Source organism: Sceloporus occidentalis, unplaced genomic scaffold (genome assembly GCF_023333645.1).
Source record: "Sceloporus occidentalis isolate IW3139 unplaced genomic scaffold, rSceOcc1.0.p SCAF_37, whole genome shotgun sequence".
In the NCBI taxonomy this organism is placed as follows: domain Eukaryota; kingdom Metazoa; phylum Chordata; class Lepidosauria; order Squamata; family Phrynosomatidae; genus Sceloporus; species Sceloporus occidentalis.
Window position 1 is genome coordinate 3,774,587 of NW_028317017.1, and position 72,089 is coordinate 3,846,675.

Consider the following 72,089-nt stretch of genomic DNA (forward strand, 5'->3'; position numbering starts at 1 on the left):
TTTCAAAATAAAGCCCTACTTATCCCAATATATAATTTGTGCAGGTACACTGATTTAGTAAAAAAGGAAACACAAAATTGGCCTGGTGCTTTAAAGGGTATTATGGAATGACTTTTAAACCCTTTGAGTAACAACCACATATTTCATATTATTCAGCAGCAGAGAGGCACTGTACATGTAACCACACAACGTACTCTGTTGTGAAAATTCGTATTGCATTTAAAGGCCAATAAATAGTCTTGTATGTATAGGGGAAATGTATCCCAAGTAAATATGTTTTATAAGACTACAGTGCACACTAAGAATTTAGATGAATGATCAAGCCCTAGAGAAAGCCAAATACCAATATTATACAATTGTTGATTCTGCACTGTCTGATAAATGGCCGTGACTTCTGTTATTACCCCTATAAACCTGTTTTCCTTAGTACAGCTTTTTCATGCAAGTTTTGCTTGTATTAGCAACATTTGTTTGATCTTAATAAAGCTGTTCAAGCTCATCTCAGGGCAGCTGGGTTTGGCATCTGGCCTCATGTTTATGTTTTTATCCTTTGAGCTTTAATGAGTTTTCTTAATTATATTTCAGATCATTGTCTGCCATCTTGTGGAAGCTCTAAAGATGGCATGTAGGGAACATATTGATCTCTGGTGCCATCAAGTGAATGAAATATGGAATTGCAGCAGAATAACTACCAGTGAATTATTTGTAACACATACTTTGTCCATGTAAACATTCTAAAAGGCATTTAAGTCTTTTCTTCTCTCTTAGATGTGAATAGACCCCAAAGACTTAAACCCACCACTCTCCTACAAACTCTCCCTTTAGTGAACAGATCCCAATGTAGCAGCTTGAGGAAAGGCCAAATGTTGGTTTCAAATGTCACATCTTCTCACACTATGTTCGCTTGTAATGTATAACAAGAGTTACTCTATCTAGAACAAGTAAGGTGAAGTAAATATTTTTTATATATTCTTGCATTTTTGTAGTTATCCCAGGTATGATTTATTGTTCTGAAGTTTGTGAAGTCCCTGTCAGGTTTTTTTAATGTGTGGATTGGGCACCAGTTTTTTGATACCTCACACATTTTTCTTTTGTTAATATTCCAGCACTTGTAATTGTGAATAATTTATTTTATTGTGGGTGTAGGCTGAATGCAAGAAATACTCAGACCAAAGCGTTATAGTATCTGTTTATTCTTCTAGTCAATAAACTTACTTGAGTAGGGCCCTTGTCCCATTTTGTTTCTGTTAATACAAATTGTTAATGAACTTGCTGATGAAATAATGAACTACTCATCGAGTCCTGTTCAGCCACCGTACCGCACTGCATAATATGATGAGGCTATCAAAAGCAATACATAACTATATTACCAACTATGAAAATACAATAACTGTTTTTAAGAAGACTGGACATACTGTCCTTCTGACCTGGCCTTTATGTGTTCTGTTCTTCTTGTGTAAATTCACTTTTCTTGACAAAAATGAAGATGCCTCAATCGGACATTCTAAATATAGATATGTGCAGCTACATAAACCATTTGACCTGTTCCTTTGTTGTTTCCTGGCCAGCTAAGATTATTTATATTATAGCCTTTGTAGGAATGGTACCAGTTTTATCCTCATTATGGTAAACAAAGGTTTTACTATGAGCTGGCTGCTCACTTGGCAGCTGTAATTCTAGATTCTACTGCATAGGGCTTTGCAAAGATTCAAGTACCGTACATACCAGACAAGAAACAATTCCTTACCATGAGATTTGTGGGGGTCAGGACCCACAGGGCTGAAGATCACTAGCGTTCCTGAATGCACTACGTGCTATATTTTTCCTCTCAGATTTATTTTTAAACTTGATTCTTCTTGCCAATTATCATTCACAGTTCAAGCATATCCACGTTGTAAAGCTTCTGGCTTTGTCATTTATATTCTATTCTCTATGTGAAGCGTCAACTTTGACCTTAATAGCCATGTAAAGCCAAGAGGGTTATTGCAAAAGGCACACTCACTTAAACGAATAAATAGAAACACTGATTGCATAAGCAAAGGGCACCGGATAGAAATCCTCATTTACATGCCTCTTATTCCACATCAATAGTGGTCTCCCTACACCTTACTCAATGGGGGGTACTATTAAAATCCGTAGAAAATTAGAAATTTTATTCATCAATATATTTTGAATTTTGTAAATCATATCTTCTGACAATTTGTTGTGTGAGCGCAAATACACCCCACAATCTCCTCTAGACACAGAGTGTGCCCCTTCCTCTGTCATGACAGTGGTAAAGTATTGTAAGGTATTCAGCTCCAGCTGGTCAGCTAGCTGTAGCTTGAAACCTACCTATATGGGAAACCTGCACTAGTCTATCATTTCAGATTTGATACTTGGTTGTCTTCTCATGAAAACAATCATGGTTTTACCAGTTACCATTAGACTCGGGCGCCGGCCAACTTTTCGTGTTTGTCTGTGTGGGGAAAATTTTTTTCGTATTCCATGAATATTCGCCCGTTCCTGTGTTCGGTTTGGGCAAATATTCGTGTACATTCTTTGTGTTCGTTTTTTTTCTTTGTTTTTTTCAGAATGGGTTAATATGGGGTTAACGCGGTACGCACTACGCAGCAGCTTTGGCACCAGGATTTTAAAGGTCCGTACAAGCAACTCTATTGGTCGCCGACAGGGGCCTCCTCTGGCACCAACCAATGAAGTGTCCTTTTACATATCCACTCAGAAAAATAAACATTGTGAAACTGGAAAGTGGATGTGAAAAATGCCCTCCCTATGCATGTGGGGTATTCCTATACTCAGGGGATGTTTCTGAATACAAATCACACGTTGTTTCAGTAATTTCACATACCCAGGGACAGAAATGTTCTGAAATACTGTGTTTGCAAAAAATGGTTTTGTTAAAAAAAAATACTGCAATGTTTAGGACAGATTGGCACTAAAATGATTAATTAAAAAGCAGGGGCGTAACTAGAAACCACAGGGCCCTGGTGCGAAAAAGCCCTACTTGTCCTGAAAAACATATACCGTATTTGCTCGATTATAAGACGACCCTCATTATAAGATGACTCCCCCCCCCAAATCTGAATATTAATTTAGGAAAAAAAAAAAATCCTGAATATAAGACGACCATATAGGAAAAAGGTTTTACTAGTAAATTTTAATTCATGTAAAAAAAATGTCATATTTAATAAAAGCTATGATTGAGAAAAATATTTTTTCTGTTTTTATTTCCTTTTATTTTCCAACCTTCCCCCCAGTTATGCACATCTGCCCCCAGGCTTGCCACTCTGCCTCCCTGATATACCTTATACCCCCCTATATTCCACTCTGCCTCCCTGATATGCCTTATACCCCCCTATATGTCACTCTGCCTCCCTAATTTGCCTAATACCCTCCTATATGCCACTCTGCCTCCCTGATATGCCTTATGCCACCCATACCCCCCTCCAACTTACCAGTGCTTCTGACTCCCTGGTGTCTGGTGGGGGCAGAGGGTGTTCCGTCAGAACTTCTATGAGCACCGGAAGGTCATGTGACGCCGGTGCTGCATCATAGAAGCTACGGCGGAAGTCAAGCAGTAGCGGGGGTTGTCTGCGTTCATCGATCGGACGTTCGCTGCCGGTAATTTTCCTCTCTGGCAGCCGGGGACGGTATGTGCGCTGCGCGTAGACAACCTCCGCTGCTGCCAGCACTTTTGCCCGGTGTAAGTGCTGGCAGCAGCTGATGTTACCAGACAGGAGCATCCAGGTCCCCTGCAGCGCTGCGGGGGATCTGGATCTTAGTCTCATAGTCAAACCTCATTTGAGGTCTGTTTAGAAGAAGACCTTGATTATAAGACGAGGGGTATTTTTCAGAGCATTTGCAAATACGGTATATATATACATATATATAATTTATGGGGGTTCACTAAATGAGTTAGTGGGCAATCACAATTGAGTAAAGACATAGCAAAAACACACAAACTGCTCTGGTCATTTAGCTGAACAGACCCCTGCACGAGAGCAGACTGGATGTTAAGTGTATCACGTGCAATGAGATGTCTTCGGCCGAACACATCACCTGGAAGGCATTTTGCTGTAGTGTGTGGAAAAGGGGTAAATGCACATGGAGGTCCTGAAGAATACCCCATGTATTTGCATAATGGACCACAAGGCTTTCATATACATTATCGTTTTCCTTTAAGGAAAATATTGGGTATTTTTTGGATGTAGTTGTTCCCAATGTACGTGCCAGCTCCACCCAGTTTATGACATCATGCTTGTACAGAAGTCAGTGTCATCCATCTAAGCAGGCAGCAAGCACAACACTACATCTCCTTCCCTACTCATTTTTTTTTAATTAAATAAATACATAACAAATATAACAACAACTACCCATTGAACAAAATAATCAGTTATCTGCAGTTTCCTCTTGTGGTGCGGTATTGAGTAATTCTTTATTGTTGTAAAAATCGTAAAATGTTTTTAGTATTTAACTGTTTTTCTGATTCTGATCTCTCTGCTTCTCCATTTGTGGCAGGATGATAGGGTGCCGTCCGATGATGAATTCCATTTTCATGTAAAAAGTTTTCTGAAAGTCTTGTGATACAAACTGGGGGCCATCATCTGTCACCAATGTCCTTGGTAATCCAAATACCAAGAATAATCTTTCAAATGCTGATATGACTTCAGTAGTTGTTGTTCTGTCCCCACATGAAGGCGAATGAAGGTGTAACTGGTAGTGGCTGTGTGACTTTCCTACCTTCGTGTCCAAGCAGTGGAGCAGACAGGACCGGCAAAAGCTCAGGTTAGACGGATACACGTAGACACGGAGATTTGAATCAATGTGGGTTTATTTGACCCAAGTCAAACACAAACAATGATACTGAAACCTTGGTGTTGTCTGTTAATATCTTTCCTAAAGCTATCTGCTGGTCAAAAAACTGATGCCTTACGTGCCCGAGAGATGAATGTCCAGTCACACAGAAAGCAGATCCCTCCCATAAGGGTTGCAGGAAGTGACATGGACCCAGGCTCCTGAAAACACGCCCAACTTTATTAACAAGAACAGAGGCGTGCAGCATACGAATTCTGGCCAGCAGGTGGCAGCAAAACAACAATACATATAAACAACATGGTGATGGAAGAAGTGACAATATGGTGGACATTAAATAAATACAGTCCAGAGGACAGCACACTCCCCGTCTGAAATTCCCGAGGGAATTTCACTATGACTAATGTCCAAAAAATATATGGAACAAACCTGTAACAAACATGTTAGAATAAAACATTACAAGATAGTCCTGTTTCAAACTTGGAATGGAGAAGATCCACAAAATTCAAGTTCAGTTCTGTTTATCCTGCAGGGATGTTCTCGATGGGTAGTATCAGAATAAGTTCGTTAATTGGCCTTGCAAACGTCTTATGCTCACCCTTTCTGAAGATATTCAATTCCACCTTCCGGACCCTGCCATCTTTGCTAGGAAAAACCTTTGTAATAAGTCCCATAGGCCAGTGAATCCGTTCAGTTTGTTGCTCCTTCATCAACACGAGGTCTCCTTCTTTCAAGTTTGGTTTGTGGTGTTGCCATTTTCTTCTTCCTTGAAGAATCACAAGATACTCCTTTCGCCACCTGTTCCAGAAGTAATCCGCTAGGTATTGTACACGTTTCCATTGTTTCTGGTAGATGTTCGCATGGGTAAATTCTTTACTAGGTATTAGCGTATTCTCCGTTTTTTGGGTAAGGAGAATAGCCGGAGTCAGTATAGTTGGTGTTTCAGGATCCATAGACACTGGCACAAGTGGTCTTGAATTGATTATGGCTGAAACTTCAGCGAGAAGGGTGACTAGGGTCTCATGTGTGAGCCTTGAAGAGTTTACATCCATTAACATAGAATTCAAGATGCTGCGTGAGATCCCGATCATCCTCTCCCAGGAGCCCCCCATGTGGGAACTATGAGGAGGATTGAAAATCCAAGTGCAACCTTTCTCTGCTAACTGATCTTGAATGGGCTTGGTATCGATGTTCAGTTCTTTACTTGCTCCGATGAAGTTGCTTCCGTGGTCAGACCTCAACTGTTTCGCTGGTCCTCTGATTGCGAAGAACCGTCTTAAGGCATTAATAAGGCTGGATGTGTCCATGGATTCTATTACCTCTATGTGAACGGCCCGCACACTCATGCAAGTGAATAGTACAGCCCAACGTTTACTGTTTGCGTGACCGCCGCGGGTCCTGCGTGCAGACACCATCCATGGCCCAAAAATGTCTAGGCCAACGTAGGTGAATGGTGGCTCTGTACATAGTCTATCCACAGGTAAGTCAGCCATTTGTTGGTGTAGTTGTTTTCCTCTTGCTTTACGACAGTGCACACAGTCGTGCAGTATTTGGGCCACACGTTTTTTCATACCTATAATCCAAAGGCCTGCAGACCTGCCCTCAGAGATTTGTCTGCCTTGGTGTTCAGCCTTTTCGTGATGGTGTCGGATCAGCAAGACAGTGATATGATGTTTGCTGGGAATGATGAGAGGATTTTGTTCTGCAACTCCTAGGTGGGCTTGATTCAAACGACCACCGACTCTCAGCAAGCCAGAACCGTCCATAACTGGATTTAAATTGGCAAGAGGGCCTTTTATTGGAATCCGCTGTTTGTTGTACAAGCACTTCCATTCTACGTTGAATTCTTCCTGCTGGACATGGCGTATTATGAGGGACTCACTATGAGAGATATCTTCAGCAGAGAGGGGTTTATGACAGACATGCCAACCATGACAATCTTTATCTCCTTGAGTACTGTGATAACATCTCGCAATGTGCACTAACCGAGCGATAGTTCTAACGAGTCTCATCCAACGGGAGAAACGCTTGAAGCGCTGACAACCGAGGCTGGAGGTTTGCTTTATTCCAGTAACTAATGCACTAACTTCAGCGCGGATTTCTGGATCATTATCCGGATCCTGGATGCTGAAAACTTCCTGTACACATTCGTCCCTCTGTCTCAACAGAAACTCCGGACCTGTAAGCCAAGAAGAGTTAATAAAGGAACCTATAGACATCGGCCTAGTGGCGTGGTCTGCTGGATTAAAGTTGGATGGCACATAGTGCCATTGTTCAGGTTTTGAAGACCTCCTGATTCTCTCTATGCGGTTACTGACGTACACATAAAATCGTTTAGTCCGATTATAAATGTAACCTAAAACGACCTTACTGTCCGTGTAATACTGGACCTCTTCTATGTCGACACCCAGTTCTTGTTGTATGAAGTCTGCAATCTCCACTGCTAACACAGTCCCACAGAGTTCAAGTCTGGGAATAGTACGATCAGGCTTGGGAGCCAATTTAGCCTTACCAAAGACGAATCCAATGTGGCTTTGATTGTTGGGTTCTGTCACCTTCAGATAGGCAACCGCTGCTATGGCTTCCGTGGAGGCGTCTGAGAACACGTGGAGTTCTTTCTTTATGCTAGAGGTAGATGAGGTTTTGACATAGCATCTCGGGATGTGGATCTCATCCAAGGCACACAAACATTGTTTCCAGGCTTCCCATTTTTGCTCTTTATCAGAAGGAAGTGGGGTATCCCAATCCTTGACGGTTTCAGAAAGCTGTCTCAGTAGGGATCTACCTTGTATGGTGATGGGCGCTACAAATCCCAGCGGATCAAATAGGCTGTTCACCACTGATAGGACACCACGTTTTGTGAATGGCTTGTCTGTACAACTTTTTTTGAGTCCTCTTGAGCAGACTGATAGCTGCTTCTTCAGTCGGTAGTGATTTGAGTCCGTCATCTACGTAGAAGTCCTTTTCTACAAAGTCTCTCGCGTCTGCACCATACTCGGACTCTCCTTCTAACGCAGTTCTCTGAAGGCCGTAAGTTGCTACTGCAGGTGAAGGGCTGTTTCCAAATACATGCACCCTCATTCGATACTCCACCATATTTGCGTTGGTGTCGTTGTCCTTGTACCACAGAAACCTGAGGAAATTACGGTGATCCTCTCTGACTACGAAACAGTGGAACATCTGTTCAATGTCGGCAGTGATGGCAACAGGCTCTTTCCTGAACCTCATCAGCACTCCTACTAAGTTATTTGTCAGATTGGGACCTGTGAGAAGAACATCATTTAGAGATACACCTTGATGTTTGGCGCTTGAATCAAAAACGACCCTAATTTGATTAGGTTTCCGTGGATGATACACTCCGAATGAAGGCAAGTACCAGCACTCTTCGTTCTTCCTTAAGGATGGAGCTATTTCTGCGTGGTTGTTACGGAATATTTTATCCATAAAGGCGACAATGTGTTTTCTCATTTCAGGCTTGCTGTTCATGGTACGCTGAAGAGAGTTAAATCTAGACAGAGCTTGTTCCAGATTGTTAGGGAGTCTTAGCCTGGTAGCTCGGAAGGGTAATGGAGAAACCCAGTGATTGGTTTCGTCTTTAAAGGATTCGCTGTCCATTATCTTGACAAATTCTCTGTCCTCTACTGACAAGGCTACTTTATCGTCGTTCTTGGTTGTGTGAAAAACTGATCTCCCCAAGTCGTCGGCAAAGAAGGGAGAAATGATGTCAGGTTGCTGTATGAGGTCTGGAGACTTCTCTTTAACTTCATAGTGATGAGGACACGGCTTAATGCTAGTTGCGCGTCCATCTACACGCACGTAAGTCTTGAAGGAGTCAATTCCTGGTTGATCTAAGCATACGTTCCCTATGACTACCCATCCCAAGTCCAGTCTCTGGGCGTATGGCGCATAGTCGGGACCATTACATTGTTGACGTACCTTGTGTACCCTTAGATTGTCTCTGCCGAGCAGGAGTAGAATCTCGGCGTTGATGTCCATAGGTGGGATAAGGCTGGCTATGTGCCTTAGGTGTGGTTGGTGAAATGCAGCTTCTGGGGTAGGAATCTCATCCCTATGGTTGGGTATTTGGTCGCATTCGATCAGCGTCGGTAGGGGTATTTCGGTATCCCCATTGATAGGAGAAGCAATGAATCCTTGTGCCCTTCTGCCGCTAGTCTCTATGCGGCCCGAGCAGGTGTTTAAGGTGTAGGGTTCTGATGGTCCTTTGATTCCAAAGGCTTCAAAGAATTTAGGTCCCGCTAGGGACCGGTTACTTTGGTCGTCGATGATGGCATACATTCTTACTGCCTTTTCTGGTTGTCCATCTGGGTAAACCTTGATTAGGCATAGTCGGGCACAACATTTCTCTCTCTGACTCTCCCCACATACTTCCAAGCATGAGCAGGAAACAGCTGTGGTGGTGTTGGCGTGATTCTGGGGCTCCCCGCCATGACTTGGAGCGGGACTAATGGCGACTGCAGCCGGTGAGTCTCTGGCGAGTGGGGTTGGATGCATAGCTGATGTATGTCTTTCGCTATGACACTCTTCACACTTGATGGCAGATTTACAGTCCTTAGCCATGTGCTCCACTGAAGCGCAGCATCTGAAACATACCCCAAGCTCGGTGAGGACTTTCTTGCGCTCCTGTATGGTTTTGGATCTAAACCCTCTGCATTTGTTCAATGAGTGTGGTTTTTTATGAATGGGACATTCACGATTGAAGGACTTGTCTCCTAATGAGGTAGTGTACTGTTTTCCCATGGGTACTGCAGGTGATGGTAGGTTAGTCTTTCTAACGCTCACGCTGCTCTTAAAGTCTCTGTGTTTATGCATGACACTTTCATACCTTGATGATGACGTCGCTGAGGCTATAGTGTTGGACTCCAGGAAGTCAAGGCTGGGGTCGTTCCTCATTTGGGACTGTTCATCGATGAACTTACAGAAATGAATAAATGGGGGAAAGGTGACATCATGCGCTCTTTTGTACCTTGAGACTGACGCTGCCCACTTCTCTTGCAGACTGTATGGTAGCTTCACAACAATTGGGTTCACTCCATGCGCTGTATCCAAGTAGCACAGCCCAGTCAAACGAGGGTCTTTTTTGGCTAGCTCCAGTTCCATGAGCAGATCACTTAAGTCCTGAAGCTTATGGACTTCCTTGAGATTGATCTTTGGGATGCTTTGCAGTCTCTGGAATAGGGCCTTCTCTATCGCTTCTGCACTACCAAAGGTACGTTCAAGTCTCTGCCAGGCGGCAGCGAGACCTGCTTCTGCTTGTCCCACATAGACAGTTCTGAGGCTCTTGATACGATTTGTAGAGCTTGGGCCCAACCATCTGATCATGAGGTCAAGTTCTTGCTCTACGGTTAGGTTGAGGTTGGCAATGGCGGCTTTGAAGGTTGCTTTCCAGGCTCTATAGCTCTCTGCACGGTCATCGAACTTTGAAAGACTGGTGTTGATTAGCTCTCTGCTCACCATAAACCTAGCGAACTCAGACATATCTGATTTCTCACTGCTTGTTGCCATGACAACTTGTGATGCCCCTGGGGCGTATGGGCTGTTTGGCGTGAAAGGGTGAGATGCTACCGGGTAAAATGATGTTGCTGCAGGGTTGAGCTGTGGTTTAGCCTCTGTAGATTCTGATGACTGCTGCTTGAGCTGTGGAGGTAGGCCAGAAAACACCTGATCTTGCTGTAATAACTGTCCTTGAGTGGGCACATCCGGGTGACGGTTATTAGCTTGCTCGGGTGCTGTGGGTGGCACTAGCACCGTAGGAAAAGCTGGTTCGGAGGTTTCAGTGTTGTCGGCTTGTACAGTACTGGAAATAGGGGGTGACACGGGTAACTGTTTCAGCACATAGTCACTGGTGCGATCGACTGGATCGTCCATTTCCTGTGGTAGTGAGCAGACTGGATCAAGACCTTGGCTCAATGCTTGCTCAAGTATTCTTACTTCGGCTAACGCAATTTCCTCATCCATCTCTGATTCAAAAATCTTTATCCGAGCCTCTGCTTCTGCTTCTACCCTCTTGGCCTCTGCTTCTGCCCCAGCTCTCTTGGCCTCTGCTTCTGCCTTTGCAAGAGCTGTTTTCTCAATGAAGGTACGTCTCGCCTTGGATTGTTCTGCATTTATGCGGGCCTCTAGTATTCTGTCACTCATGGCTGAGCTTCTAGAGCGCGATGATCTGTATGACCGAGAGGAATGTTTAGATGAATTTGATCTGTGTGATCTAGTTTCCTGCATATGAGAGATATGGAGTTCCGCTTTATCTTTAACATCCTGCACCATGGCGTCTCTTTCTCTGTCTAATGATTCTGCCTTGCTCAGTTCTGATGAGGCTTCATCGATATTAGAGTCTTTTAGAAAGGTTATATACCTTGTAGATAGTCCCTTGTATCTTTCATAAGCTGTGTTCAGCCGTCCAATGGCGACTTGTAACCTGGCAGCACCACCTGAGGAGGATTTAAGTCCTGACATGAGGGAGGAAACCCGTTCCCATTGCTCTTCCAGGTTATCACATAGCTCATCTTTCATGGTGTGATAGTTTTCAATGACCTTTATCGTCGGTTTAAGAGAGCGTTTCGGTCGTGCGTCTTGATCTGCTGGAAGCGTGGGCTCTGCTTCCTGCTCTTCATAATTACCATTATCAGGTTGCATTTGTTTTGTTTTATCACTGGGGAACTCAGCAAGGTCCTTTTCGGCCATTTTGATTTAAGGTGCGCTATCTCTTTAAGAAAATAAACTTTTGAATTGGGGGCTGAAAATCGCTGCACGGTTCCTATAGGGCACCTGATAAGCTTCCTAAGGTGTTTTGAGTGAATTGCTGGGGTTTTGGAGTTGTGGAGGACTTCCAGGCGAGGGAGTAGATACTGCAGATGCACGTTGATTCCCCTAGGCTTGTCCAGACATGTTCAGTGGCTGGGCAGATTTGCTGCACGTGAGCCTGTTGCTAGGGAGATTCCTGAGTGTGGTACTGGTCACTAAGGCAGTTTTTTGACTGTTCTGTCCCCACATGAAGGCGAATGAAGGTGTAACTGGTAGTGGCTGTGTGACTTTCCTACCTTCGTGTCCAAGCAGTGGAGCAGACAGGACCGGCAAAAGCTCAGGTTAGACGGATACACGTAGACACGGAGATTTGAATCAATGTGGGTTTATTTGACCCAAGTCAAACACAAACAATGATACTGAAACCTTGGTGTTGTCTGTTAATATCTTTCCTAAAGCTATCTGCTGGTCAAAAAACTGATGCCTTACGTGCCCGAGAGATGAATGTCCAGTCACACAGAAAGCAGATCCCTCCCATAAGGGTTGCAGGAAGTGACATGGACCCAGGCTCCTGAAAACACGCCCAACTTTATTAACAAGAACAGAGGCGTGCAGCATACGAATTCTGGCCAGCAGGTGGCAGCAAAACAACAATACATATAAACAACATGGTGATGGAAGAAGTGACAATATGGTGGACATTAAATAAATACAGTCCAGAGGACAGCACAGTTGTAGTCCGTGTCAATAAATAATTAATTATAAAATTCCATCAATAGAACCAGCAAAGTCTAAATGCAGTCTCTCCCAAGTTGTATTAGGCCAGTCCCATGGTTGTACAGCTCCTTGTGGCAGCTGTCCTTGGACTTGAATGCACCCTTTGCATGACATGACATATTGCTCAATATCTTTATCAACTGATGGCCACCAAACATAATCCCTACCCTTCTGTTTCATTCTGACAAAGCCAGGGTGACCTTCATGAAGGAATTGTAACGTGGCTTGATGTAGCTTATTAGGTATTAGAACTCTTTCGACCCATAAAATACATCAATCACGTAGTGTGAGTTCTTTGGCTCGTAATAAAGAAGAGGAAGTATTTTTCTTCAATGTAAAGAAACAAAGTATTCCTGACAGTAAGTATTCAGCAAAAGCAACATTACATATTAACTGTTATAGATGCGGAGCACAGAATCATGGAGCTTCTGAGTGCAGTTTTAAAAATGCTCGTTGTCATGCCTGTGGTAAAGTAGGACACTTAATGAAGACTTGCAGAGGACATCAGTAGACTGTATCAAACAAATGACATAAGAAAGGAAATCATCACATGGCTTTTAGAGGAAATACAGTACATCAGATTCAGAAGAGGACCTATACCATGGTAGGAAGGTTTGAGCCTTTGACTATCAAGGTTAATATGGAAGGGAAAGATTTAACCATGGACATAGATACTGGGGCTGCAGTTTCAGTTATGACAATTAAAGACTGGAAAAAGTTAAATATTCCAATATCTCTACAGCCAACTACTTTGAAGCTACAAACATATACTAAAGAAATATTGACACTGGTAGGAAGTGCATCTGTGTCTGTACAAGTGGCAAAACTGCTAATCTTACACTGTACATACTTAAATCGGGTGGACCACCTCTATATGGAAGAGACTGGATACGGGCCCTTGGCATGCCTGAGAGTCTTAATAATAATAAAGTCCATATTATGGAAGTTGATCATGCTCAATGGATTGAGAACATTAAAATCAAATATGCCCTTGTGTTTGAAGATGTTCTGGCAAAAGTTAAGATCAAAAGGGTTTGGTTACAATTAAAACCTGGAGTTAGGCCAACGTTTTTTAAAGCTTGGACAGTACCATTTAAAGGCAGGAGTTGATGCTGAACTGAGAAAGAAGAGTTAAAGATTATATCACCAGTTCATCGTAGTGAGTGGGTCTCTCCTATTGTACCAGTACCGAAGAAAGATGGACAGATTCGAATATGTGGAGACTTTAGGATGGTGTCGAATGAACAATTAGCAGTGGATAAGTATCCTTTACCAAGAACAGAAGAGATTTTTGCTAACTTAGCTGGGGGACAGCATTTCACAAAGCTTCATTTGAAGAATGCTTACCTTCAACTCGAAGTACATCCACAATTTCACAAATTACTCACCATCAATACTCACCGTGGTTTGTTTCAATATAATCGAATGATCTTTGGAATCACTCTAGCACCAGCCATTTGGCAACGTACCATAGAACACTGGCACAATGTAGAAAGAGTATTGCAGAGACTAATGACCTACAGTTTGAACTTAGAGAAGTGTGCTTTCATGCGCGGCAAACTAGAATTTTGTGGCCATATAATACATTGCCATGGTATCCATACTGCTGATGACTTCATGCTTGTATGGAAGCCAGTGTCATCCATCCATCCAAGCAGGCAGCAAGCACACTACACTTACACTATGCTACGGGTAATCTAGGGTAAGGGTTTTTTTAAAAAAAAGATTAGTTAGAATTAAATTGTGATTTACATAAGCGCTATGAACATATAAATTTATATAAATATAAACTCTTTCCTTTCATTTATTCTTTCAGCTCTTTTTTACTGCTCTGTACTTTCTCTCACTTCTTCTAGACTTTGACAAGTGGACAGAAACAGATCCCAATTACCGTACCAACAAGAGGAAGTCCAGAGGAAAGTGCGTAATGGAATCTTCCTTCTTCTGTTGTGAAAATAACGGTGCCCCCTAGAGGCAGAAATACATCCTACAATTGTAATAACCTGAAACTGTACATCGTATTACCGTATTTGCTCGATTATAAGACGAGGTTTTTTCCAGAGCAAATGCTCTGAAAAATACCCTTCGTCTTATAATCGGGGTCGTCTTATAATCAGACCTCAACTAGATCTGACTATGAGACTAAGATCCAGATCCCCCGCAGCAATGCAGTGGACCTGGATCCCCCCCCCCACACACTTACCGGTACTTCTGAGTCCCCGGTAGACAACGTCCGCTGCAGCCGGGAGGAGGTGCGGTTAACAGCGGGGGTTGTCTGCGTCCATCCAGCAGACCTTCCCCGGTTGTCAGAGATCAGAGTTCCCCGTGGAACGCAGACAACCCCCGCTGCTAACCGCACCTCCTCCCGGCTGCAGCGAAAGTTGTCTACGTGAATCGCGTAGAGCTCTACACGCTGCCCGGACTACGCACCGGGGACTCAGAAGCGCCGGTAAGTTTGGGGGAGGGAGGGGGAGGGAGTGTTAAATGGGGGGCATAAGGCATTTCTGGAGGCAGAGTGCTCTGTGAAATGCCTTTTAACCCCCTTAATGCCACTCTGCCTCCAGAAATGCCTTTTAACCCTCTATACGCCACTCTGCCTCCTGAAATGCCTTATACCTCCCTATATGCCACTCTGCCCCATAATATGCCTGTTAACCTTCTAAGTGCCAGAGTGGCATATAGGGGTATAAGGCAATTCTGGAGGGAGAGTGGCACATAGGGGGTAAAAAGGCCTATCATGGGGCACAGTGGCATTTAGAGGGTTAAAAGGCATATCATGGGGCACAGTGGCATATAGGGGGTATAAGGCATTTCTGGGGCAGAGTGGCAAGCCAGGGGGCAGATGTGCATAACTGGGGGGCAGGTTGGAAAAAAAAAAGGAAATAAAAACAAAATATTTTTCTAAATCATAGCTTTTATTAAAAAAAAATTGTTCACATAGTTTACATGAATTAACATTTACTGGTAAAACTTTTTTCCTATAGGGTCATCTTACATTCAGGCTTTTTTTCCCATAAATTAATATTAAGATTTGGGGGGTCGTCTTATAATCGAGCAAATACGGTATCTTCCTACTATACAGCAATACATTAGGGGAGTAGATATTTGAATATCTTGTTGGAAATCTTTTATTCATTGGTCTAAAAGAAAGTATAATCTAATCCATTTTTACATTTTTTGTAAAGAAATACAAAAAAAAAAGATTTTTTCCCCCCTTAATTTTTATATTTTTGGGAGGCTCTTCATCTAGTTTTGTATAAAAAGTGATTTTGCTTAAATGTTTAAAAAAGTATACTCACCGTTGAAAAACATTAATTGCTAAATTGGTGACCATTGTGACAAAACCACTTTTTAGATCTAAATTTCACTGTAAACCAAGTTGTAACCCAATTTTATAAGAGTACATTATATTTCTAATTTACATAATTTGCATACACCCATGTCTTTTAACCCTTAAGGGACCAAGGTGTGTGTGTGTATGTATGTATATATATATATATATATATATATATATATATATATATATATATATATATATATATATAGTTTAGTTTAAACCAAATCTTAAAAGATTTGAACAATTATGGAAAAACAATCTGTTCCACCTCCAAAAACTACCCAAGAATTTGCTTTGTTTTGGAAACATCTTATATGACTAGTATTTTAATGTGTTTTGGTTATTTCAGGACAATAACAAAGAAAAAGGCTGATTTACGTATTTTACACTAAAACACCCACACTCCCTTTGCGAGGGGCTGAGTTTGGCTTCACATAGTTCCCGCTGGTGGGGTTCGCCGCGCACGCGCATTCCGACCAAAGCTCCACGCATGTGCACTTTATTCTATAAAAATAAGAAAACATAATTAGAAAGCGCATATTATTTGTATATTAGTCTTAGGTTTTAAGCGACTGAGCACTTTGCTGCTCCAATATCTGTAATATGTCCCGGTGCACAGAAAGGCTCACGCAAGTGCGCTTCCGTAGCTTTGACGTTTTGAGCGCCAGGCGCTTTTGGGGATTGTAGTTTCCTGGTTGAACGAGTTTCTGCGGAATGCTGGTCTGTGAACTACACTTCCCAAGCGCCTTTGCTCGCTTGGGCACCTTCAGCAAAGCCAAGAATTTTGAGAAGGTACGGGAGGCCGTGAGGAGAACGGGGTCCCCTTTGGGATTCGTCTGTGCCACTCCTTGTGCTTTGTGTGGGCCCGATACCTAATGATATGATTAATGGGGATGGGCCTGCAGACATGAGCACTGAGGAGGCAGACATGCAGAATGAAGAGTGAGTATGACTGCTCTGATCACTACGGCAGGGGGCTTTGTTGCCCTTTAATGATGATAATGATTTATGCTAATTGCCTCGCTTTATCTATACTCATTATGCATTAACTTTTTTTATTTGGCCATTTAAAATTAATAATCTTAATGTATTGGTTGGTATGTGATTGCTCCTAAGATTATAATTAAATAGTATTTTGTGCTTTAAGAAGTACATGAGTCTTTAAAATACTTAAAACACTGATTTATTATATGATTTAATATTTAATATTTGCAGTAGATGAAGGTATATATATATATATATATATATATATATATATATATAACATTGCGATCGCTGACCAAAGAGCTTTCAATCTAAACTTTGCTGTGCAAGGGATTGGTGTATAGTGACTTTGTAAGTGATATCAGGCTTTCCTGTTGCAGGGCAGTGACTGTGCCGCTCCCTCGCTTCAGCAAATAGAGATAAATGTGCCTCCTGGTAGAGCCTTGGATGTCAAACTAATTACATGATTGCTGTATGAAATGAATTAAGAATCATCTGCTTTAATTACCTCTGTGTTCAAGTCTTTCATCCACCCGCAGCGGCGCATTTCAAAGCATATTTCTGTAAACCTATGGATAACCTGTAAATCCATTAAGATAACTTGCTCCAATGTGTTCTTTTTATCATGTGTTGGCTGCGGAAATATTTTGAGAACGGCTTTTGTTCTTGCTTAAAAAAGAACAGATTACGGCCAATGAAATAAAGCAAAGATGCATTGTATAAAACCAAATCCGTCGCCCTTGTGCCAAGGGGTGGTATACGAGTTGAATAGCCTTCCAGCTGAAATGGTAGATATGGCATATGGGTATCCTCACTATAAGACTATACCAAGGACCAAAAATGTATAAGGTTTTTATAGAAGGCAAATTGATCAGAGCTGAATCTGCAAGCACTAATTTGCCCGTTAAATGGCTTTTTGGTCCGATAAGGTTAGTTGGTGTAAAATGCAGAGCTTTTTCACTCTTACCGGAAAAATATATTTGATTTTGAGCTGGTGTCTTAGTTTGGTTGTTTGAAATAGTATATTTTTAGAATAGGGAAATTGATTCATGCGCAGAATAAAACAGGGCACATATTAATATATTGTACATGTAAAGGGAACTATACACTTGCATCAAATTTTATACATTCACCAGGAAAAACACACACACACACATACTTACACAAAGCCGTTTGTTTTTATGGTATATATTCCTTTCAATGTTTTCAATTCTTGTTTTGAAAACATTATGCTGAACTCACAATTATATTTATTACTGCAGCACCTTATCTGTATTGGCAACTACATTAAAAGATGCCCATATTAACTTGGCATGGAATTTGGTGGCTCTATGATATCATTGCACATTTTTAATTTTAATTTAGCAAAATGCATTTCTTATTGCGAGCCAAAATATAACGCTGACACGGTGTTCTGCAATGTAATTTGAGTAGGCAAGCAGCACAATGCCTTTATGTTAGATGACATGTACTAGAGGTCAAGAAAGTCCGACCTAAATAGTGTTTACTGTGCACCCATGTTACAAAAAAAACCTGATGCTTTAGTACTGTTGGTGCAAGTGCACAAAGTGCGGCAAAGTATACGGGTATAGAGAATAGTAATAAGAGTACTTTGTGTAATTCTAGGTATATATCCCAGATATCAGTATAGATGCCTTACGACTTAGAACCTTAGTGAGTTGGAACCAGAAGAAAGGAACAACCTAGGCATGCATGGCTCTCCTTAGAAGCTTATTAAAATTTTAATGTTATACATAGCAGGAATAAAGTCAAGAATGGAAACCATTTCTCGTCGATTTTATATATCGCCTCTTACATTATTCTGCCTACCTCTGATTTATTAACCCTGGCGTTGGAGTTCCCTTACTTTTATACCAAATATCTTAAAAAATTGGCAGACAAAAATAAAAGCTGTGAGTAATTGAGACAATTTTATTTCTGTGGGCGAGCGGTATCCAAGAAAAATGCAGTAGGAATTAACAAATGGCAGATATAGTATTTACAATCCACAAAAAATCTAAATATACCTAAATTGGATCAAATAGCAGTTACGTGATAATGCTGAATATAAGGGCAACATTCTTAGTGTAGAACCCATTAGAGGTGTATATATATATGTGTTTATTTTACGCTTTTATTTAATATATGCAAGCATCTAATAGAATAGGGCATGGGAAATTCTCTCTTTATTACTTTACTATACATATGTTTGAGAAAGCATCGACCTGTTCTGTAATTCCCACCCAACACACTATTAAATGGTCCCAGATAGCAAAAGGCTATAAAGTAGGATTAGATTTCAAGCTTCCTGTTGCCTCGCTTGCTTGAAGAAGCCATTGCTTAGTAGACAGAGACAAGTGTTGCTGCCACCTATATCCATTAATGGGAGTGGGACATGGAGCAGGAAAGGCCAGATCACAGAAGAATAGGTCTTAAAAAAAGGTCTAAATTTAGGGCAAAAGGGGAATTAGGGAAAGTAGTGACACGTGGAAAAGTGCTGTCATTTACTGAAATGCTAAGATTAAAGAATAACTAGGATATGCATCATTCAGTCTGTTTAGCATGTTGTTTATACATCTTAGACAATAAATAGTAACAAATACAAAAATGTGTGTTCTCATAAGCAGACTCTTAAAATGATGAAAAAAACACTAATAACGATAACTAATAGTTAATACACTAAGTATGTACCTAATCATATTCACTCCTAAATCTGAATGTGTGCTTCCTAAATGTACCCCTTACAGATCTAGCTTGAAAGAGGTAGAGCATTAATTGTCTGTGGTTATTTTGGTGTTTAGCAGAACAAATGAAGATGCGACCATAATGTCTAGCTAGAACTATCAGCTAGGATGGCAAGTAGAAGTAGCCAAAGAGAATAGGTGGACATACAGAGACATTCAAGGGTAGGTAAGTGCAATTTTCTGTAAGTGCCAGAGTTGTGAAGTCAAGGTCTGTAAGTTACTGTAGGCATTTGAAATTATGGAGAGTTGGCGAATGGCAGGTGGTTGGCGGTCCAAAGATATGGAGCAATGAGGGATAAGGTCTAGCTGTTGAAGGGGCAGGTAGATGCCTGTTGAAAGCTTATTTTCTGTGTTGACCCAATACAAGTTATAAACTTTTACTCACTGCAGGATGAATGAAGACTAACCAAGTCTGACAGAGAACCAAGCGGTGTTTACTGCAAATCGGAATCCAGAGAGGAGAATTGCTTTTTTTGCATCTTAAAGTCAATGTTATCATAATTAATCTTGAATTATAAAGATGTGATCAAGAGATTGACATGGAAAAATATCAATTTGTAGGGATTTTCATGCTGACTGATTTTATTATCATTATTAATAAAATATTTGCACTCATCATGTTTCCACTGGGAACTACTGCTGCCATGCCTTGAACAGACCTTCATGGGAACGCCATAACCTTAATCACTTTAAAAATTCATGGCAGAGGTGCACGTTAAAGAGCAGGGAATCTAGTATGCGTAGATGTGCACTTGTATGGCCACGTCCTTGGTGTCCTGTTCACTAGCACACAATACATTGCCTGTAGGGTGTATGGGTGGGTCGCATTGTGGGGGTATGGATGGGGATAGGTGATTATATCAATCTTTTCATACATCTGTTTACCTGCTTCTCCAGCACAATACACAGATCTCCATTTTTAATCTATTAAACGCACATATGTCGTCTGTGGATGACAAATCCACTTTAATTATACCTTCGTTTTCTTAGCAGTTAACTCTCTACCAAATACGTACTTCTAAATTATTCAGAACACTAATACTTTCCATGACGTTTATAATCCGCACTATAGCAGAGCTAAGCAGAGAGCTACCGCTGGTTGGCCAAATTCCTAGTGTATGGTGTAAACCAGCTTTTAGGGGTATCTGGTTTGTATTTTAGCTTTACTATATGTACGCGTGTCTTATAGTGCCTGTGTAGAGAACATCCCGATGATTTATGACCCTGTACAAGTGACATTTAAGCACTAGCCCGTTCTGCTCTGTAAGTCAGCTGACAAACCCTCATCCTGCTTCCTTGAGACAAGCTAAGCGGTATGGTTGTTTTCCTATGGCGGTTTCCTGTTTTACAGCTGCAGTCGATAACATGCTTTTGAAGCCCAAGCTAATTGTTTAGTCCTCTTCCCGCTGACGGCTGCTGTTCCTTCTGTGTTAATGCAGGTATGCTAGCGTTCATGCTCCCGGCAGCACACACGCTTTCGAGTTTACCAGCTAGTAAGGGAAGTCGGTAGTAAAAATTGTATGTATACGGACACGCAAAGATGTGTAGGGATATGGGAATTATACTGTCCCGACACATTTCTCCTAGATGGCGATAAGTTAGGACATAAACTGCTTTCTTTATTTTCAGTAAGCATGGACAATTTTCTCAAACTGAGATCTGAAAACAAAATTTCATTGACCCACAATACAAATGAAGATGCGTATCTTTAATCTTGCGGTGTTCTACGTTTGGTTTTGGATGTGTGTGTGAGAGTGCAGTGGCTTGGAGCAACACTGGAAGCTTTTTCCACTCCGTTCTGATTTTTTTTTTTTTTTTTTTTAACCCCTTAACGACAATTGCCGGTCCTGGCACGACACGGAAAAGCATGTGCTTTACGACAATTGACGTGCCAGGACCGGCACGTCTTTAAACGGGTGCAGAAAGCGATCTGTTTTCGCTTTCTGCACCCAAAAAACGTTGCTGAATGCCTCGACCTCGAGGCATTCAGCAACGCCGCTATCGGAACGAAGGGGCCATCTCTGGCCCCTCCACGGGGCGTCAACATCCGCCATACTTTGTATGGCGGCGGACGCCCGTATTAAAAGCGTTTAGGAGGCGATCAACGATCGCCTCCTAAACTTAAATGGTGTCGCTGGAATGCCTCGATCAGGAGGCATCCAGCGACACCAAACACTTACCTTTCGATGGGCTGTGACCGCTCCGGAGAGCGGTCACATCCGCAGCTGCCGATGATCTTCGCCATCAAGCAAGATGGCCGCTGCCCTGTAACAGGAACAAACAAATTTTAAAAGTTCGCTAGACAGTCCAGACCATCTAGAGAACTTTGGCTCCACTTGCAGGTTGAATACAGGTACTGCATTCACCATGCAAGTCAATGGAAGCCAGCTTTCTAATCACAGTGTGATTAGTAAAAATAAATTAAAAAATAAAATAAAATTTATAATAATTAGAAAAAAAATAGTAAAAAACTAGTAAAATGTAAAAATCATTTCCCACTGATGTCACTATCAGGGGAACCTCCAAGTTGAAAAAAAATGTTAAAAAAATTTTTTTAAAAAGAAAAAAAAAATATATATATATATATATATAAAAAATATATTTTTGTGAGCAAGTCCTAAAATTAGCATATTAGCTTAAAACAATTCTCGCATGGAAAGAGTTAAAATACTGGCATATTAAATGCCCGTGGGGTGTCTACTTTTAAAAAAGGTATGATTTGATGGGGTAAATTGAATTGGCCGGGTTCAACAACGTCCCAATTAACACCGGGGGAAGGATGGCCACACACCTAATTTCCAATTAGAAAAATGCACACGTACCAAATGTGGCCTTTTAGTTCCCACAAAAATGACACACCCATGCATGTGGGGTATCACTGTACTCAGGAGATGTTGCTGAACACATTATGGGGTGTCGTGTGACAGCGGCATATACCAGGAGCTGTAAATTCATACATAAAGTAGGTGTGTGGGGGAAAAATACACACACAAAAATACTACTGCAAACTTTGAAAACATGCTGGTGGTAAAATGTGTGCATGCAAAGAGTTAAAATACCAGCATTTAAAATACCCTGTGGTGTCTAGTTTTGAAAAATATATGGTTTTGTTGGGCACACTGAAATGGCCCGGCTCAAAGATGTACCAAATAGGGCATGGGCAGTGGATCCCCAAATGCCAAAGTTCAACATTGAAAAATGCGCATGCCCCAAATGTGGCCCTTTTGCCCCCAAACGGCCAGGCAAAATCCTTCATGTGAGGTATCGCTGTACTCAGGAGATGTTGCTGAACACATATTGGGGTGTTTTGTGATAGTGACATATACGAGAACTTTTTAATTCATACCTGAAGTAAAATGTGTGTGGAAAACCAAATGCAAAAAAATGACTACCACAAAGTTTGACAAAGACTGGTGGTAGATATGGTGCATGGAAAGAGTTAAAATACTAGCATTTGAAATACCCTGGGGTGTCTAGTTTTCAAAAATATATGGGTTTATTGGGCACACTGAAATGGCCCGGCTCAAAGATGTACCAAATGGGGCATGGGCAGTGGATCCCCAAATGCCAAAGTTCAACATTGAAAAATGCGCATGCCCCAAATGTGGCCCTTTTGCCCCCAAACAGCCAGGCAAAATCATTCATGTGAGGTATCGCTGTACTCAGGATATGTTGCTAAACACATATTGGGGTGTTTTATGATAGTGACATATACCAGAACCTGTTTATTCATACCTAAAGTAAAATGTGTGTGAAAAAACAAATGCAAAAAAAATGACTACCATAAAGTTTGACAAAGGCTGATGGTAGAATTAGTGCTTGGAAAGGGTTAAAATACTAGCATTTGGAATACCCTGGGCTGTCTAGTTTTCAAAAATATATGATTTGATGGGGTAAATTGCATTGGCCGGGTTCAAAGATACCCGAAATGGCACATGGGGGGAAGAATTACCAGATTTGGAAAAAATGGCTTTGAAATAGCAAAACGCTACCTGTACTTATTGCCCCATAATGGGTAGAAAAAAGCAAAAAAACATAAAAACATTGGGTATTTCTAAACTCAGGACAAATAGTAGAATCCATTTAGCAGGTTTTTTCATTACCTTTTATAGATGAGTAAAAGATTTTTCAACTAAAAGTTAGAAACAGTCATTTTTTTCTAAATTTTTCACCATATTTTATACTTTTTTTAGTAGTAAATAATATGATACAATCAAAACAATGTCATCTAAAGAAAGCCCTTCTTGTCCTGAAAAAAACAATATCTAATGTGTGTGGGTTCAGTAAACGGGAAAGAAGAAAATTACAACTAAACACGAGCAGCGCAGAAATGTTAAAACGGCCATTGTCACGAAGGGTACAAAAAGTAAAATCAGCCTTTGTCACGAAGGGGTTAAATACTTATTTTGGATGTACTTCATAAACCTAATTCAGTTAACATTCCCCATCTGGCTAGAAAGTTAGCTTTATTTCCATAGCCCTTTTATCTTAGCCCTACCACTACAAGTAGAAATCATTTAAAGATCACTACCCCCCCCCCCAAACCCCTTAAGCCAATATAGTATTAAAATACGTAAGATAGGGTAATATGTAAAGGATGTAGATGTTGCCTTCTGGAACAAAAATAATCATGTGTGTTGTGTATGACCATAACTATGTTACGGAACATAAATAGGGTCTTTGTTGGCACCTACAATATAGAAGGCATTTTAATTGCAAAACAAATTATTTTTTTCTATTTTAGTATAGATTTTTATCTAATTGCTAATAATTTCAAGGTTTTAAAAGAAGGCCCTTCTTCTCCTGAACAAAAGGATGTATAATCTGTGCCGGTTTATAAAATAAGGAGAAGGGTAATCAAGGTTTAACAAACAAAAGGGTTAAGCATGTGTAAGGCCGCAACAACTATTTATAAGAAAGAAGAAGAAAAAAAAAAGCTTTCATGTCATTATATTTTTAGTAAGCTGATTATTCCGCAGGATTTTTTCGCTTAATGTATGTACATTGCTGGACAAAAAACAAACAAACACTAATTATAAAAGGATTATGTGTGCATTTTTATATGCATTGGTTTCCAGTACTGTTCACTTCATAGCAAACAATGAATCGGATGAGATGCTGATATTGTGGTCTGGCTCAGCACGGACTAAGATATGACATGTGAACTAAATAAGTACTGCTATAGTGCATGCTTTATACCTTATATTTGCAAAATATAGTCAACTGACTAGTATTGTGCGATTAAGTCAATGAGTTCCTTTTTAATATTTAAATATTTGAATGTAAATGCCAATATATATATATATATATATATATATATATATATATATACAGTTTTGTATTAGTTTTGAGTATTTATGTACTTGTCTGTAATAATTGTTTGGTATTTGTTTTTTGTTGTTAGCCAAGAAAATGTTAGTGGATCGTTTGAGAGGCAGGAGTCGGTTGCTACAACGGAGGCCAGGCTGCGGATGGAGGGTGTGGAGCTGAAGGAGGAGTGGCAGGATGAAGACTTTCCAAGGTATTCAAACCCAAATCATTTTGTATGGACACGTTTCAGCTGGATAATTTCCATCAATGTCTACCGCAGATGGATATATTATATTGGATTAACCCCTTAATGACCTTTGCCGGTTAAAAAAATTAAATAAGCTTAGAAAGTGATCAACGGCGTTGCTGTAATGCCTCGATGACGAGGAATTCAGTAACGCAGAGATCGGCATCAGGGGCCCCTCCCCGGGGCGGACGCCCGTTTTAAAAGAGTTTAGGAGCCGAGTTTAGGAGGCGATCAACTTCAATGGTGTCGCTGGAATGCCTCGATCAGGAGGCATTCAGCGACACCAAACACTTAGCCGCCACTGCCAGTGATCTTCGCCATCCGCAAGATGGCGGCCGCCCTGTAAAAAAAATAATAAAGATGGAAAAGTTCGCTAGACGGTCTCCAGACCCTCTAGAGAACTCTGGCTCCACTTGCAGGTTGAATACAGGTACTGCATTAAACCATACAAGTCAATGGAGCCCAGCTTTCTAATCACAATGTGATTAGTAAAATATTCACAAAAAAAAATGTTCTAACATTTAAAAATAATTATGCAAAAAAAAAAAAATGAAGTTTATTATTTTGAGCAAGTGCTAACATTTCTAAAAAAAATCTCAACATAGAAAGAGTTAAAATAAAAGCACTTCAAATACACATTTAATAAAAAATGGCTTGATGGGGTAAATTGTAGTGGCCGGGCTCAAAGAAAGGGCATAGGTGCAGACTGACCAAATTGGAGAAAAAAAAGCGCACTTCCCAAATGTGGGATTTTAAATCTCAAACAACCCGACAAACCCATGCATGTGGGGTATCACTGCACTCGGGAGATGTTGCTGAACACACATTGGGGTGTTGTTTGATAGTGACGCATACCAGGAGCTATGAATTCATCCCTGAAGTACAATTTCTGTGGGGAAAAAAATACAAAATTACATTTTGGCAAAGGCAGGTGGTATAATGTCATGCATAAAAGGGTTAAAATACCAGCATTTGAAATACTTTGTGGTGTCTAGTTTTCAAAAATATATGGTTTGATGGGGTAAATTGAAGTAGTCGGCTTCAAAGATGTTCCAAAGAGGAGATAGAGGCAGAATGACCAAATGACCACCTGAATTACGCATGTCCCAAAAGTAGCCTTTTACCAGCCAAACAATCTGACAAACCTATGCATGTGGGGTATCACCATACTCAGGAGATGTTGCTGAACACATATTGGAGTGTTGTTTGACAGTGACATATACCAGGACCTTTATATTTATAACTAAGTTACAATTTGTGTGGAAAGATTACCATTACAAAGTTTGACAAAGTGTGGTTGTATAATTGGTGCATGGAAAGAGTTAAAATACCAGCATTTGAAATACCTTGGGGTGTCTATTTTTCAAAAATATATGGTTTGACGGGGTTAAATTTGCGTTAACCGGCTTCAAAGATGTTCCTTAAGAGGAGATGGAGGCAGAATGACCAGATTTGGAAAAAAAGGTTTGGAAATCATAAAACGCTACTTGTACTTATTGCCCTATAACTTACAAAAAACAGCAAAAAAACATAAAAACATTGGGTATTTCTAAACTCAGGACAAATAGTAGAATCTATTTAGCTAGTTTTTTTTACTTCCTTTTGTAGGTGAGTAAAAGGTTTTTCAAAGAAAAGTCATAAAAGGTGTTTTTTTTTTCACCATGTTTTATTTATTTTTTTATAGTAAATAAGATGATATGATCAAAACATATGGTATCTGAAGAAAGCCCATCTTGCCCTGAAAAAAACAATATATAACGTGTGGGTACACGAAATGGGTGACGAGAAAATTACAGCTGTCCCACAGGGTACAAAAAGAAAAAATGAGCCCGGTTCTTAAGGGGTTAAACAGTGGTGATATTGCCGTATAAACAAATAAAGCAGCTATTGACAGGGCAGTTTAATGTGCCATAATGTATTTAACCTTTATAGCTGCGCCACCCCCTGCATGGTCGGTTTTTTCGAGCCACTTTTGGCTGTGTAGTAGCCATTTTAGTCATTGGGAGCGTTGTCTGTGCATGTGATGGCGGGGAGTATGCACAGTAGAAAGCAGATCTTGGCTGAACACATCAAGGAGCTCGGGGGAGAGAGTGTAGAAAGATGAGAATTTGGTGAATGCCTCTGGTGAATCGGTTCTGAGCGCCCCTAGGCACGCGCATGCACACGTATCCCGCACTCCTTACTGACCTGATTCTTTAGGTTGAACCCATGACAATCTCTGCTGTAAGTATCCGAGCAGTGTTTGAGATACTGGTTACTTCTCCCTGAGGGATGATGAAGGATTTGACACACACCAGCCTATTAGTAAAAATAATAAAGTATAGGTTTGTTCTTTTTTATTTCCCAGACCTTTGCCTGAAGATGACCATATTGAAGGAGATTACCTATCTGGGGTAGATGGAGAAGGCAGACCAAGTAAGAACATGATGTGTTTTATTCAAAACCCAAAACTTAAAATATGCTTTTATCCCATATTGAAAAACAGAACGGCATTGTGTAGTTTAATGGAACACTCCGTCCAAGTTGCCAAGTTTACCATAATATGAATCTCGTAAATGTGGATTTCCTTATGATCTATGTAATATCCGTTCTTGACAATTACGTTTTGCACACGTGTTGAATATACTTCCTTTTGTTAAAACGGGCTAATTTATTTTAATGCCTAAACACAGATATTACACATTTTGAAGATTAAATCATTAGCAAAGCGTGTCTGTTTATTCATCTGCCCCTATTAGTGGTAATAGATCATGGATCTGAAATAAGTCCTGTTTACCATCAGTGTAAAGATTTACCATATCGATATTTTAATAAAACTGCCCCTATAATAATAAAATTAGAGTACGTCGTCTGTTTCTTTGTTGGATAGGTGGAAGGCTAATAGCACACACAGGTTGTGGCTGAGTTTAAACCTGACCCCTGCAGCCAAGGGAAGAACACTAACCATTTTTCATAGGCTAGCTGTTAGGAAAAGGAAGCAGTGCAGTTAATTACAACATTTAAGAGATTAAAACACAATAATCACCTGGTCATTTTAACCCCTTCGCGACCTTTGCCGGTTCAGGACCGTCATGACATGAAGGTCACTAAATGACCTTTGACGGTCCTGAACCGTCAAAAAGTAAAATAAGCTTAGAAAGTGATCAACGATCACTTTCTTCGCTTAAACGGCGTTACTGTAATGCCTCGATGTCGAGACATTCAGTAACGCCGAGATCGGCATCGGGGGCCATGTCTGGCCCCTCCCCGAGGCGTCAACAACCGCCATACATTGTATGGCGGCGGACGCCCGTTTTAAAAGCGTTTAGGAGGCGATCAACGATCGCCTCCTAAACTTAAATGGTGTCGCTGGAATGCCTCGATCAGGAGGCATCCAGCGACACCAAACACTTACCTCTGGGTGGGCTGTGACCGCTCCGGAGAGCGGTCACAGCCGCAGCTGCCGGTGTTCTTCGCCATCAACAAGATGGCGGCCGCCCTGTAAAAGCAACAAACAAGTTTTTAAAGTTCGCTAGATGGTCTAGAGAACTCTGGCTCCACTTGCAGGTTGAATACAGGTACTGCATTCAACCATGCAAGTCAATGGAGCCCAGCTTTCTAATCACAATGTGATTAGTAAAATATTAATAAAAAAATATATATATATGGAAAAAAAATATATGGAAAAAATTAAAAGTGCTAACATTTAAAAATAATTATGCAGTGATGTCACTAGATGAACCACCCAGCAAAATGTGTAAAAAAAAAAAAATATATAAAAAAAAAAAAAAAGTATTAAAAAAATAAAATTAAAAAATAAAGTTTATTATTTTGAGCAAGTGCTAAAATTTCTCAAAAATCTCAACAAAGAGTTAAAATAAAAGCACTTCAAATACCCAAGGGGTGTCTAATATAAAAAAAAAATGGCTGATGGGGTAAATTGGAGTGGCTGAGCTCAAAGATGTGGCATAGGTACAGACTTTCCAAAATGGACAAAAAAGCGCACTTCCCAAATGTTGCATTTTAAATCTCAAACAACACGACAAATCCATGCATGTCGGGTATCACTGCACTCAGGAGATGTTCCTGAACACACATTGGGGTGTTGTTTGACAGTGGCATATACCAGGACCTGTATATCTATAACTAAAGTACAATTTGTGTGAAAAAAAATTACTATTACAAAGTTTGACAAAGTGTAGTTGTATAATTGGTGCATGGAAAGGGTTTTCTAGTTTTCAAAAATATATGGTTTGAATGGGTTAAATTGAGTTAACCGGCTTCAAAGATGTTCCAAAGAGGAGATGGAGGCAGAATGACCAGATTTGTTAAAAAAGATTTGGAAATCATAAAACGCTGCTTGTACTTATTGCCCTATAACTTACAAAAAACAGCAAAAAAACATAAAAACATTGGGTATTTCTAAACTCAGGACAAGTAGTAGAATCTATTTAGCTAGTTTTTTTACTTGCTTTTTTAGGTGAGTAAAAGATTTTTCAAATCAAAGTCATAAAATGTGTTTTTTTTCAATTTTTCACCATGTTTTTTTTATTTTTTTTATAGTAAATAAGATGATACGATCAAAATAATGGTATCTGAAGAAAGCCCATCTTGTCCTGAAAAAAAAATATATAACTTATGTGGGTACACTAAATGGGTGAGGAGAAAATTACAGCTGAACACAAGCACCACAAAAGTATTAAAACAGCCTCGGTCCCACAGGGTACAAAACGAAAAATGAGCCCGGTCCTTAAGGGGTTAATGCTCTTTTATAGGCCTAGTTTATTTATTTTGTTGGTACTGTTAGGCTTTGTAAGTGTAAGGAGAGAATATAAATCAATTCTCTGGCCCGAATATAAAATGCTAGTTTTGCCACCTTTTGCCACATCTCCACTTCTATTTCAAATAATTCCTTAATTTTAAGCAAAGTGTTTTGAAACAGTTGCAGAGAAGGCGATGCAAAACGTACTTTTAGCAATTAAGTTTAAGCCAAAAGCTGTGAATGTGACACAGAGTCAAGACTAAGCACAATAAGTTTAATGATACCATGACTCCAACACTGCCCAGTCTCAGGAATACAGCGGCCGGTTAACAACTATGTAAACTAAATTGTGCATGGCATTGTACACCAAGCAATCACAATTAATAACACATTACACTTATTGATATAGCGCCAACGGATTCTGTAGCCGTGTTACAACAGTCAGTAGTCTTTTTACAGTCGGTAGAATATTTTAAGTTCACAAGCAATCCAAACTGGTACAAAAGGAGAAGAGGACCCTGCTCTTATGAGTTTACAATCTATTATAACAAGTTTTTCTCTCCAACTAACCTCCTACCTGGAATAATCCCACCTCTGCATGCTGCGTACTTTTAGCTGTTTTTTATTACGTAATACATGTTGAGGACCCCAATGTATTCCATCCTACTGGTGAGATGAAGACCTGTACTGGGGGGATCGCTACTCAATGGAAACTCACCCGTTGATTATACACTTGTGCAATTACCCAATCTTATAGCCACCCCAAGCCAATGAAGTCTTCTTCATTATCTAGTAAAAGGTTTTCATGTTTGGAGTTGAGTGGCACTGCTGGGACAATGTCATTGGGGCACAGAATTGTTCAATAAAATGTACACCACTTTATTGAAAAATCTCTTGATGTGTATTATTCCTTTTGTGCCCACTGATTGATGTGTCAGATGCTATGTTTCGTTCCTATGAACTCAGCTTATCTGCTGACCTTTAGGTTGCTTACAAACTCCAGCATTCTGGTCTCTTTGCGGCAGAACGTTTGAGGTTCTTATTAAGGCTTTCCTGGTATGACTTCACAAGTCATATATTTTTTATATTGTTTATGTTAAGGTTTGTGATAAGGACTAATTGTCTCCCCTCTTACGATCCTCCATACTGAAACGTATTTAACGGGGACATAAATAACTAAATAATATTGGTGTATGATTTGTTTCAGACTGCGCTTTGGTGGTGAAAAATGATCTCCTCTCTAACAATACCTCAACTGTCTCTTGTTTTGTATTTCCTTGTTTATCATGGACCCTGTCTGTCTGCTTTAGCTTGGGCATTTCCGTTGCTGGATCAGTCAGTTTATTGTATCCCTTACTCAGCATCTCCTAATTCACGCAAGTATCTACCTCCTGGCTATATCTGCATGATCTTCTGTCTGCCTGCCCATGTCTGCTCTATTAACCATATGTGTTTGTTCCTGTTGTCTGCACCCTCCTAAGTCACTTCTCTGCAGTACCGATGATTGTAATTTTATTTGCAAATAGTTAAGTGCCAGTCTACAAAGACAGGATGGTACCAGCGAGGGGAAAAAAAAAAGTTGATTAATGCCCTTTAAAATGAAAGCACGTGTTTGCTGCCCCTGCACCTACATCATGTAAAGATGTTGCATATAATTTAGAATCCCAGGAAAGGCTGAATTATGCCAATGACGCAGGACGTGTACTATAACGATATACAAAATACTAAAAGCTATTTTTAACATATGCTTTCTAATCATATGTTACAATTACAGATCTGTGTGTCAATTTACATACGTTTTGATAGCTTGAGAAACCGTGTTCCCAGAGTTAGAATAAAGGTTTTAACAATAAAGTCATTTTTTGATGGGGCTGCATGAATTTGGTTCCTCAAAAGCTGCATCTTTTTTCCTATGACCATAGAGGTTCTGAGTTACTGGAATAATGAACCTTGCTACTCGCCACCTGTAGGTCAGTGACCCTGCAAACAAACCATCTGGAGCAAATTGACTGTCCAATGGAAAAGTATTTGGGGGGGTTTTGTAGCAGGTTAGGAGCAGTCTAATGTTTGTGACTAAAGCCAAGCGATGATTCCTAGACCCGGTCAATATATTGCTTGTGGCACCAACAAATAAAAGGCCTTTTGATCCGCCACTATCACCTTGTAAAAGTTTTCCGTGAATGCGCCTAGGAGAAGGTATCTGAACGTCACCTGCACTTGTGTTGCTTGTCAATTTTTAATAATTGGTCAACAGCATTAGTTCTCTATTAGCTTGTGATGCACAGGTTTGTTTAGTGAGGTCTTTAGTCAAAGTTGATCAAACTTTTTATTTGGCCAACATACAAAAGTTACATACGCTACATATCTCTTCTTCACATGGAATTTAGATGCGGCTGACACACTGTCTGGGTATATAGGGCAACATAGATTAAGGTGTGAATTAATTTGAAACATTTTATTTGGAAAAATCGGGCCTTTGCATCGCATCTTTAAGACGGAGGTAAGAAGCCTGTTTGTTGAATTGCATCTCCCATAATCCTCACACAGGAGTTGCAGTTCCAGTAGTATCCGGTTAGCCACTGGGAGTTCATGCCTGCTATACTCGATTCTCAACAAAATGTTAAACCCTCATCAGAAACCAATGCACAAAACATATTACTAGTTGCCTAGCTTGTTACCTTGGCCTTTTTTTTTTCTTTATAGTTCCAAGTCCAGTGGAAACGAATGGCAGTAAAAAAGCTAAGAAGAAACTAGTGGCTCCCAACCTTAGCTTAACTCTGGATCGCAGTGATGGCTCCGTTTTGTCTGAAGACTTAGATGAAAGTGGAGATTTGGATTTGGATGACCTAGACACCCCGTCCGAAAACAGCAACGAGTTTGAGTGGGAAGGTAACGTTTTCTCTTAATGCTTTTAAATTTCAGCGTAAGAGACGTTTTGGCGCCGATTGCGTCTCTGGGACAAGTTCGTAAACTTACTTTAACCATGGCCACACTTGCAGTATTCACTGTTAGGGTAAGCTCAACCGAATGGCCCTGTGTTATCGCCTATAGAATTCACAGCAAAATCGTTGTACACCAGCTGAGCCTGCCCATCATAAATTAACATTTAGGGACTGCATGCAAATACCATACAATTAACATAGATAAGTCTAGTTGCATCTTATTGACATGTTGAATTCCAAGTACAAATAAAAACCATCTGGTGATCAAAGTCCTTCAAATCAGAGACGCCTACATATTTAATATGCCTTTTTCCACTCCATGTGATCCACAGGACTTCGTAATGTTAGCAGATTGATGGAGCTGATGTCATACTGCAAGAAAGACATGTCTGTTCAGGACCACCAAACTCCCTACCCTTACTTTTTCTTTAGGGTTTTCCTTTGCATTTAGTCTAGGAAGCTAGATAGGATCTTTAAAAAAACAATATGAGCTAAAATGATGCATTTCATAAAAGAAAAAATATGTATTTTGTTTCTTCAAGGTGGGATACTTGCATTTCTCTGTTCTTTCTGCAGAGTTTTAAAAGGATCAAACATGCAGATTGTTGTGTAAAATAGGACTTCCTCTAGGAGAAGTGTCCTGCGGTGTCTGGTTTGGCATTTTAGGAAGAGCGAGCAGTGATCTGGACAGTAAACTGCCTTAGTGAATAAGAGAGATCTAGCTTTGTTACTCCCTGTTTTATCCAAGCTACCCGCCCTCTACTGGTGACCATCTATACACGGTCAGAAATTACAGGAGCAGTTTAGTCCCAAAAATTGTAGTTGTATTTTTAATGCATCTTGGAGTCCATTGTACCATGAACGTCAATGCATTTAAATTTGGTGTAAGCATTCTTGAATTTATTCAAGTAGAAAAATGACAGTTTTGTCTTTTTCCTGCTTGCATGGCTGCCTCTGAAAGCAGGAAGTGTACTTCCTGCACGTGCTCAGTAGCATTCCAGCCGGTGGGAACTGAAATTATTTTAAATGCTCGTTTTGTCTCAGATTTCTGCTTTTCTGAAGTAAATATTCCCAAAACAATTCTCCGTATGGAAAAGCAAAACGTACCATGATCATATGTTTACGCATGCTAATCTCTTGTTGCTGATACATATTGTGACTATAGCTAGGATAGATAGATATAGATAGGAATATAACCATATTCCTCATTTAGATTTAGCTATTAATATTTCTTTGAGCTGTTAAGTGCGTTCATGACCACACGCCTTAAATTCAGGATCGAGCAATTAAACAGCCATACTCCAACCCTTTAATTAAAGGCACAATAAAGGGTTCCTGTCTCCTCTCTTTTTATTTTCTATGCTGCTGTCTGCACTGCCCCTGGAGGATAGTTTCCCTTAAGAGCTAAGCCTTGGAATTTGGCAACTAAAAAAAAAGCATAGGTCGTTTTCTCCTTGCTTTATGGTAAGGCCCTCGCTTCTTGGTGTCCAGAAATTACGAACACCTCCAATTACCAATGGAATCAGTGAGAATACTATGTTTTGTCAGATTGCTTTGTCAATGTATTATTCCAAGCTTTCTGATTTTGCGCATGCCCGCATTATGATTCATAGCTGATCTTTTGCTTGCCCACTGCAAAGTGCCATTAGTACATCTTGTGCTGCTTAAGCCATTTAATCAGTAAACTATCGGTAGCTGTGCTTGTGAACGTAACTATTCACTGTGTGCTCTGGGAACAATGTAAAATCCACTAGAATTGATGAATGCATATAATGTGTACATCAAGCAATTTATGCTGCACCGCAACAGGGGCTATTGTGGGAATATACATAACAATATAGTTGATTTTGATAACAAAAGCTTATCAGGCTTCCATTGATCAAACTGTCAAGGTTTTTCAACAAATGTGTAGATCAAAAGATCCTGGACCATGTCTACGATAGGCATTTCTAGGCTAGTTTTTATTGCTGAAGCAGTTGCCATGGAAACGCTGTCAGATGTTACCGTTGATTGGGCCTTTATCCCAAACTGCTCTTTATAGGTATAATCCAATAAGAAAAATGGTCAAAATGTGCTTCTTTTTTTTTTTTAGCAGGAACCTTTAATGACCAGTATGATGTAACAAGAGTTAAAATTGTTAATACTGGCATGTTTAGTATGGTGTCACTGACAAGAGTAATTATTCGAGAGATGGGGCAGATTAAGTAAACGGTGAAATGCTGGAGGGATATAAATTAACGTAAACTGCCTATGTTGCACTATGGAGCCTCATTTAGCAATCTCAGGATAACTTGGAGGTTTCTATTAACTGGAAATCTTTGCAGCCTTTTACTGTTTAATTGATCTACACCATTGAGTTCCGACACACTTGAAGGAATCCACCTTTCTGAAGCGTGTGTTATCTTGACAGATGACCTCCCAAAGCCAAAGACTACTGAAGTTCTCCCAAAAGGATCCATACCTGAATACACTGCTGCTGAGGAGAAGGAAGAGACCCGACGCTGGCGTTTGTTTCGAATTGGAGAACAGGATCACAGGGTGGACATGTCTGCCATAGAACCGTATAAAAAAGTCATAAGTCATGGAGGTAAGGTGTACGTGTAGACACAGGTTACTGGCCAAGCTAATTCTAAGTGAGTGAACATATGCTTGAAACACTGGAACTGACATGCTGTAATGGATCACTTTAGTATTAAATACTCTTTAGCCAATTGTAAAATAATCTTTAAAATTGCATGATCCTCATAGTATTTTTGTTTAGTGGTCAGTTCAGCATTTTCCCTGCTGATGATGATTATTTTATTTTCAAAATAATGAAAAGCCAGCTTTTTTCGTACCAATGACTTTTCAAACCTTGATTTAGGAAGTTGATTTTTGTTTTGCTTTTGTGACAGCTTTAGAACTTATGGTTGTAATAGAAATGACAATTGGGACATATGGAGAGATCAGTTTTTAAGACGCATCAGGCAAACAAATGCAGTAATTATATAGGGGTCGTTTTCCCTATATTTAATAGAGCTTTTAGGATGGTGCTCAAATGACTTTTGCTAATTTTACTACTGTTTTGTTTGAATTATTGTGGTGCAAGAAGCACTTTGAATGGGATCTGTTTGCACCCTAGTAACGTATCCACTGATACAACAGGTGTGATTTAAATACACAGCAAACGCATAATAGTCGTTGCTGCATAATGCACGCTTCTGTTTCAGACGTGGTACATCCACTTTGATGAATATTTGCCTTTTTTAACTTACACATATCATTTTTGGTGTTACAGTTGTAGTCCACAAAATGTTGCCGCAAAACTGTTTATAAATTGACACAATCTCAATATTGCTGAGCCGAGCAGGTAGCGCCATAAAAGTCATCACATACTTTTAACTTGGTCTTTGAATACCCCTTTTGAGGGCAGAGCTCTGTTGTACAGACAGGAGAATAATGTAATTCAGGTAATGTGTGATTACAGAAATGAATCCGACTATGTTCAGCCATGTTACCATTGTTTGTGCTTGAATTGTTAACTGACGGGTTTTTTTTTATTATGTTTTAGGTTATTACGGAGATGGCTTGAATGCCATTATTGTATTTGCTGTATGCTTCATGCCAGACAGCAGTCAACCTAATTACCGCTATCTAATGGACAATCTTTTTAAGTACGTATGTTTGTTCGTGGGTAAGGATCTTGTGTGTGTGTGTGTGTGTGTGTGTGTGTGTGTGTGTGTGTCTAGCCAGTTGAACTATTAAGTCGAAATCCTCCTAGTGGTGATAACCCGACCTGCATGCAGAAAGTATAAAAACATTGCCTGTTTCTTTGTGCTTCTTCAAAAGAGCTTTGGCCGAACATCTGGGACACCTTGCTGATGTGTCTTGATGCTGGGCTCAGTCTTGCCATGGTGTATGACTTTTCACATTAAACTGTCTTCAGCAACCTCACCTTATTATTGAGTTTTAGCTATTCCTCACCCAGTTTTATTACTGGTCATTAGCGCCTGTTTGGTGTAATTGTTTAACTATATGCCTACAAAATCACTGACTTGTTGCAAGTGTAACTAGAAGAATCGATGCTGTTTTGAAGGCAAAGGGTGGTCACCCCAAATATTAATTTGATTTAGATTTTTCTTCTGTTCACTCGCTTTCCCTTTTGTTAAACGGTAAAAAAAAAATCTATTGACGTTTTATTTTTGACACACAATAACGCTCGTTCATAACGGAATGTGTGTCTTTGTTGTGTTTGTTTTTTTAGGTATGTTATTGGCACTTTGGAAATGTTAGTTGCAGAGAACTATATGATAGTTTATTTGAATGGAGCCACAACACGGAGGAAAATGCCAAGTCTGGGCTGGCTCCGAAAATGCTATCAACAAATTGATAGAAGGTAGGCTGGGTTTTGTATCTGTAACTTGTTACTGTATTAAACTATTTTAACAGTTATCCATATTTTGGTTAGACAAAATATTTCACTAGATTAAAATGCCTACTGCGCGCTATTCTTGCTAGAATATGAAACTGCTCTGGATATTTGAATATTTTGTGTGTCTAGTCTAAATACTTAGTTTATCTCATGGTATAAACGTATTTTCTGCCGGTTGTAGAAGGGATTCCTTTCTGAACCGCACGCATATGGTAGCACAAACTTATCACTTGTATGATAATTACTCTCTGTAAGAAGCTTTAAAGGGACAGTCTAATGTACCTGACACTCCCTTTAAAGAAGCAAGCCTATTAAAATATACTGTAATCCCCTATGCATCCACACAGCTATCATGTCCTTTCAAGGAGTGGAAAAAGATGTTTATATATGTGTGTGTGTATATGTATGTATGTATGTGTGTATATATATCAGGGCTTGACAAATTTGTTGTGAATCTAGGCGCCAGGTAAAAAAGTTAGGAGCCAGGATTTTTTTAAACTAACAGTTGGTTAGGAGTGATCGGATCATCATCAGCCCACTTACTAAACTCACAGCGTTTGACCTGGAAGCACCCTGGACTTTCAGGTCAGTGCTGGTTTTTTTTTTTATTATTATTATATTTTTTTTTTAACTCTTTCGATGCTGATGTTCCATTGGAGCACAGCATTGACTGATATTTAGTCCCCACAAGCTTGTGGGGAAAAATGTTAACCCCTGCAATGCCACGAATGTGTCATACACAAGTGTGGCATTGAAGGGGTTAACGCTGCACTGTCGCTCTCATGGAGCGATCAGGCAGCAGGGGGGTGTTGGGTCAGGTCCCCACACTTGTGTGGGGAACCAATCAACACACAACCCCCTTCCCTGAAGCTGCCTGTGGCAGCTGATAACACGATTGCTGGTTTTGCAGCAACCGCGGTTTCAGCCTACAGGATCACTCCGTGGGAGGGATCTCAGGCTCGGGGGCGGGCTCTGAGTGGCTGTGCTGTCTGCCCAGACTCCTGGGCAGACAGCAGCAGCAGCGCCCCCGTGTGGTTACTCAGCCTCTTACATCCACATTTTTTTTATGGATGTAAGAGGCTGACAAAACCTTGGCGCCTGGGATTTGTCGAGCCCTGATATATAGATATATAGATAGATATAGATATATAGATATAGATCAGTTTCACAGTACAACTGCATAATGGCTCAGGGGCCAGGTAAAGCCAAGTGGCCTTATCGGCCACACACACACTCTTAGACAGACAGACAGACACACGCACACACACACACATACACACACACATACATACATACATACATACATACTTACTCCCTCGCTACCCCCTTACATTGCCCAGAGCCGCCTTTGTGGCTGCTTGCACACACTTTGCAGGCAGCCACGTTATTGCCCCCTGGCCAGCCTGCCCTTGTGTACATATAGGTGCAATAATTTAATATATGTATGTATATATATCTCTGTGTATATATATAGATAGATAGATATGAGAGAGAGAGATTGAATTCAACACAACTATATCTATTTTTTTGTGTATTCTGTTTGTCTTGGTCTTTATCAGTGTAGTATCTGACGGTCTTTCTTCATTATAGGTTACGGAAAAATCTGAAATCCTTAATCATAGTTCATCCTTCATGGTTTATCCGAACTCTTCTAGCTATCACAAGACCTTTCATTAGGTAACGAACTAGTTTTTTTTTTGTTTTGTTTTTTTACCTGTTTTAGCCTTTTCATATTTTGTTCTCTTATTTTCATTTGTAGCTCAAAATTCAGCCAAAAAATTAAATATGTGTTTAGCCTGGCGGAGTTAGCAGAACTTGTTCCTATGGAGTACGTCGGCATACCGGAATGCATAAAAGAGTATGTAGTGGTATTTTTCACAATCCTTTTACCCATCCATGCTTTGTAAAACATATGCTGATGCTTTTACCGAGATTTATCTTACTATTTCTACTATTAATCCTTCAAGAAAATTAGATTACCACATATATATAACATTTTAATGGCTAGATCAGGTTACATTTCACTATATTGGTGTTTTTTATAGTGGTTATGAATAAATAAACAGACTTATGTAGGGTTTGTATAGACAAGATGGTCTAGTATTATCTAGTATAGAGGAAGGGTACCTTAAGTCTTACTTTGTTATTGAAAATATATTTCCAAAATCTGCAATGCTACAATTGCAAGTAGATCTTTTCATCGTAACATAAAAGGGGGGTTTAAACAATTGCCCTTTTTATGTATTAATTTCAGCCCAAAAGAAGCGTTTCTCTTTAATATTACGTTGTACGTGTTTATTCTACTGTACCTTTTATAGGATATCTTGTTGAGTCTTTTTTTTTTTAAATGTAACTTGTAAATTCCAACTCTCTCCTACTAAGGTATGACGAAGGAAAATGTAAAAAGAAACACAGAAGGTATATGCACACCTTTCCTGGGTTGCACCAAGATTAGTCCATCTGCTCTGCACAAACTAACCCTTCCCTTATTGGTTGGCTTGCAGAAACACATATAGCATATGTAAATATAAACATGCACTGAATAAATCTAGGTATACAATTTTCCTGTTTGCAAACTACTTTCCTGTAATTGGCTGATAAATCACCAATGGTTCCAATGGTTAACGTTTGATCTCCAACGTGTTAGAATACAGTACATTCCAGAAACAATATAGCATGCTAATTTTATTCTAGAATGCAAATTTAAGGAAGTCCTGCATGGTCACCCCTTTTCTGTTAAACGTCTGGTCACCCCCGTAGTCATCCACCTTTCTTTAGTGTACATAACTAATCCTTGTAAAAAATTTTAGGGTACAAGTCAGTGTATGCAGTTGGCGTTCTAGTGTTATGTTTGTATTTGCAGTGCTTTAAATGTCAAAGCTAACCAATATTTCACTACTCGATCCTGTTGCCAATCCTCTCACCTGTCAACATGCCCTGCATCCCGAGGGTGGTTCCACGTTTAATATCCCAATGGCACAGCTTTATTCTGCTTGAAACGGCAATGTAGTTTCGACAACACTGTACCCTGCATGAGCCACTGCACATTAACGGAACTTTGGTTGCAATAATTCATCGGTTTAATCCAAAGGTTAATTTCTAATTTTAGTCAACAGATGTCAACATCGCAATTATTTAAGATTTTTGTGTTTGAATCGCTTGCAAGATAAACATGTTTTTGTCGCTGTTTTTTTTAGGTTAGCCATAAATGCCATTCACATCTTCTTAATTTCTGCATATTGCTTTGTATTTAGGCAGACCAGCATGTGCCTAGAACATCATGATCTCCAAGGGAGACTTAATGATAGACCATGTCAATGTTTTACCTGCTTTCTGACCGTTTCCCATGTAATGTGATGTCCATAGCTATTTACTTGAATGGAGAGCAAGGAGGAGGTTTTCTTGTCTATAGGTTTAAAGTCATATAATCTGTCCCTGATGTTATAAAATATTTACATTTGTCCAGGTTGTCAGTTCATCATATACTCTTAATAGCTTCCAGATTAGCAAGATTTTCCTGTTACAGCTTTGCCCTCTCAACTCTACCAATATTGCGATTACCGTGTCTCTCTAGACATAAGAGACATGTCCCATAAACTAACTTGATGTTAATCAACAGGGTGTAGAAGCCACCTGTATATGACAGATTAAAACAAACAAAGCAAGTTTCAGACATGGTTGCAATTAAATATCTCCCCCTATTTGTATCAAAAGTAAATTTATGTCGCACTTTGAGGTAGGTCATATCCCTTTTTTTTTTCTGCCCCAGTTGATGCTGCGTTAAAGAAATGTTAACATGTGATAGGGAAGTGTTTTTTAAGCGTTATAAATCTGGAGCATTGCATCACATCCAGCAATTCAACTGCAAGCTAATAATGAAGTTCAAACCACTTTCCAATGTTTAACTTCTATGTTGCAACCTAAAGCCAGTCCCCATGTTATGTAAAGGCAGCATAGAAAATTAGTTTTATTTTACTACTAAAAGAACAAAAAACCAACGGCTATGAAATACTAAATAATGGTGGCAGCCCAGTGAAGGATTTTTGGTATATGGACCTCAAAGTAGGACTCTTATTGCTGTCCTGTCTCTGCTACTCATACATGAATAATTTTACTAGTTTCTATACAAAGTCTTTATTATATTACACATCTTCCTAACGAATTGTATGAAAATAAGATGCAGAACATACTAAATGCTACATTTTATTTGTTTGCTATTTAACTAGGGTTGATAAGGAAATTGGCAAGAAGACTGAAGACCAACCCAGTGAGCAGTAGGACTGTATATGACTGATGAATGAAGGATATCTTGAAGATGCAAAGTGTTGGGGGGGGGGGGGGGTTCCACATATTTTGTCATTTTTTTTTTTCTCCTGCTTTGACAGGTGCCTTTTTAGATTTTACTGATGCGGAAGTGAACTGTTACACAACTACACAAATATTGGTTAATAGGCTCTGAATCTATTGCTGACCGCAAAGTCAAAGATGTACAAACGCGCTCATTATACACAGGATCAGTATGTTAGCCAAGCTTGCAGAGTTGTCATAAATAGTGTTACATTGGAGATGTCGGAGAAAGCACCCAGTATTGTTATACAACTATTGTTTTTGTTCATGTTATTAGCAAACGAAAACTACAAAATGGCAGGATTGCGGAGACGATAAACGGTCATGAATGATTAGAGGCTTTATTGACAGCATGCCACAGATGCACTGCTTACTTTGAATTTACCTACAGAATCGGTCTCATGCTGGACCAAAGTCAAAGAACTCGTACAGGCATGGCCGCAGGGTAAATCATTGAGTAACACATTTGCACCATGTTTCAGTGGAAATAACTATTCCACCGCAAACATAGAGCTTCTCTATTCAGAATCCTTCAAAAGGGTTCATGGTATAACAACGGCTATTTTCTTTTTAAAACCAGTTTTTTTTTTATTTTGTGTAACAAGAAGATTTAGTGGCAGTTGAATTCACCTACTTTGTTGCACAAAATATAAATGAAATGGAACGTCGGAAATACTGCAGCGCAAATATGGGAAATGTGCAGTTCTTAATTACCTTGGTGCAATAAAGGTTCTGTCTGGTGCCTAGGAATGTAGCAGACATCCTAAAAATATATATTTGTGTGTATGACCACAGAATCTTTGGTGTAACAATTTCATCATTAACCTAATTTTATTTTTTATTTTTTTTAAACTCAATGCTGTTCTGAACTTATTGGATGGGTTATAGCTTTTACCATTCAGCCTGGAGGCCAATATTAAGATCTACTATTTTGTTAAGCCGGGGGGGGGGTCTGTGTAAGCTCACACCAAAACACAGATGTTTTTAAAGAAATAGCAGATATTTAAATCTCAAAGGATATTTGTTTTCTTGAAGGCCCATAGGATGATTACAGTACAATTATTGTGGGCTTGAGCAGGGAATAGAAATGTGTGTTAAAACATACAGAATTCCTTCCACAATATGGAGGTCAAATATCATAGTATACTTAGTACTACAATGTATAAATACGCATTTCGTAACTCAGTTATTAGTAAATAATGGAATTGTTATTCTACAGAGTAATAATGTATATATTTACAGGGTCCCGCGAAAGCAGTCTACTGTGTAGAATGATAGCTAGAATAGACCCCTGAGGTCGAAGGGCTCTTGGATGATGTCATTATAATTTCCTTGCCGAGATCCATTTTTGTTTCCTCGTTCTGTTATATCATCTGAGCTTATTTCTGAATTGTCAGCTCAAAACAATAGGGAAGGTACCGGCTACAGGGAGCCCAACGACTTTCAGAGGGTATTGTTTAATTGCACAGTGAAGAAGACCGCTTTAACATTTTTCCCAATAGCAATCTTGGAGACATTAGTAAAGCCTTGCTGCTGATCATTTTCCAGGCAAAGGAAATCCACCTTGACGAGTAATTAATAATTCTGTTGTCAGCCATCCCGTAGGCGTCAGACCCCCACGTCATAGTAGGTTAAACAAAGGTGTATCACTATAGGAACAAACTTTTTCCTGCCCTTTTAGCTGGTTTTCGTTGAATCCTTAGAAACGTTAAGTGAAGTAGGATAGTGCTGCTTAACAGCTTCAATTATTCTGAGTCCTTGTCATTTGATAAACTACCTTTTTATAGGCTAAGACTATATTGTGGCCTGTCGACGTTATTCACAGCCGATTGTAAACTGTTATATATTAAAGGGAAATGACTGGCTGCTTGGGAGTTACCCTTGGTGCTTGGATCCCGCCAGCAGAATATAGTGTTATATCAAGTGTCATTTCTTAGATCGATAGTACCTGTATGTAACTATGTAAATGTTGCAGTAAGGTCAGGTTTGTGACACAACGTGCAAGTTTTAAATTGTTTACCTTAATACTTACCTTTTTAATATTATATTACAATTGTTTTATATTTTATATAATGTCAAAGAACCACATGTTTTGTTTTATTATGTATGTAGAATGGACTCTTGCAACTTTTATCTGGTGGATGCATGTTCTTCATTGAAGTATTTATATTCATAAAAAAGGAAATGGAAAGAGATAATATATATTTTTATGACTTTTTTGTGAACCATATTTTCTAGCGTTCTCAGTCCTCTCTGCAGGCAAATTTTAGGCTGTCATTAACTGTTGCAAAAAAAGATACAACTGTTAGCTATGTTTGAAAATGTTTTGTGGGGGGGTTTTTGTTGCCGTCATATGTAATATCATGTGCCTGCTCCTTACTATCCACGTATGCAGTTAATGTAGAAACAGACACCGTTAACAAGGACTGGTTTCTTTTCGCTGAAAAAAATAAAGCCAGACAAATGAAAATGCATTGCTTCTTCTGTCATTGGACAGACAAGTTTATTTTAGAACAATGATCTTAAAATATAAGCTGTAAGAAGTTATGTAAAAAAATTAAGTGGAAGTAACCCTCTGCAAAATTAAGCGTTACAATCATCAGGAAAAGTTGATTGTGCTCTACTGTCACATGGTAGCATCCATGATAAATACAAAAGTAATTCTGATTAAAGCAAAATTCCCACAGTGAGATTCAAGGGGTTTATGTATGTATGTATGGATGAATATGTCTATACACACCCCAGCCATAATATTATGACCACCTGCCTAATATTGTGTACGCCCCACTTTCGTTGCCAAAACAGCCCTACCCGTCAAGGCATTGACTCCACTAGACCTCTGAAGGTGTGCTGTGGTATCTGGCACCAACACGTTAGCAGCAGGTCCTTTAAGTCCTGTAAGTTGCAAGGTGGGGCCCCTATGGATGCGTCCTGGTCCCGTGTGTTCTCTAGGCAACCGACGTACACGCACCCGGCCATCCACGTGATGTAAAAGAAAACGTGATTCAACAGACCAGGCAACCCTATTCTATCACTCCGTGGTCCGGTTCTTATGCTCACTTGCCCATTGTAGGCGCTTTCGGCAGTGGACATAGGTCAGCATTGGGCACCCTGACTGGTCTGCCGCTACGCAGCCCCATATGCAACAAACTGATGCACTGTGTGTTCTGACACCTTTCTATCAGAACCAGCACTAACTTTTTTCAGCAATTTCAGCTACAGTAGTTAGTTTGGGTTTGAACACACACACACACACACACGCATCAATGAGCCTTGGCTGTCCGTGATCCTTTAGCTTAGGAGCAATATATTTCCAGAAAACGTATTTTTTATATATATATATATATATATAACACCACCTATCACACAAAAGCCTGGTTCTCAATGGCCTGTTTTCCTGGACTAGACCACATCCTCCCTGCCAGCTCACACACACGGGTAAGGTCACACTCAGCTCAGGGATACTTTTTTAAGGTCCTCTCCTTTCCCAGGGAGCAAAATGGGAGTTTAAATGTCCATCTCCTTCCCGTTTCATGCTTTATGAGATTCCTGGACTGGATCACATAAACTGGCATTGGACATCCATTGTGTCACAAGACTGGAGTTAGCTTACCCGAAAAATGGTTATTAATAAGTAAAGCACCTGATGCAGAATTTACTGCAACATAATCCATAATCTGTCAATTTTACATTAGACAAAACCAGCTAAAATCTTCCTGTAGTTTAAACTTTTTGAGGTATTCCTTCATGATGTATACTGAAGTCATGGAGCTGAAACCACAACTTTCACTTCAGTGAATAAACCCTTTTACATACCTTGGGAACTCTCAGGGGCAGATTCTCAGATCCCACAGTGTGATCAGCAGGAAAAGAGGGAGAGCCCCCCCTTCCAAAATATTAATACTTAGAGGAAAGTGAAATATAAATAAAAAAAAATAAGTTTATTGGGGGCCCAGTGATGTTATGACATAAAAATTCATGAGAGGTCCCCAACGGGGATGTATAATTTGTGCGGATATGATATGGAAAGGGGAATAATGGTTTTACAAACATATGGTAACATTTACAAAAAATAAACCAACAAAATCTGATCCTCAGTGTATTAAAAAGCCCCGGTCCCAAAAAGGGTTAAATAATAAGGCTGGTTACTTGAGTCATTTGGTTAACACACGGTAAGTCATCACATAGAATCTGCCCGATGGGCTATTAAAGGAGTAATATATATGGCGCTGCGTAACATACTCCGAGCTCCTAGAATGAGGTACAGCAGCGAATTTATAAACGGGCCAGAGTAAATGTTTAACATTTAAGCCGCGTAACGGCGCGATAATGCTTAGTTGTTTTTTTTATTACACCGAAGCGCTGTCATCAACCTACGTGATCAGCTCCGCCATATTTATTACAGAAGAATAGCGCCCCGGATTGTTTTATAAATGCTTATGACGTGTATGCAAGAAGCAGATACGCTCCCACTATTAGATGATCACTAATACTAGAGCGTAGTTTACGTTAAATCGTGCGTAATCTCCAGGAGCAAATACTCCCACGTGACCTCCTCTGCCCTGCGTCTTCTTTTGGCGACAAGGGAAGTCTTCAGATTTACTTCCGGTGCATGTTGACGGAAGTTTGTAAGGACAGCGGCAGAGCTTGGTGAGTGGGACTCGGGAGGAAAGCTGCTTGTAGCTTTCGCATATTTTTACTGTTAAAAAGTTTTGGTTTTTTTAGCCGTTCACGGGGCTGCGCTTATTTCAGCTGTGTAACGTTTACAAACTCCCGGTGTCACTAGCATTCGTTCGCTGCCGTATGTTTTCGCAGCTGCCATGAATTATTGAAGCAGCTGCTCTCTTTTTGCGTTATTATTTCTAACTATCGGGATCGTGTATTTGTTAAGCAAGATGTGGCGGTCTTGCGAGACCTCACTAGTAATAGTTTAGTATCGAGGGGACTCCGAATTCAAGAAGCTGCGCCATCACAGACCTTCGCCAAAATTACGTCACATGGGGAAAAGTAAAATGATGTGAAATAGTCATGAAATAATGCGTGTTTTAATTATAATACACCTTCAGGCCCAAGAGAGAAACAGAATGGAGTTAGGTTATCCTTTGCAGATTAATAAAGTGTGTCCTGTTGGCTATATGACAGATCTTCTTCTTCGTACCTTTTGGTTATTTTCTGATATGTAGAAATTGCCTAGTAATGAGCAAAATGATTAAAAACTGATCTACACTGTGCAAAAACAGGCCAGTACTAAGGTGGTACACAAGAAGGCATGTGGCTTTTTAGGGGTAAGGGTTGGCTCTATTACTAGCGCTCTGCTTAATGATTGAAACTTGCGACTGGCGTTTGTATTGCGTGCAGTTCTTGATTTGGTCCTGTTTCATATTTGGTGTTCCACACCTTCTGCTTGAGAGATATATGAAATGGTCTGTTGAATATATATACTTTAGCTTTATTTCATTATACAAAAAACAAACACTGCAGTAGAAGTTTTTAATTCCTCGAATATGTTTGTTTTTGTTCTTCTGACAGGGACCTTATTGAAGCATCTCAGCAACACCATTGTGGATGGTGATTGGCATTTGACCTCCATAGAACATGGCATACCAGTTGTACAGGAATACCACATTAGGCAATAGTCTTCAAGAAAGCCTAGATGAGCTCATACAGGTTTGACATATTTGTGTGTGTCTCATTCTGAATGTAACCAACGTTGTACTAAAGACTTGCACAGTAGGGCATCCTTGTTACATTTTTGTACTCAATATATATACCGTATTTGCTTAATTAAAAGATGAGGTTATTTCCAGAGCAAATGCTCTGAAAAATACCCCTCGTCTTAAAATCGGGGTCGTCTTATAAACAGACCTCAAATAGGTCTGACTATGAGACTAAGATCCAGATCCCCGCAGCGCTGCAGGGGACCTGGATACTCCGGTCTTTCTGGGCCAGAGTGGCAAGCCTGGGGGTAGATGTGCATAACTGGGGGGGGGCAGGTTGGACAATAAAAGGAAATAAAAACAAAATATTTTCTCAATCATAGCTTTTATTAAAAAAAAAAATAGTTTACATGAATTAACATTTACTGGTAAAAAAATTTTCCTAAAGGGTCATCTTATATTCAGGCTTTTGCTTTTTTTCCTAAATTAATATTCAGATTTTGGGGGGGTCATCTTATAATCGAGCAAATACGGTGTGTGTGTATATATATATATATATATATATATATATATATATATATATATAAACATTTTCTTAAATTATGTACCAGAGATAAATGTGGAACTCATCACTGATTCTCAAATATACATAACGCACAATAGAGAACCTTTTTTATGCTTAGTACTCCGTAAGTAACCTACTTATATATCCCAAGCCATCACCCTCACAGCTTCACATTTCCCACACATCCCACTCCAGTGCTAGGCAGATCCTAGTGCACATTTGTGTGAAGCGCTACCATTGATTTTAATAGAAGCACTTTCCCAAAGCTATTTGCTTCAAGACAACAAGCATAGCATTGTCCAAAATGTCTTCGAATGCTGACTGGGACACACCAAGACATTTTGGACAATGCTATGCTTCCAACTTTGTGAGAACAGTTTGGAGAAGGCCCCTTTTATTTATATATATAATATATATATACCGTATTTGCGCGATTATAAGACAAGGTTTTTTTCAGAGCAAATGCTCTGAAAAATACCCCTCGTCTTCTAATCGGGGTCGTCTTCTAATCAGACCTCAAATAGAGGTCTGATTATGAGACTAAGATCCAGATCCCCCGCACCGCTGCAGGGGACCTGGATCCTCCTTCCTTCCCCCCCCCCCCCCCACCCCACACACACACACACACACACACACACACACACTTACCAGTGCTTCCTGCTTTATTGCCGGGGCAGCGGGTTGACGTCTACGCGATCCGCGGATATCTCTGACAGCCGGGGAAGGTATCCGCGACGGACGCAGACAAACCCCCGCTGCCAACTCCACCTCCTTCCGGCTGCAGTGGAAGGAGACGTCAACCCGCTGCCCCGGCAATACAGCAGGGAATTGGAAGTACCGGTAAGTGCGTGTGTGTGTTAAATGGGGGCATAGGGCATTTCTGGAATACTTTATACCCCTATATGCCACTCTGGCATTTCAGGAGGCAGAGTGGCGTTAAGGGGGCATTTAATAGAGCACTCTGCCTCCTGAAATGCCTAATACCTCCCTATATGCCACTCTGCCCCATAATATGCCTTTTAACCCCCTAAATGCCAGAGTGGCATATAGGGGTATAAGGCATTTCTGGAGGCAGAGTGCTCTATACAATGCCTTTTAACTCCCTTAATGCCACTCTGCCTCCTGGAATGCCTTATACCTCCCTATATGCCACTCTGCCCCATAATATGCATTTTAACCCCCTAAATGCCAGAATGGGATATATATGGGTATAAGGCATTTCTGGAGGCAGAGTGGCACATAGGGGGTCAAAAGGCATACCATGTGGCACAGTGGCATATAGAGGGTTAAAAGGCATATCATGGGCCACAGTGCCATATTGGTGTGGCAAGCCTGGGGGCAGATGTGCGTAACTGGGGGACAGGTTGGAAAATACAAGGAAATAAAAACAAAAAAAATTTTTTTCGCAATCGTAGCTTTTATTTAAAAAAATAGTTTACATGAATTAACATTTACTGGTAAAACTTTTTTCCTTTAGGGTCGTCTTATATTCAGGCTTTTTCTTTTTTTTCCTAAGTTAATATTCAGATTTTGGGGGGTCGTCTTATAATCAGGGTCGTCTTATAATCGAGCAAATGCGGTATATATATATATATATATATATATATATATATATATATATATATATATATATATATATATATATTTATATATATATATATATATATATAGTGTGTGTTAAACTGAACTAATCTGCTTTATTTGTGTTCTTGTTCACTAGTCTCAGCAGATTAATCCTCAGCTTGCCCTTCAAGTACTGCTTCAGTTTGACAAGGCTATTAATTCAGCATTGGCCCAGCGAGTCAGGAACAGAGTAAACTTCAGGGTACGTATTGAGGTTATTTTGTCAGTGTTTGTTGACACACATATCTTTGTTGGATGTCTACTAGGACATGTCCGTATTGATGTCACATAATAATAAAGTGGGTGTGTGTGTGTCTATATATATATATATATATATATATATATTAGTGTATGTGTGTTTTTATGCCTCCTTATATACTTTATCTCACAAAAGTACACCCCTCACATTTTTGTGAATATTTTCATGTGACAACACTGAAGAAATGACACTCTGCTAAATAGTAAAATAGTGAGTGTACAGCCTGTGTAACAGTGTAAATTTGCTGTCCCCTCAAATATAACTCAACACACGGCCATTAATGTCTAAGCCTTGGCAACAAAAGGGAGTACATCCCTAAGTGGAAGTGTCCAAATTGGGGCTCAATTAGCCATTTTCCCTCCCCGGTGTCATGTGACTCGTTAGTGTTACAAGGTCTCAGGTGTGAATGGGGAGCAGGTGTGTTAAATTTGATATTATCACTCTGATACTGGTTACTGGAAGTTCAACATGTCACCTCATGGCAAAGAACTCTCTGAGGATCTGAGAAAAAGAATTGTTGCTCTACATAAAGATGGCCTAGGCTATAAGATGATTGCCAAGACCCTAAAACTGAGCTGCATACAGCGGTTTCACGGGACAGGTTCCACTCGGAACAGGCTAGCCATGGTCGACCAAAGAAGTTGAGTGCACGTGCTCGGCGTCATATCTAGAGGTTGTCATTGGGAAATAGACGTATGCGTGCTGCCAGCATTGCTGCAGAGTTTGCGGGTCAGTTTGTCGGTGATCAGACCATACGCCACACACTGCATTAAATTGGTCTGCGTGGCTGTCGTCCCAGATGGAAGCCTCTTCTAAAGATGATGCCCAAGAAAGCCCACAAACAGTTTGCTGAAGACAAGCAGCTTAAGGACATGGATTACCGGAACCGTGTCCTGTGGTCCGATGAGACCAAGATAAACTTATTTGGTTCAGTTGGTGTCAAGCGTGTGTGGCGGCAACCAGGTGAGCAGTACAAAGACAAGTGTGTACTGTCTGCAGTCAAGCGTGGTGGTGGGAGTGTCATGGTCTGGGCCTGCATGAGTGCTGCTGGCACTGAGGAGCTACAGTTCATTGAAGGAACCATGAATGCCAACATACTGAAGCAGAGCATGATCCCCTCCCTTCGGGGACTGGGCCGCAGGGCAGTATTCCAACATGAAGACGACCACTGCCTTCCAAAAAAAGCTGAGGGTAAAGGTGATGGACTGGCCAAGTATGTCTCCAGACCTAAACCCTATTGAGCATCTGTGGGGCATCTTCAAACGGAAGGTGGGGGAGCCTAAGGTCTCTAACATCCACCAGCTCCGTCATGGAGGAATGGAAGAGGGACTCCAGTGGCGTTCTGGGAAGCTCTGGTGAACTCCATGCCCAAGAGGGTTAAGGCAGTGCTGGAAAATAATGGTGGCCACACAAAATATTGACAATTTGGGCCAAGCTTTCGACATTAATGGCTGTGTGTTGAGTTATATTTGAGGGGACAGCAAATGTACACTGTTATACAGGCTGTACACTCACTATTTTACATTGTAGCAGAGTGTAATTTCTTCAGTGTTGTCACATGAAAAGATATAATAAAATACTTACAAAAATGTGTACTCACTTTTGTGAGATTCTGTGTGTGTGTGTGTAATAATATAATATATATATATTATATTATATCTCACACATATGTTTCTGCCAAAGCACTAACGCATGCAGAGTGTACAAAGGCTGAAAACAACTGCACATTTAATTTACACTGAATGTTAGGTAACAGTGGGGAAGCGTATGCTCTTAATAAACTTGCAACTCTCTAGGCCTATCTTGCTTGCCCCCTTATGAAGTTGTGCCACTTAGCAAAACTGAATTACGTTGATTAATTGATTTACCCAAACTATCCCCTTCTGCAGGCAATAAGGGAATACATTTACTTTGTGTAAACACAATCACACTGATTGCAAGGTTGTTTGACTCTTCATATTTCTTTATTTACATATATACATGTCCTTGTGTAATTCCCCAAGCTTCTAGGTTGGTCATTATGGTTATCGGACGACACTTGTATTGCGTAACAGATGCCTCTTTGTTACTTTGAACTAGCGTTTGGCTATAGTTTCCAGATATAAAATTGAGCTAAAAAAAATGTTTTTCTTTTTTGTGTAGCTTGTACTTTATCATTTTTGGGTTATTAGTTTGGATAGAAAGCTGTGATATTGGGCAACGTTGTGGTAATTTAGGGCTGCAACAAGTAATCAATAATGAAAATGATTAGAATCGATTTTATCAAATAGAGGTCTGACTATAACACTAAGATCCAGATCCCCTGCAACGCTCTAGATCCTCCTCTCTGGCAGCCAGTGGGCGTCTATGCGATGTGTGCAGAAAACCTCGGCTTCTGCCCTCCACTTTTGCTGGGGCGTCTATGACTGAGCGCCTGCGCGACATGACCTTCTGCTTAGTCATAGAAGCTCCAGCGGAAGTGCTGGCCAGCAGCGGAGGTTCACCAGCTGCCCCCACTAGACACCAGGGAGTCTGGGGGGCTGGGGGGGACGGGACAGAAAGGCATATCATGGGGCACAGTGGCATATGGGGGATATGTGGCATATCAGAGGGGCACAGTGGCATATAGCAGGTATAAGGCATATCTGGGGGGCAGAGTGGCAAGCCTGGGGTCAGAAATGCATAACTGGGTGTCAGGTTGGCAAATAAAATTAAACAAGAAATGCATTTTTCTCAATCATAGTTTTCATTAAATATAAAAAAAAAAGTTTACATATGAATATTTACTACCAAAACTTTTTTATGTATTAAAACCTATTTTGAGAAATATTGTGTTTGGGTTCTTGTAAAATATAGTTTTTATTACCGTATTGGCCCGAATATAGGCCGCACTCCACCCCCCCACACACTTTAAGTCTTTAAAGTGGGGGTGGGGCCTATAATCGGGGTTTAGCGCAGGAATGCGCAATTTGTATCGCCCGACGCCCAGGACATGCAGTTCCGAGCGCCGGGCAGGCAGCAGGGTTAGGATCCACATCCCCGGCAGCTTTGCAGGGAAACTGGATTCTACTAATCCAGCCGGTGGACGTCTGCGCGATACACATAGACAACTTCTGGCATTTCCGCCGTGGGAAGTGCTGGCAGGGGAGGTTGTTGAAGTGAAGACTCCTGGTGTCTAGCATACGCGTGGACAACCTCGGCAGCTGGCACTTCCAGAGAGTCATAGAATCCCCGGTGTAACTGTCGACAGCGGAAGTTGTCTACACGTATTCTAGACACCACGAGTCTGCATTGGTAAATCGGGGGGGGGGGGGCAGAGTGGCAGCATATTGGGGGGGGGGGTCAGAGTGGCATATCTGTTAAAATGGCTATTGGTTTTCTGTTTGTATGTAATATATGTTGGCTAACTGCATAATAGATACCAAAAATGTTAAAATACAGTATGTTTGGTAGAATACTATTTTACTGTTCCACTAATGTGTATTTTTTCTAAAAATATAAATTTTTCTTTAGAAAAGCACCTAACTTTTATGGTGCGGCCTATAATCGAGCCAATACGGTATTACGTCAGTAAAATAAGGCGATTAGATAAATGCCATTGTGATAGAGATAAGTGTTGTGTGAGTACAATGACACATTAATGTAAATGTTACGTTTTCTTTTTTTATTCTGGTGCTTGTGGTGCACCATTTGTTCTTTAAATAAACAAAACATTTGCATATTTTTTTATTTTTTTTTTATCCAATTAATTGAAAAAATAATCGGCCAACTACTCGATTATGAAAATAATCGTTAGTTGCAGCCCTATTTACAACATTCCTATAGTAATTTCGAGAGATCCGAACTGGCTTTTTTTTTTTTTTCTTTCTCTCTAACGTTTTTAATAATAATGGCTTCTCACCTACAGCAATAAACCTATTAAGCTACTTAAATATTGATTTTTATTTCTAATGTTTTTAACATAGTGTCACATTTTTGTTTCCTTCATTATTTCACTTACCTCTAGGTGGCAACGCAGTCACGTTTCTCTAGGAAGCTATCGCAATTTAGAAATCTTTGAGACATGCATCATGTTGTCGATATTGCATATTTTATAATGCCACTAAGTGTTGTTGTAATGATATTTCCATTTAGTTGCCCCCTACCTTTTTTTTATTTTATTTATCGCTCTGCACAGTTTTCAGTAGGTGTGGATGACTTTTATGCCAAAAGATCCCTCCTGCAGTGGCTATCCCGTAAAGGGAATTGCTTCATTTTCTCACCAGCAACATCAGTCTTGCTGTACTTTCAGATTATCAGAATGTATAATACAAAGTTTGGGGGTTTTTTGTCTTTTTTTTTATTTTTTTTATTTTAGCAAACTATTTTTCCAGAGGCATTTTAACAGAAATTTTTTTTTTCCTATAATTCTTTTTTTTAGGGATCACTGAACACATACAGATTTTGTGATAATGTCTGGACCTTTGTACTGAATGACGTGGAGTTCAGGGAGGTGACTGACTTGGTGAAAGTGGATAAAGTTAAGATCGTAGCGTGTGATGGCAAAAGTAAGATATTTCTCCTATCTTGATTTCAAAAGATTACGCACGTGTTATGCTTATTACAAGGTTAATCTTTGCCTCTTACTGTTTGCCACCCAGTGTATTTCTCTTGTTTGTCTTGTAAATGGCCTTTCATTTTCTTACGACTTAACACTAAAACTTAGCTTATGCTAATTAAATCTCTTCTCAGTAGCTTTTGTTTTCATCCAAGTGTATCTGCTTCATTCATTAGCGCTATACTATTGCTGATATTTTAACCCCATGCCTATATTAGTAGAATGCATACATATCCCCTTAACTTGATATTCCTGGCATGTCATGGGGTTAACTGAGTTAAGCCAGTGTATTAGAATATATTTAGCAGGTCTTTTTCATTAGTTTTTGTAGATGAGTAAAATATTTTTCCAGTAAAAGTGTGTGTTTTCCCAACCTTTTTAAAAGTAAATTAGATCATCAAAATAATGGTATCTAAATAAAGCCTATCTTGTCCTGGAAAAAATATTATTCGTATGGATACAGTAAACGAGAAGAAAAAATTACAGCTAAATGCAAACACTGCAGCCATTGTCATGAAGGATACAACCGTGCAATTTGTGTTTAACTATACTTACTATTTCATGTTTTTTTTCCTCTGTAGACACCGGCTCGAATACTGCGGAGTAAGCAAGACATTGTTGGTCTGCGGCCTTTCTTATGAAATCATTTACAAGACTGTTTTATTTATTTCACTGATAAACCCGGGGGGGGGGGGGGGCTTATAAAAATCAAACAAGATTTTGAAAATTTTGGTAGTTTATCACCTGCTCACATTCTAGTACGCAGAATATTACTTTTTTAATACCAATGTGAAGTTGCCTTTTTTTTGTTCATGAAAATGTCTAATAAACTTTTATTTAATAAACCTGTTTAAAAAAAAAAAAATGTGAAAATATGAACTTGTTTGTGGAGTGGTACCTGAAGGTTTGCAGGGAACTCTAGTCAATGTTATCTACATAGTGCCACTATTTACTTCTAAGTCTGTATCTTGGCCAGTTTTGTTAATTCATCAGATCTTATACATTATATGAATGGAGATTGCATATTTGTTCTTCAACCCACAAAGTCTTTGGAGTAAAAGTAGTAACACTGCCCGACCATAGCAAATATATTGCCCCTTATTCACCCGCCTAATAGAGGCCAATGATCCAAATGTTTGCTTATAGAACTGGAACAACCTTCTAGCATGCAATAAACCATATAGAAATTTTAAGGTATATTTCTAAGTATAATATGAATGTTTCAGGTCATATTCAAGACTTCACATAACCTTAGTTTGTCATTGAAACTTCTTTATGTGAAAATTATTGCAAGTTAAACATTAACCCTTAATGCAAATAACATGGGAAGCTATTTCACCAATAAAAATATAGTTTCAGTTTCTATACAGCTATAGTTTTATGGTTTAACTGCTTTACACCATGTGTGTAACAACGTTTGCAGATATGTACTTGTATATCTTGTTTACTGAATGCGCCAGCAGAGCATTGGCAATAGCAAAGTACATTTACTGCAAATGTAACCGAGCAGTGTGCAAGTCCGGTGTCCATCTTCATTTTTTTTTTTAATAATATACAAATGTTTTGTAGGCATTAAATGGGGCCCATGGATAAAAAAAAAAATTTCCAGTTGAGCATAGTCAGCTGGGCTAAATTAACCGTTCTAGAACACATGCCGATTTAACTATTCGGCTGCCTGAAAACATGCAAAAGCTAGAACTTTTTTTTTTTTTTTAAAAGCACAATTTTTGGAAAACTTCATTTTAGTCTGATACTAGTAATAACAAATGGTGGAAATTACCCTATTAAGGAGTTTTGTTTTGTGGAAGCCAGTATTAAGCAACCTTTAGTCCTGGGTTTTGTGGGTTTTTTTTATTATTATTTATATAACCAAAGGACCAATATGTCTATATTTTCAATTTTTACTATATGTTAAACCATGACTCCTCTTTTTCCATGTTTGAACCCTTGCAAATTATACATCAGTTTGTTCAAGAGAGGTAGGGCTTTCTTTTAAAATCATAAAACCTTATTAATAGTGAAAACAAAAACACATTTTTGCATTCCTGCTTAAATTTTCTTCCATCATGTCGATGCCGCAGGAGAAAAATGACCCAATCTCCTGATTAGTCATACCCCACATACATGCTTTATAGATTACCTTGTATTACATGTTTTAGTTTTTTTTATAAATACTATTGACAGTGACATTTACCACAATGGAACGCGTGATCAGTCATTCTTTGAACTGGAGGTGCGGTATGCACAGTTACATGTGATCGGTCGGCAGAAGCCAGCAAGGCGTACCTATGGCTTCTTGCCACAAGTTTTAAGCGTGTTCAGGTACATCCTAATGGGGACTAAAAGGGTCAGAAAGATATTCCAGTAAATAAATTGTGAATTGGTGCATCACCTCAGAAGTTTAAAAAAAAACAAACAAAAGTATATTTTTATTATTGGATAGAAGTCAAGATATAAGAAAATCTCTAGGAGCCCTTCTAACAAGAACCCCTGCAAAACTTTCTTAAACCCTCCCAGAAAATGGGTTTGATTATCTTAATAATCCAAAAGATTATAAAATAAAAATAATTGAAGATTTTATAGAACTGAAGTAGTGTATATAGTGTATATATATATATATATATAATAATAAATATTAGTATATATGCTATATAATCAAACCCACATAGCTCAGAAGAATGTATTTTTGTTTCCCCTATTGAAAAAGAAAGTACACCCTCTTTGAATTCTGTGGCTTTACGTATCAGGATATAACAACATTCGGGGCAAGATGGACGCTTGAGACTGAAGTTCCGTCGAGCCTCCTCGTTTATAAAGCTTTTTTTGGATGCACATCATAATGGGGAAGACCAACAAAGCTGCTGCTACTCCAAAAGCACAGGAGAGCAAAGAAAAATTGAACCTTACCTCAGTTCGTTTCATGGTGCGTTTGATCAAGACTCCAGGGACTCTCTCTCAAAGAAGGCCGCATCTCCTCCCGCCAGTCCTAACAGCGCGCTCTCTGAGGATACTTACGCGGGCCCTGAGAGCCAAAGGTACTGATTCCCAACCACCAAGGGATATCATATGTCGTTTACATCACTTTCCACTTAATCAATCCTACGAGATTGCAGGGCTCAAGATTCCATCATGTGGGACACTCATACTATCATTGTCTTTCCTGACTTATCACCCACCACATTAAATACTAGGCGAATGTTGAAACCGATTACTTTGGCTTTGAGAGAGGCGGCTATCCCCTATCAATGGGGTTTTCTGTTTGCTTTGATTGCCCGCAAAGGCAAGGATTCCTACCCGATTCACCAAGCCTCAGATATTCCAACTTTCCTATCAAGTCTTGGATTGCCGAATATTGACATTCCCAACTGGGATCCTCCGTTTTCAAAACTGGATCGTCCCCGCAATCCAGCGAATGACTGGTCGCCTAAACAACAAAGCCAGAAGCGGCAGAAGATACCTGGTTCGGCTGCTTCTTAATATGGGACTTTTTATTTATTTTTTTATTTTTATGTCTCACTTTCATGCATGCCGTTCCAACCTGACAACGCTTTGCTTGTACCACACATTCTGGATAAAGCTTTTCACCCCTCTCCATCCCTCACCCTCGAAGTCTAGTCTCCTTGGCGGTCTGCACACACTTCCAGTCGACTTTGATTCCTAGAACGGGCTCCTCACGTTTCTAGATGATCGCTACCCTCAACTTACCTATGCGCACTACACCACGTTCCACAAGAACCTCAATGGTCGGCTATCATCCGCAGAAGCTTTTGAGACACTGTTGCTGACACTCAACTTACCTGTGCGCACTACACTGCGTTCCACAAGAACCTCGACGATCGGCTATCATCTTCAGAAGCTTTTGGGACACTGTTGCTGCTGTGAGTTGATTTCTCCCTCACTTAACACCCGTTGTTCATATCCCATTGTTCACGACGCGCATTTACTCGTTCATGTATACCTTTGTTTTGATATGCTATGAGTGATGGGAGGATGGTTTTATTCGCCGGTTTACCTTTTGGTATATGTCTATTTCGGCTGTCAGTTCTCCTCGCACTCCTTTTCCTCTGCCATCTATTAGCTGAATTCTTCATATGGTACTAGAAAACGTCTTCCCGACCCCATGTTATACTTCTTTTTACATATATTGCATCCGTACACTTCAGTGTGTATTTCTCACCGAGGCGGGGGGGCTTGAGTGAACAACATACCTTCCTTGTCTACTTTGTCTCCTCTCTCTTGTGCCTACCCCTACAGGAGCCTGCCGACCCTGACTGTTTCCGGTCAGTGGCCTGGGCTATGGACCATTTGTTCAGTCCGTTGGCTCACAATTTGATGCTTCGGCATCCATGTAGCATCTTGTTTGTTGATGTTACCTCCAGTTTATTTGTTTTTTTTTCATTTGTTTGCTTTTGTATGTTTTTGTTTGAGGCTCAGGTGTGTTGGTACTCTGTATGGCTCTCCCCCAGTTCACATACTTTGCTATGGCGAAATTTACCACAATAAATGTACGGGCCTGTGACAGGGCCAGGCTAGCTGGCTCATATGTCATATGAAGTTTAGCCGGGTCACGGAGCACTTTTGTGTCCGGTTCTGTATACTGTGACCCGGTAATATATTATATTGTGTTTATTGTGTAACCGGCCCAGAGACTGATGTGGATTCAGCCCCAGCCTTCAAAGAGACGATCCTATAATCTGGCTGGGGCTCTTAATCAGCCAGCACAGCCCTGTCTGCCCAGACGGCACCCGCACTACAGGGGGGATAACACAGGTGGGGGAACCCATTGTATTCTGTAATCCCCTCACCTGATACATCCCCTGTATACTGATGGGATTTGTGATGGTATGTGGCTGATGGGATTGGGGGTTGGGTTCGGTACACATTGCATTGAGATTGTATATAAGTTCTGTGTTTTTGTAATAAAGAGAGTTCTTCTTGGTTTACTGCGAATGGTGGTCTGGATGATCCGTGGATAGCTGAGTGCTATCCGTATGAGGGACTGACTGGTGATTCCTCAGCCCTCAAACAGGGGTACCCAGCCTTGGGTACGGTGACCCTGTAACAGGGCCTTAATAAGCCCCAGCAGCGTTCTAAATTATTATATGTATTACAATCCATGAAATCCCATATAGTATTTGTCCAAGAAACTCACTTTTTAGCCTCGAAAAGGAGTTCCGACTAACTAATAAGCACTTTCATACTATCTTCCTAGCTAGCTCCCCGGACTCTAAGTCCAGAGGCGTTGCCATTATGATACACAAATTGGTCCCCTTTCAATTTCTCGATATTTGGAGAGACCCTGACGGTAGAGGACTGTTTCTTAAGGGTTTTATAGGACAACAGAAGGTCACTTTGGCAAACGTTTACGCACCCAATCAAAATCAGTCCAAGTTTTTAGTGCGTCTTTTGTCCCGTCTTGCGGACTCCTAAGAGGGCTTAACGCTATTTGGCAGGGATCTTAATATGACTCTGGACCCCGCCAGGGATTGCTCTACAGGAAGATCCCATATCCCTTTTGCGCATATTAAAAGAGCCAAACGTTTACTTCACTCCAACCAACTTACTGACGTCTGGAGGGCTCTTCACGTCTCGGATCTAGATTTTACATATTATTTACATGTACATAATCCTTATACTAGAATTGATGCATTATTTATTTCTCATTATCATTTACCTTTGCTACATTCGTCCGATATTGACATTCAGGTCATGAGTGATCATGCCCCAGCCCATATTGGAATTTCCTTTGACCCCCAGGAAAACCTGGAGCTGGCGATTAAATGAGAATCTCTTAAACGACCCTGCTAGTGTTGAAGACTTAGCATCATACCTAAATAACTTTTTTGTGGAGAATTGCACCCCGGATGTCTCAGTTCCCATTGTATGGGAGGCTCACAAATCAGTTATCAGGGGCCATTTGATACAACTCGGGGCTAAACGCAAACGCATAGAATTTGGGAGGATTGTTGATGTATCACAGACCATTTCCAAATTGGAAAAGCGGCACAAAGCGACTCCTCTCCCCGGTATTCAAGCACAATTAGACACTCTCAGAACACAATTGGCCACGCTACTCGATTCCAAATGTAAGAGAAACTTTTTATTAACAAAAATTTTTTTTTTCGAATTTCGGCAATAAGCCCGGTAAATCGCTGGCCAGGGCTCTCCGTGCCCAGAGGGCTTCATCCTTTATCTTGAAAATTCGTGATGCCCAAGGAACTTCCACTTCCTCTCGGATAAAATTGCAGATTGCTTTCGTGATTATTACAGTAAATTATACAATTTACCACCCGACTCCAGCCAACAGGCTTCTCACTCTGACCCGATTGACACTTATTTGTCCAAATTTCTTCAAGCCAAGTTGAATATTGCAGATAGTGTATCTTTGGATGCCCCAATTAGCCGTGAAGAAGTAGAGGAGGTGATTAAAGCAATACCGCATGGGAAATGCCCTGGTCCGGATGGCTTCACCTCCATGTATTACCGTAAGTTTCTCCCGACTCTGGGTCCTCAAATGGTCAAATTGTTCAACACTCTTGCTTCGGGAACTCCCTTAGACCCTCGCGCTAATTTAGCTCACATTGCTGTAATTCCAAAACCCGGCAAGGACGCCGAATTATGTGAAAGCTACCGCCCCATATATCACTTATCAATACTGATTTGAAAATTATTTTGAAAATTTTGGCCCTTCGCCTTCAACCTTTCCTTCCTTCATTAATTCATCCAGACCAGGTGGGTTTTGTCCCAGGAAGGGAGGCACGGGACAATACCATAAGGGCTCTGAATTTGTGGACAATGGCTAACCTCTCCAAATCCCCTTTTTTGCTGGTGTCTATGGACGCTGAAAAAGCATTTGACAGGTTTGGGTCCGTGCTTTACTCAACTAATTTGAACTCTCTATACAGGTCCATCTGCCCAAATTAAAGTTAATGGTTCCCTTTCCTCGCCGGTCACCCTGTCGAACGGCACAAGACAGGGGTGCCTCCTTTCCCCCTACTTTTTATTTTAGCCTTAGAACCTTTGGCGAATGCCATTTGGGCCAATTTGAACATTAAGGGGACGATAGTCGGAGATACTTCACATAAACTTGCCATATACGCAGATGATATGCTGTGTATGGTGGAAGACCCGATCACGTCTTTATCCCACATTGTCTCTGAACTGGAATGTTTTGGCCGTATTTCTAATTATAAAAATATTATTATATTTTATATTATTATATTTTATTATAAAATATTCGGAAATCAGAGATTCTAGGTATTAACATTGAGACGCCTTTGCTAAATCGTATTAAAGATTCATATCCCTTTAGATGGTGTGAATCGTCCCTACGGTACTTGGGTTTGCAAATTTCCTCTGACACTTCCAAACTGGCTGCTTTGAATTACTTTCCCCTTCTATCACAGATTAGAGCAGACCTTAAAAAGTGGTCGTTCCCACACATATCATGGTTTGGGAGGATAGGTTGTGAAAATTATATTTTACCTAGATTTCTTTACCCTCTTCAATCCCTGCCCATATTCCTCCCGTCGTTTTTTTAAATCCTGTCATAGAGCCTTTGTACAATACATTTGGGGCGGCAAGCCACCCAGATTGGCCTTTGCCCACATGATCTGACCTCGCCTTTGTGGGGGTATGGGACTCCCTGATATAGAATTATATTGGCAGGCTTCCCATTTGAGGCGGGTTCTGGAATGGACTAGAGATGTGCCGAAGCAATGGGTTCTGACCGAAAAACAGTTTTTCTCACGTCCCAATTCAGTGGTTCCCTGGTTGGCAGATCAACATAGACCCTCGCTCTTTGGGGTCATCCCACGATAACACCCACTCTTAGGGTTCTGGGTAAAGTTCTGCGTAAGGGTTTCATCACTTCCCTTCCCAGCCCGCTTTTACCTCTAGTTGATAATCCCGACTTTACGCCGGGTTTGGACCAGGGCCGGATGCATATTTTCGCTGCACCTGATGCAAAAATTCTGAGGGCATATCACCTACTACAAAATAACTCCCTTAAGCCCCTTGTAGATCTGGTTTGCACTCCCTCGATCCCCTTTTAGACCCATTTTCTTTACTATCAGCTTCGTAATTTTTTCTCCTCTTCTAAAGTTCTCCCGTAGATTGGCAGACCTCTCACACCGTTTGAGGAGTTATGTGTTGATAGCTCAGACCCCTCTCACCTTCTTTCTCGGATTTACGCTTTACTGATACACCAAGTCTCGCAAACTAAACCGTATTATGTGGTGCTACGGGAGAGTGACCTGGGTGTCGTCTTGGACCCCGAGGATTGGGATGAGGTTCTGCTGATCATTCACAAGGAAGTCCTCTCGAGTGCGATTCAAGAATCGACTTTTAAACTCCTTATTCGCTGGTCCCAGCGGAGCTTCATCATTATCTCCCCCAGGTCCCGTCATCGTGTTGGCGATGTGGCTCTGGGCTGGGAACCTATCTTCATCTATGGTGGACCTGCCCTTTAGTAAGCCCATTTTGGGATAAAATTACTACAGTTATTAGACTTGTTGATGATCCCCAATTCGCTCCATCACCAGTAGCGGTCCTTCTCCACCATACCCCACTCCCATACGGGAAATACAAACGCTCTCTGACTTTTCTTATTTTAAGCACAGCCAAATCAGTCATTCCGAAATATCGGAAACAAGCCGTATCTCCACCTATTGCGGTTTGGCTTAACAAAATGTCTTTGGTATGCCAAATGGAAGATTTAATTATATCTGCTAAAGGATTAGCACACAAACATAAACTCGTGCCACGGATACCACTTCAGCTTCTCTCCTCTCCCTCATGCTCCACGGTGTTAGATACTTGATTGGATACATATTGTCGCAATTCCCATATTCCTGTGTTGTAATGTGTGACTTACCGTGAGTTCCGGGCCCGGGACGTATTCGAAACTCAACTTTCTCCATTGGTTTTGCTGTTTCTATGATGACACACCGACTTTTTCTTGATTTGTTCTGTCCTTTTATTTTTATTATCCATTGTTTACAACATGTCATTATCTCTCCATATCGTTGTAATCAAACAATCTGTGGTCAAAGGCTGTTTATGCAGACTAACATCACATTGCCATTCAACCATGGGCGTAGGAACCCCTAAAAATCTGGGGGGGACAGCATTTTCCCCCATCAGATCCCCACTTTCTCCCCACTCATTTTTCACTTTGAGAAAATATGGTCTTTAATAAAATATGCAGATTAAAATAAAGTAAATGACACAAAACCTTTACTTTTCCTCTAACTGATTTCTGGGCCTAGAAGTTTTGTGACTACAAATTCAGGACACAGGGTGATTAAAAATGAAATAGTTCTATTTATTCTAGGGATGCACCAAAATGAAAATTCTAGACCAAAACATTCACGGTCCAAAACCGAAAATGACCCCCCACCTTTAAAAAAAATAATAATAAAAACTCACATTTTTAATAAAAAATCTCTCACACTATCTACCCCCTCTCACACTTTCTTACTATCTACCCCCTCCCTACCCTCCCTTCTCACACTATTTACCCCAGGCCCGGATTGGGACAAAAAATAGGCCCGGGCATTAAAGACTGAGCAGGCCATTTTTATTTATTTATTTATTTATTTATTGTTAAAGCCCACCCTTCATGTACCATCTTTGCATTTCCCCAAATCACTTAAACATTCATGACAGACACAATCACTTACTCACTCATTCACACAAATCATTAACACATATTCATTCATGCAGTCTCACAAATCATTCAAGCAATTCATCCACACATGAATTCATTAATTCTCATACGCATTCACACAATTCATCCACACATTTATTCATTCATTCTTGTACGCTACCCCCTCTCCCCATCCCCTTCTTATCTGCCCCTTCTAACTATGTTCCCCCTTATCACTATGTACCCCTTCCCCATTTCTCAATATGTACCCCCTCTCACTATCTATCCCCTCTATCCCTTTCTATCTAACCCCTCTCCCACCTCTGCCCCTTCTCACTGCACCCTCCTCCCTTACCCTATTTACCTTGTTGCCGGAGTAAGCAGCAACTGCGACCGGGTCCGCCACTCTAGGGGGCCGGGCAGCCCCCACCAGGGCCGGCCTTAGGGGTGCGCGGCCGCACAGGGCTTAAATTAAAACATCGGGGGGTCCGTCATAGAAGCCCCCTTGGAACTAACGCCGGTCTCCACCTGCTGCCACAACTAGACACCAGGGAGTCAGAAGCACTGCTAAGTCGGAGGCGGTGTAATATAGGGGGCATAAGGCTTTTCTGGGGGCAGAGTTTCCCATGGTATGCCTTTTAACCCCCTTTATGCCACTATGCCTCCAGAAATGCCTTTTAACCCCTATATGCCACACTGCCTCCTGAAATGCCTTACACCCCCTATATGACACTCTGCCCACTGATATGCCTTTTAACCTCTATATGCCAGAGTGGCATTTAGGGGGTATAAGGTATTTCTGGAGGCAGAGTGGCATATAGGGGGTTAAAGGCATATCATGGGACACAGTGGCATATAGGAGGGTATAGGAGATTTCTGGAGGCAGAGTGGCATATAGGGGGTTAAAAGGGATATCATGGGGCAGAGTGGCAAGCCTGGGGGCAGATAACTGGGGTGGCAGGTTATCAAATAAAAGGAAATAAAGCTTGTATTAAATATGAAAAAATAGTTTACATGAATTAATATTTACTAGTAAAACTTTTTCCTATAGGATTGTCTTATTTTCAGGCCTTTTCTTTTTTTTTCATAAATTAATATTCAGATTTTGAAGGTCGAGCAAATACGGTATTTCTCTATAGTCACTGTGTGAATTATTGTTCACACTTGCAAGGAAAGAAAAAAAGGAAAGAGAGCTTAAGAAAATGAGGGGATAGAGAAAAAAAAATAAAGGGGAGGAGAAATAAGAAAGGAGAGAGAAGAGGGTAGTGAAAAAAGGGTGAAATAATGATTTTGGCCATGCAATTTCAATGACAGACACATACATTAGTATACTTAAACCTATACTTGCCTGTTTCTGTTTTATTTATCACTGTAATATCAAAAGTTATTGAAATTTGACGACAGCGTCTTCTTCAGTTAAGGCGTGCCCTTTAAAGCAAAATAGCTTCATCTAAACATGGCTGTGTAGCAAATGATATCAAAGTATGCCAGCAAGTCTTAGAGTCTGTTCAAGTCATCCTGTTCCGGCTGGGTTAGGTCACAAAGGCATTTGAAATGCTCCATTAATTAATGCAATGATGATGCATCAGGTATTCTTATACTACAGTGATTAAGCAACTTAAAACTTAAGAATGAGTAGAATTGTCAGAGAGAATTTTGTAATTATTAGTTATTTAGACTATTATTAATAATAACACTATATAATTATAACCTTGAAGGCATTAATTATGCTGACATTATTTGATTATTCTAAACTTGTGAATAATTAGCTATAAGTATTTATGATTTTCATACTTTTTGTTGTAATAATGCATATGATAGTTACATAGTCCCTTTAAAGTTTCATGGTCTCTCCCCTTACAAATTAATGGGAGAATTTAGGAGAATCCCCTCGTATGGATTTACTCTTTTGCCCCCCCCCCCTAACTCAGTAGCTCCGCTGTACAGACTTTCCTTGCCGCTGAAAGCTTAATTGCTCAAGGGATTAACCCTTCATATTCCCCCAAGCACTTGCTGAGACTTAGTGAAGGGTTGTTAACACAAATAGCTAATCAGCCAATCACATGGCAGCAACTCAATGCATTTAGGCATGTAGACGTAGTAAAGACAAGTAGCCAGTGAGTGAATATAGCAAACATGTATAATCCCATGAAGCATCAGACAGCCCGGCTCTATGAGGTTTCCTAAGCAACTATTGATGCGGTATCTTGGGTTTTGGTATCTGGGGCAAATGAGAAGTGGAGTTTGTATGTCATCTATGTAGCAATGGTATCTTAGGCCATGTCGCCTAAGGATGTCCCCTAGTGGTAGCTAGTAAAAAGTATGAAACCTTGTAAAACTCTGCATATAAGCCATCACCACTGCCAGGTCAAATTAACCCCTTCGCGACCTTTGCCGGTTCAGGACCGTCATGACATGAAGGTCACTAAATGACCTTTGACGGTCCTGAACCGTCAAAAAGTAAAATAAGCTTAGAAAGTGATCAACGATCACTTTCTTCGCTTAAACGGCGTTACTGTAATGCCTCGATGTCGAGGCATTCAGCAAGGCCGAGATCGGCATCGGGGGCCATGTCTGGCCCCGCCCCGAGGCGTCAATAGCCGCCATACATTGTATGGCGGCGGACGCCCGTTTTAAAAGCGTTTTAAAAACTTAAATGGTGTCGCTGGAATGCCTCGATCAGGAGGCATCCAGCGACACCAAACACTTACCTCTGGGCCCTGTAAAAGAAACAAACAAGTTTTTAAAGTTCGCTAGATGGTCTAGAGAACTCTGGCTCCACTTGCAGGTTGAATACAGGTACTGCATTCAACCATGCAAGTCAATGGAGCCCAGCTTTCTAATCACAATGTGATTAGTAAAATATGAAAAAAAAAAAAAAATATGGAAAAAATTAAAAGTGCTAACATTTAAAAATAATTATGCAGTGATGTCACTAGATGAACCATCCAGTACCAGCAAAATGTGTAAAAAAATAAAAAGTATTAAAAAAATAAAATAAAAAAATAAAGTTTATTATTTTGAGCAAGTGCTAAAATTTCTCAAAAATCTCAACAAAGAGTTAAAATAAAAGCACTTCAAATACCCAAGGGGTGTCTAATATAAAAAAAATGGCTGATGGGGTAAATTGGAATGGCTGAGCTCAAAGATAGGGCATAGGTACAGACTTTCCAAAATGGACAAAAAAAGCGCACTTCCCAAATGTGGCATTTTAAATCTCAAACAACACGACAAATCCATGCATGTCGGGTATCACTGCATTCAGGAGATGTTCCTGAACACACATTGGGGTGTTGTTTGACAGTGGCATATACCAGGACCTGTATATCTATAACTAAAGTACAGTTATTTTTGTGTGAAAAAAAATAAAAAAAAATTACTATTACAAAGTGTACTTGTATAATTGGTGCATGGAAAGGGTTAAAATAACAGCATTTGGAATACCCTGGGGTGTCTAGTTTTCAAAACTATATGGTTTGAATGGGTTAAATTGAGTTAACCGGCTTCAAAGATGTTCCAAAGAGGAGATGGAGGCAGACTGACCAGATTTGTTAAAAAAGATTTGGAAATCATAAAACGATGCTTGTACTTATTGCCCTATAACTTACAAAAAAACAGCAAAAAAACATAAAAACATTGGGTATTTCTAAACTCAGGACAAGTAGTAGAATCTATTTAGCTAGTTTTTTTACTTGCTTTTTTAGGTGAGTAAAAGATTTTTCAAATAAAAGTCATAAAATTAGTTTTTTTTCAATTTTTCACCATTTTTTTTATTTTTTTTATAGTAAATAAGACGTTACGATCAAAAAAATGGTAACTGAAGAAAGCTTATCTTGTCCTGAAAAAAACAATATATAACTTATGTGGGTACACTAAATGGGTGAGGAGAAAATTACAGCTGAACACAAGCACCACAAAAGTATTAAAACAGCCTCGGTCCCACAGGGTACAAAACGAAAAATTAGCCCGGTCCTTAAGGGGTTAACATGTCCTGAAGAAAATGTTGTCAACCTATGCAATTAACATTATAGCAGTACAGGGAGCCACTAACCAATCATGTTTGCTCTGATTCAGTTTCTTCTGAACTCATTAATTTATTGATTTAGTGTATGGCATGTACAGTGTACATTGCAAACTTTTTTAATGAGATTGGAACTCTATTAAATGGAATTAATTGCACGTTATATATACCATATGTTTGGAGCACAAAAAAAATTTGAACAGTTTTACTCTAATGACACATGCCCTTTTACAAGAACCTTAACCTCATTATATATCACTTCTCTAGATTGCAAATGCCATGCAGCCCAAGCATGATTCTTATCAAAACCAATTAAAATTTGAAATGGAACTAGACAGGGATGTTTGCTGTCTCCATTTCTGTATATTCTAGGACTTGAGACTCTAGCAGCTCCTCTGGGAGTTCAACCTCTCTCTGCTTATTCACTGATAATATAATGCCAGTTATTATGAACTTACAAAAAAACATTATCAGCCCTAGTAGGCTGCATTAAAGTATACAGTGATTTATTGTACTCTGAGCTTGACTTTATTAAAACCTAGGTTTTCCTGACCAGATATTGCAGGAATTTCAGCAAAAGCACGTATTTGAGGTGTGCAGAGACTATAGGCAATGCTTTGATATTAAGCTAGCTAAATGACCACAAGCTTTATACACCACCTGAGTTATTTTTCAGGGGCATCCTTAAAGCCTGAGATTGTATTGAGGACAAATTGTGAATTATCATGGTTGGGAAGGATAGTTCCTGTCAAGATGGTAACTGCTTCTTAATCATTATATGTAATAAGTACTGTCTCTTTCCATATACATGGTTCACTGTTAAGAGAGGCCATGCTTAATTTCATTAGGATTCAGGCTAGGACCCTAGTCTCTTAATGCACCTTATATAGCCCAAAATTTGGAGGCAGGTGAGATGTACTATTGAGCAGCTTACTTGTCATGGGCTGTCCAAAGTCGCTTCTTTCCAAGCAAATGTATATGCATGTCTTTATACATTGCCCCAGCTCCTTTAGATATGACAGCAACAAAGGCCCATCGCTCTTCCTGCAATTCTTCCTACTACCTTACAAACCTTGGAGGTTTGGCACAAAGCCTTATGTAAGATCCAAGGTTTCAAGGGCAACCTCACTAGCTGCCCTTGTGTATAAAATGTGTCCATTCTTGTTGGAGTATGGTACCATCTATTGATAATCTTAAAGTGGGTCTCCACCAAGATCAGATAATGGATGCACCTATTTACATTATTATTATTATTATTTATTGTTTATATAGCGCCATCAAATTCCAGAGCGCTGTACAATGGGTAGACATGACATAACAAGTAGTATGTAACATAACAATTTGATCTACAGAGACATCAGGTGAGGAGGGTCCTGCTCAAACGAGCTTACAATCTAGAGAATAAAAAGCTTTATTCCAATCATGAACATGAATCTTACAATTTAGATCTTTTTACACTTCCCAATTATCTTTGTGCTGTCATACTGACTATCCAGTAGTCTAATCAAATTTACACTATTGATAGTGGATTTTTTTAAATACCTCCAAATCTGTCACATACAGAAACAGATATTGTAACGACAACTTTACACACTTTCTTGGGTTAAACAAGCATGGTGTTTTGATATGCTAGCTTTTCTATGCAAATAAGTGGCTCCCATTGTTACAATTTAGAAGTTACCTTGGAATGAGAATTGCGACATACATTTCTGACTGAACAAGTGGCTCAAAGCGGAGGAAAACATAAAGGGGATCTCCTCATGTACACGTCATGCTAAACTTCATAAAAAGTGGTAAATCAATGGTAATTTGTTTTATTTTACTTTTTTGCGTATGCTTTAAGATGTTTACTGTAACTTTTGGTTATTGGTTTTCCATTTGCTTTTTTCCCCTTGTAATTCTGTTGGATTTACCCACTTGTCGTTTTGAGACACTTACAGTATCTGTGTATTTACATAACAATGAACAGTCTTGGCCACATTCACCAAAAAAGTGGTAATTTGTCTCATGATGTATTGAATTTTAAAGGAACTACATTCAACCCTGTCCTTGCTAGATGCCTTTCTGTGAATATCTTGTTTTACAGTCTCTACCATAAAGACTTCATGGAATTTTTATTGTGCTACTACTACTGTGCAGCTGCATTTTATGTTTTAGGATGGTCTTTTATCAGTGACCCTCACCACTTATTTCAGTGGCCACTGTCTTCTATGCTGAGTGCTGGGATATGATCATACCAGGGAACTACCCAGGTCAGGCTACCTGGAGCTCTTCCTCTTATGGGAGAGTGGCTAGCTACATGACGGGTAAGGATAGTCAAATGTAAGGGCAGAACAAGCCCCAGATAGCTGATAATTTTCTGAAAGAGGAATTGGGTGGAGAGTGGCCATGGGTAAATGCCACTCTTGCACCCTTGACAAGAGGTAGACTGACCCAGAGACCCAGGGAAACGGGGTTTCGCTTGCAGACCCTGGGTGAAACCTGGTGAGTTTCTAGAGCTTTTAAGGACACATGACACAGAATAAATTCACTATGGAGGCTGTGCCAGTAAAGCACAGTGATCCCTTGTGTATATGGGCTGGTTACAAAGAAGATCTCTGATCTCCTCAACCTGCCTAGGGGCGCAGTGGAGCACTTAGTGGATCACCTAATAGGTAGATCTGCTCTTGGTTATTTGGCACAAGGACTGCTACCCTAGGCCTAGTTGGCCTAGGAATAAATACATCGTTGTGTATAATGATTATAATAAGGGTGTGTCAGTATGACTTGTGGTGTTGTTAAGGGCAGTTGTAGTGAGCAAGGTTTATGTCAATGAAGGTATTTTATTAAGATTGTTCCAGTCTGGCTAAAATGTCATAGTTTTAAGAGCAGTGTGTAAAAAAGCACTTGTTTTTCAGGTAATGTGTACGGTTCTAAGGTTCAGTCTAAATATTGCTGGTATTCTTCTGAAAAGTAAGTCTGAATTAATACCCCATATGTTTCTATGGGCATATATTTTATGTCACCACAATCTGGATTTAAGAGATACATAATTGCAAACAGCTCACTCAGGGGCGTAACTAGAAGCCTCAGGGCCCCGGTGCGAGAATCTGTTAAGGCCCCCCCCAACCCAATCTACCCTCCTCTCACACCATCTACCCCCTCTCCCCCCCTTCTCAGGCTACATTTTTGGTTTTTGTTTGCCAACCTGCCCCACCCAGCTATGCACATCTGCCCCAGGCTTGCCACTCTGCCCTCTGATATGCCTTTTAACCCCCTATATGCCCCTCTGCCTCCAGAAATGCCTTATACCCCTATACGCCACTCTGGCATATAGGGGGTTAAAAGGCATTTCTGGAGACAGAGTGGCATAAAGGGGGTTAAAAGGCATATCATGGGGCACTCTGCCTCCTGAATGGGGATAGAGGTGACACTGGGGAGCTGAATGGGGACAGAGGTGACACTGGGGAGCTGAATGGGGACAGGGGTGACACTGGGAGGGGCTCATTGGGGACAGAGATTACATGGGGGGCTGAAAGGGGACATATACAGGCACAGAGATTTTTTTTTTGTTTAATCATTTAAAAAAGCATTATGTTGTTTGTCCCCCGCGGACACACTTACATACACACACATACTGATTGTTTTTGTTTTTAAAAAATACAAAAAATATTATACAGTTTGTTCAAACAATAAATTAGTTTACTGACCTTCTACTTCTTCCACTTTGGGGCTTTTTCATCTTGTCCTCCGTCCTCTGGTAGCTGCACACTGTTCTCTCTGCTGACAGGATGTCACTGACATGACATCCGGTGCTGCAGCAGTCTGAATGCGAGGGGGCGGAGCTTTCACCCCTCACACTGCTCTCAGTCTCATCATCACTAGGCGGCCATCAGATTGCTGGAAATGTAAATCTAAATGGCCGATGCGTGCTGATGCCGCCGGCCAGAACTACTTTAATTCTTTTTTTATTTATTTAATATGCCGGATTGGCTTGCCATATTAAAAATAAATAAATAAAGTATTAAAGTAGCTCCGGCCGGCGGCATCAGCATGCATCGGCCGTTTAGATTAGATTTCCAGCAATCTGATGGCCGCATAGTGATGGGAGCAGCGTGAGGGGTGAAAGGTCCGTGCGAGGGGGCGGAGCTTTCACCCCTCATGCTGCTCCCATCACTAGGCGGCCATCTCACACGGCCGCTGGGTGCTGATGCGGCCGGCGCTACTTTAATACTTTCTTTTTTTTTAATTTAATATGGCAAGCCGATCCGGCTTTATTTAATCCATATTAAATAAAAAATAAAAAAAGAATTAAAGTAGTGCCGGCCGGCCGCATCGGCACGCAG

General features: G+C 40.2%; 2 protein-coding genes across 3 annotated transcripts; both read left to right on the forward strand.

Annotated features, from left to right (window-relative positions):
- Positions 1-16,616: 16,616 nt before the first annotated feature.
- Positions 16,617-41,345, forward strand: LOC149297748 (BCL2/adenovirus E1B 19 kDa protein-interacting protein 2-like). Of its 2 annotated transcripts, XM_089488270.1 has the most exons (11): positions 16,617-16,630; positions 24,821-24,937; positions 27,321-27,388; positions 32,418-32,603; positions 35,067-35,243; positions 36,207-36,309; positions 36,900-37,031; positions 38,658-38,744; positions 38,827-38,925; positions 39,450-39,485; positions 41,294-41,345. In XM_089488270.1, the coding sequence occupies exons 1-11, from the start codon at positions 16,617-16,619 to the stop codon at positions 41,343-41,345; spliced, it is 1,071 nt and encodes a 356-aa protein (XP_089344396.1). The 2 variants fall into 2 exon arrangements, with proteins under 2 accessions (XP_089344396.1, XP_089344397.1); XM_089488271.1 differs by lacking the exon at positions 16,617-16,630 and having other exon boundaries at positions 24,888-24,937; positions 32,430-32,603.
- Positions 41,346-47,009: 5,664 nt separating this feature from the next.
- Positions 47,010-54,701, forward strand: LOC149297749 (transcription initiation factor IIA subunit 2). The gene is made up of 4 exons (XM_089488309.1): positions 47,010-47,081; positions 49,357-49,461; positions 53,918-54,044; positions 54,676-54,701. Exons 1-4 carry the CDS (start codon positions 47,010-47,012, stop codon positions 54,699-54,701), a joined length of 330 nt encoding a protein of 109 aa, XP_089344435.1.
- Positions 54,702-72,089: the final 17,388 nt, after the last annotated feature.

Bases quoted from the DNA above. Each gene is read 5' to 3' on its own strand.
- LOC149297749 (XM_089488309.1), top strand. From the start codon at position 47,010: ATGGCATACCAGTTGTACAGGAATACCACATTAGGCAATAGTCTTCAA. The intron at 47,082-49,356 runs GTTTGACATATT...CTTGTTCACTAG, and splicing joins GCCTAGATGAGCTCATACAG to TCTCAGCAGATTAATCCTCA. The intron at 49,462-53,917 runs GTACGTATTGAG...TCTTTTTTTTAG, and splicing joins GGAACAGAGTAAACTTCAGG to GGATCACTGAACACATACAG.
- LOC149297748 (XM_089488270.1), top strand. The intron at 36,310-36,899 runs GTACGTATGTTT...TTGTTTTTTTAG, and splicing joins CTAATGGACAATCTTTTTAA to GTATGTTATTGGCACTTTGG. The intron at 38,926-39,449 runs GTATGTAGTGGT...TCTCCTACTAAG, and splicing joins ATACCGGAATGCATAAAAGA to GTATGACGAAGGAAAATGTA.